Raw genomic sequence first — 72089 nt, forward strand, 5'->3', positions numbered from 1 at the left:
CAAAAGAGTCGTTCCTTGCTGATTTTGACAGTAACAGAGCCAGACAGTGTGAGAGACGAGTATAAACAGAAAGCAACCAAAGAAACATCCCAGTCGTTCCTGTGCTGATTCCGTCAATGACAGAACCAGACAGTGGCAGAGAAAGGAACTAAATTAGAATAAGAGCATTATATCTTAAAACAAGTGTTTTTAAGAATAAAGGTCGAATATCTTTAAACAAACCTCATATTATATATTGCCAATATCTGATGCATCATGATGTTTTGGACCTTGTATAGGGATCAAATGATTAATTCTTCGTCCAAGAAAATACTGTGTTTTACAGAGCACCACACTATTTGAGCATGTTAAGATCTTTTATTAATGCAGATATCATTATCAAAGAGTTTGAACCCGAAAAAAAAAAAAAAAAAGATTTTGTTTCCTACAAGAAAGTTTCAAGTACTAGATATCAGTTTTATCGCTCTGGCGGCTCTTTTAAATTTCTATTTTTTTTTTTTTTAAGTGAAGGTAGAGAGTATAGATAAGATAAATTACATATATAGAACCAAAATCTGCTTCCATATTATTACGTAATATAGTAAATATCATTCATTTCGCTGGTTAGCGTTTTTCATAGGAACCAAGGACAGTCCTGAACGGTAAGTTCCTCAAAACTTACAAGAATTGTACAGCGCTTTTAAAATGTTTTTTCCATATTATATCTCATTGAACAGTATTTATTTGATAATATGAAATATCAGATAATTTTTGTATGCATGCTTATAATAACGTTTTGCTGAAAAAGCTATTAAGAGTCCAGGTTACATAAATATATTGAATTAAAAATCTTCTTGAGCATCCATCTCAGCGAACTAGCTGATCGACAAAGGCGGCTAGTACGAAATAAAACTGATATAAGTCAATAGTTATTTTAAAAAAATATTTAATAGTGATTTAAAATGATTTTAGTGCAATAATATTCTCCGAGATAATATTCCGTTTAGGAAAAAAAAATATCAAAATTTCAATTATTTTTTTAATTAAAGATGTAATTGAAATTTTAGTGCACCCTTACCTGGAAAGTATTTATACGCCGAACGTGGTACTTCTATAGATAGCTGTTTTGAATAATCTTTTCTTCATACATGTCGTAATCCATAGGTAGTTAGCCAATCCCTAAACATCATTTCTTCTCGCAATAACATGAATGTGATTATTTGTATTGGTGCTCAGCATATATAGATTGGCACATAGATACTTTGGTGGGTGCGAATGTGCACTTTGGACGATTTTTAATAGAGAAATTAAGCAAAATGGAGGCGTTTCTTGCTGTGACTTCTAAAAATATTGCAGCATACAATTTATCTTTTCATGAACTATTTTGCTTACCATTTCTATTTTTCTTACCATAATTGCATACAGCGTCATTGGTGTCAGCCCTGATGGTGAGTTTATTATTATTATTATTTAATTTTTTTGGCGGAAAAGAAATTCCTTCCCATTTCCTTCTTTAAACTATTACCAAGTTTGATAATATTTGGTCCAGTAGTTTTCCTTTTATGATCATTTCAAAGGGGAACTTTAATTATAACCACCCTGTATATTCTGTAAAGGACAAAGTTGCTAAAGAAAATAAACTAAGAGGAATGGTTTCCCCAAAAATTTCTCGCTTACTCTCTAATAAAATTATCCTCGTCTCTTTTCCACATAAAAATTTGTGGATTAGGAGCAAGGCCATGAAAGCCACGAGGGCTCAGATTTTTGCTTTCAGAGTTCTACAGATGGCCGTTTTGTTCTACGCAGAAGCCATGCATTTTAAAAGCTTTTTTTCTTGACTGACTGAAACCAAAATATGGCACAGAATTATTATTTTATGACAGATCAGTCGTGAAATTTCATTTATCTAAGGTACAGCGTTTTTGAATTTTTATGTTTATATATATGCGAATGTACAATCGTCAGACAATCAATCCAAAGACAGATTGATTGACAATTTGATGTGAACCTACACTTTAAATTTTGAAATACCACGCCAAATTGTATCCTAGTATTTTACAATGGAACCAAATAACATGGTAGAACAAACATTAGCTAAGAATCTTTTATGGTAGATATGTGACGTCGTACAACAGTTGTTACTATGAGTTCAAATTTGCCAATAATGAACATAAACATAACATACAAATGTAAGTATGTGACCTTTACATTCTGATGTTAAAACCTGGTGTTTTCGAACTCAAATTCCATCAGAAAATAAAAATTGTTCATATATTTTCGGAATTTATTAATTACTTAATCTAAAGTACAAAATGTAACTTCATCAATGATGGTTTTGTGGAGAATAGCATAAAAGCCAGTTAACAACTACGTTGCACGGGCAATTGCTTTTGTATTGTGATCATGTTAATGGGCTGCGAACCACAAGATCCTATGTTCTATCCTTCGGGCATCACGAACTCCTAAATTGGTGACCTCGGACGATGAACCTTCAACCTTCGTACAGTTGTTGTGGCGCCATCTACCCGCAACCAAAGTCGTCAGACTCACTTGACGCAGCAACCACTCACCCACACACACTCGCTACTCAACTGGGAACAGGCCCATTAGACAACAGCTAAATACATCACCACTCAACAGCCATATCGTTCGTCTCACTGGAGGGAGAGTCTGTGGTGAATAGCATATAAGCCAGTTAACAAATACTCTGCAAGAGCAATTGCTTTTGCATTATGGTTATGTTACTGGACTGCGAACCACAAGGTCCCAGGTTCTATTCTCATATCACTAAAGTTTCATCATTATCTTCTATCACATCAGCATGCCATTTTCGATCACACATCTTATCAAAGTTCGTATCAAAGCTATGAATTTAAAAATTTGTATGTTTAAGCTTTTTTTTTTTTTCAAAAAAATTTCAAATGTAAACTATATGTAAAACACAGATTTTCTTATTCTTCCAATATTTTTATACAGGAAAAAACTATTAACATTAAAAATATTAAGTTTAATCGGAATAAAATAGGGGAAAAAGGAAATGGATACAGAAAAGTTATGAAAAAAAGGTGCCGAGTTTAGTTTCGGTTTTTCTTATAAAGAGTCGCATTTGCGTTTTAAATAAGAATATACTTACATGAAAAAACATTTATTTACTCTGACCATATTTTATTTTTATACAAATAGCCAATAAAATAAGGGGTTGAGTTGACCAAACAAAAGAGTTAAGAGGTGCGTGGTCCTCTTAACACCAAATTTGGGGTTAAGAGGACCAGGCACGTATGTCAATGTTAAAAAAAGTGTGTGTTGAAGGATTAAATATCTTAAAATCTTTTTGTAATTTTAATGCCTACACGTATACGTATTTCTTAAGCAATCAAAGTAAGAGTACTGAACACACACGCACTAAATTTATGTCGATTGCTCTCACATTATTAAAAAATCACCACACAAGAATAATTTTGGACTCTTTTTCCTTTTATTCTGGCAATCATTGCTTAGCAGCACGCTGCCTTGCTAGCGCACACACACTCGCTCACGATACACTGAAATGTTTTGCCCTTTGCCGCAAGAGGGCAGCACAGTGACAGGTCGGAACAAGTACCTTTGAAAACGTAGCTATACAAGATTTAAATGGGAAATTTTGAAAAAAGAAATGTGGTGGTAACATTATAAGCCAGTTAACAACTTCCGGAGAAGAGTGCACACTTTTGTCTAGTGGCTTTGTTACTCGGCTATCAACCCTAACGTTGCGAGTTCGAACCTCAACCTGCACATTGGTGACCCTGGTTCTAGAGCCGCATCCTTCGTTCTACTGACGTGGCTCCATCTACCGGCAGCAACCACTCACACACGCTCGCTGTCGCCCGCCATAACACTTGGCGCGATATCAACGTTCGTCGCTCGCCATAACTGGCGCGATAAACTCTACCGACTCACCACCACAATAGTCTCCCACCAGTAACATTATAAGCCAGTTAACAACTTCCGGAGAAGAGTGTACACTTTTGTCTAGTGGCTTTGTTACTCGGCTATCAACCCTAACGTTGCGAGTTCGAACCTCAACCTGCACAGAAACAACGCTAGATGCTACAGAAAGGATACCAAATAATTTTTTAAATACTTTATCATTTTGTCTATTTCCGCTGTGAAGAACATTTCATCTCTAGCTATTTCTTATATTAAAGGGATATAATGAGTAAGAATGAATCAGATTCATCATGTCAATACACACATTTCGATGCAAGGAAGCCAAGTTCGTCAGCTCTTGAGGAGATCCTGAAAGAAATTGGTGAGACTGAAGAGTCCAGAATCCATGGTTTAAAAGAAGTTAGAAAGAAATTAAAAGGTAAAAATTCAAAAATTATTTTTAGCTGCTTTTATTTTTCTTCCGCAGTAAAGTCCCAATATTATATAATGAGGAAATGCCCTTCAATCGGAGCGTGAGAAAATGTTTAAAATGGGATTTAAATAAGATTTAGAGATATCATTACACACACACATATTTGGGCAGTTTCGTGGCCGAAGAGAGAGAATACACTTTGAATTTTTAAACTTCGCTTTTATTCCATTCCGGGAGGCATAATTTATGTGTAAGCAAAAAGCGATGTGATACGTCAATCTACATCACAACATAAGAGAAAAAGCGGCAAAAATATTTATCCCCGGTGTTTATATACTATGAGATTCTGATAGGGATTTCTTTACACGTGTCGATTTAGGTAAGAGGAAATATGTATCTTTTAAAGGTATTTGCTTAGATCGACAGATTTTTATTTTTTCATTCGGAGAATGGGAACTGGTGAACTTCAGCAATTTTAGCGCTCGTGTAGCATTAATGAAATAAAAAAGATGGAAATAGATCAGGAAATAAGAAAAAATTTTGGAATTAATATAGGTAAAATTAAGATAAAAATTAGGAAATTAATTAGGATTTAATTTATATATATATATATATATATATATATATATATATATAAATATAAACTGGGAATGAACTATAATATATACTGGAACGAAGGGGCATTTGGGGTTCTAGGGACCATAATTGGTGAAGAGCTGAAGAAATTTTCCCGAAGTCTTGTCATGAATAGGTAAACCATTGCAATAAGTCTAGAATAAAAATCTACTCAATAACGAAAAATGAAGTATTTTCTTAAATACCCCTAAATCGAATGACATTCAATTCCAAAAAATTCGAAACACAATTCACGGTTGTTCTATTAAAAATCTTTTTCACATTTCGTTTCAGAACTGGAAGGTATAGAAGCCTGTCTGGATGAAGATTTCCTCCTTCGGTTTTTAAGAGTTGAATCGTTCGATTCTGCGAGAGCTTTGGAACGATTAAAAAATTTCTACGACATGCAAGAAGAGATGCTAGAAATGTTCAAACACTGCTCCATTGATGCCACTGTAGTCGAAAGTATGTCTTACTTTTGGGCACTACCTTATCGACCGAAAAACAACTCAGTTTTACTTGCTGTCACAATGGGTAGTAAATTTCTTATTATTTATAAAATCTTTGTTCATTTTAAAATTAGTTCAGAGTTCATAATTTTAAAATATCCGACTAGAGGAGATTTTCCAAATAAAATATTTTTATATTTATATGCTGTTTTTTATTAACAATTAAATGGGGAGGTGAAAATTTAGGACTTAACTGGGGAGGTGCGGTCTACGAGACTGCATTTTATTTACCCTCAAATTTAATTTTCTAGTAAAAGTATGAGTATGAAAATCCAATCTGCCAATATATTTTGCAGATATTTTTCTTGATATATAGATATGTTTTAGAATTTTTTCAAAATATATTATCATTGAAAAAAGTAAATGCGTTGGAGCATACATTTGCTTCTCAAATTACATGTTACAATAAATAATATTCTAGAAAATACATATTACTTTTTACTTTTAAAATCATATTTATTTTTACAGTATATGAAGGTATATAGAAGACAATATTACGCAAAATTCAACAATTATATAAAAAATAAAAAAAATTGACAATGGGTAAAATTGGCCCTTATTTATCGGCTTGTGTGACTTTCATAGCACGGTTTTCTAGGGTATTTTAAACAAACAGGTTAAGAACTAGTATAAAAATCAACATATAAACTATGTATATATATCTCATGATATTTTAGTATATTTTATAAATTTTTCATAATTAATTTTTCTAGTGATATTGTATTATGTTTGAACATACATATCAGAATCAGTTGAATGTGAACTTTCATCGAAAAACTCTTTTGTACAATTATCCTTATAATTAAAATCACTCTCTGCTTCATTTAAAAGTGTCTGGAGTACTGCTTCATAATAGGATCAGTAATTTGGATGATATTTCGAGGCCCAAGTTTTAGCGCCAATTGCTAAGCCTTGTTTATCACAGGGACACTAAAAGGGAGGTGCGGTCTTAGAGACCGCGCTCAAAGAAATAACTGAATTATTTAAAAAAGCATCAGCTGAAATCGGTTGAAAAAGTGCACGTGTATTGAAGGTCACAAAACAGGAAGCTACAGGGTCAATCCATTCAATTGAGCTAAAAATAAAATAGGAGTAACTGAAATTCCATCGCTAGCGGTCCCACAGACCGCACGTCCCCAGTTAAGGGTTAATATAAGAATAAAATGGTGAATAAAAGGGAAGTTATTTAAATATAAGTTGCTTTTGAAGAAAAAGCATATTTTGATGTAAAATTTAGCATTTATTTTTAAAAACTAGGATTATTCTAGAGAAAAAAATTAAATAATAAAAATAAATTAAAAAACAGCTTATCATATCTCAAAATGTAATTAACTAACTATTATCTAAGAATTATATTCAAAAATTTTATTTTTGTGTGCAATATATGAAATTATCTATGAAAGTTTGGAATTTTTTTTCAACAATCATTACATTAAACAATCATAAATCCACTTCCAGAGCATTCAGCATTAAATACATAATTCATTACATTCTGCATAACACAACGACCTCTAATTATAAATTTCATTAAGATATCTTGAGTATTTTTTAAGATATGGCGATACTTGTACAGCAGAATTATGAAAAAAATTCGTTCTTTAGAAAATGCATTTAAAGTTTTTAAATGTTTATAAATAAGCATTACTTAAATGTCAATAGTTTGCTATAACTAGGTTTCTAATTGACATAGAGGCAAAATAAAGGTATCATTGTAAACAGAAACATACCTATTTGTTAAAACGGCAAAAAAAAGTGAATTTTTTAAATCCAAATTTATGTTTTTAACCTAATCGGATAACTTAAACAATTATAATCAAACAAAAATTATTATTATTAAAAATGAATGTCGTAATATAAATCATATTTGAAGTAGATTTAGAAAGTAAGTAATTGAATTTGACCAAGTTCAGCATTTTTTATTCAATTTTTTTCTCTGATCACTTTAATAACTTTTTAATATAATTTTAAATTATCGTCCAGTAGCAACTAATTTAATATAATTAATATATTTTAAATTATCCGGTAGCAAAATCAATTTTTTTAAATTTCTAAATTGTTTTCATTCATATCTTTCCCGTGGCCACTTTTTCTATTACATCCTGTAAAATAATATAGTTTTTATAAAAGATGCCTTCTCTGGATAAGGTTGCAGTTTTACATCCTTCTTTTTTATTACACTCGTTTAATGCCTTTTTCCGTAACACTCTGTATATTTATGTAATTCTTATAAAATATTCAGGGCCGCAGTGGCCTGGTGGAACCGGAGGGTTTCAGGTTCGTGACCCGAATCCACCGAAGAACGTTGTGTAAAGCGGATCTGGTGAACACGAATTCCGTTGGCGCTAAACGTCTTATCGCTAGTGTGATGCGGGAATTTGGAGAGGGGGTGCCAGCTCAGGTGTCATCCTCGTTTTCTGACCGCATTAAAATTAAAATGTCCATCCCAAAATAACCCTAGTTTTGTTTTAAAACAGGACGTTAATATAACTAAAATATTACCGTAGTTCCTGTTGACACTTTTTATATTACATCCTTTAAAATCATATAGCTTTTATAAAAAATGCCCTCTCTGAGTTAGGTTGCAATTTTACATCCTTTATCTCTATTACACTCCTTCATTGCCTTTCTCCATTACACTCTGTATATTCATGTAACTAAAAAAATATTCTATAATTTGAATTAAATATCGGTTAACAACACGTTTCCTGTCTTGCTATTATTAATTTTTCTGCTAACCGGCTTCTTAAGGAAAGTCATTAGTTTTTAAGGGACTGTTACCGGCTTCTTAATTGTATCAAAAGTACATTTGATTATAGAGTAAATAAATATTTTACTCATACGCTTATTTGTTTAAAGGAACTCTTCAAAAAATATGTTTTATATCTAATGGCAAATATCATTTAGCTATATATCTTACTATAATTTAAAACATTTACTGTATTCTTGCATTGTTAATTTCAATAAACCATTGTGTTCATTGTATTTTTAGGAGTACCTGATTTTTCGAAGATGACATTTGACGAGAAATCTTATTTAGATTTAATAGCAATAAACTCTCTGCTAATGAATCCTCTGACTCAAATGTCCGGAATTAGTTTGATATTTGACTGGTCTGGATTTCACATGAGTTCATTCCTAGCTTTCAAGCCCGTCAGCGTCATACGACTGATGAATCATATGCTGGTAATACATTCATGAAAGATTTACTACAGTTTCAATGAAACAGATATAGCTAATTATCAAATGTAAATGCATTTGGTTTAAAGAAAGCACTCTTGTCAAAAGATGGGGATGTTCTATTTTTACTAAACATTTTTAATAATTTTATGTGTTTCGTGCTATATATAGATCAACTGACGATAAATCTTTGAAAGTATTTAGCCCTGTATATTAAACAAATCTGATTATAAAACACTAAGCTAAATTTCATTAATAAAAGTTATTATAAAGTTATTGTGTTAATATGTAATATACAATTTGATTTCTTGCGAAATTAAAAAAAAATCTTGTGATAATGAATTGTTATGTAATCTTTATAATTTCTACTTGCTATTTTTATACTTATGAATTACTTTAAATATCTTTTTAAATAATAAATTTATTAATTCCTGCAAGAAAGAAACATTAAAATTTTTCTGATAATGAATGGTAATATAACCTGCATAAGTTCATTTTTCTAATTTTTATATTCACAAATGATACACCAATTTGTATGTCTAATTTAATTCATTAAAATACTGGTGCTTTTGTAATATAATAAATTAACCATTAAAGGTTTTTTTTTTTTTTTTTTTTTTGTCGCTACAAAAGAAAAAATTCTTTTGTTTGTCTTTAACCTCACTTATAGTGATTGTGTTTTTTATGTTTTTTATATTTATATTTTTATTATATGTCATTACTGTATTATATTTCGAAAATTTAACTCATAGGAGCGAAACATTACTGAATGAATCTTTTCGTAACCTGCATAGTTTCTATTTCTTATTATCATGAAAAATTGGTTAATTCTTATATTTTTCGGTAAACTAATTTAAATATTTTTTTGTTCATTTTAGAAATCATTACCAGTGCGCATCAAAGAAATTCATGTCGTCAACATTCACGCAATATTTCGCGTAGTTTGCAACTTTTTCTATTTTGTACTGCCGAAAGAATTAAGAAGTTGTGTAAGTACTTGAACAAAATTTATTTTGAAAATGCTCTTTTAAATATGAATAAAATTTGAATGATTTGCAGCGGCCAAACAGGCGATAAATGACTGTTTGTTTCGCCAACTGGCGATAAGCATCAATCATACCTATGGAGATGAACTTTGCTCTCCAACGAATACGAGTGACTCACTTCCTGCCTTCGCCGGCTTGCTCCGAACTTCTGCCTCGTGCTGGTCGATGGAATTACGGCCAATGTATCATGTTCTATATTTGTTAATTTAATTTGTAATTAAAATTTATTTTTGTTATTTACATGGCTGGCAGTTTTCATTAATTAGAAATGTTTTAATACTTTAATTTAAAGTAAATTTGGTAATGCGTGTTAAACCACGCACCAAAGATTTATTTGTAATTGTAGAAGAATTCAAACGATTCTATAAAGGTCTGGTAAAGAGAGAATAGAATAAAATTTCCTTTATTTTAACTTTCTCATATAAAAAATGAGGCCGTGGTGGCCCCACTTTGTAGGGGCTTTCAAGTTCGGGGCCCGAATCCATAGAAGAACCGTCGTGTAAGCGGATCTGGTGCACGCTAAATCAGTCGGGGCTAAACGTCATCTCGCTGGTGTGGTGTGGAAGTTTGGAGAGGGAGTGACAGTTCAGGTGTCATCCTTGTCATCTGACCGCGGTTCAAAATTGCGAGATACGTCTCAAAATAGCCCTGGTTTAACTAATTAATTAAACTATACTCATATACAAAGTAAAGTAACTATAAAAAAAAATTGTGAATTCGAAATGCTGATGAATTTCTTCATTTCAGATCTCCGCAAGTTCGAAAAACTCATTTTTGAAATTATATCTCTCTGTAAAAACCATTACAAAAAAAATTGAACTAGATAGATGAAAACTAGCATGCGATTTTTTTTACATCAAATTAGTAGATTTTCTATCAAATTTTGTCCAAATTTTATTCTCAGAAAGTTTGGCTATCTGCCTACTCAAGTATAAGGAAATACGATAATTCCAAATCGTAAAATGATTGATAAATGACATTTAATAAAGTTTTAGCATTGAAATTTCAGATCCGTTCCAAATTTTGAACTACATCCGTCCATGTGGTGACAATCTACCTGCCCGTGTATTCGCGTGCATTCAAATGCTGTAGCTCAGTAACACAACGGCTTTAATAAATGAAATTTTGTGAATCCTGAAGGTAAATTTAATTGAGGAGCATTGACTAACAACAGAGTCATGATTATCTTTGATCGGAATCACCTCGGATAATCGAAAAATCATATAACAGAGATAAAATTTTAAATCGTGAATTCTCTTAATTTCGATAAGGCTTTCTAAAATTGTTTATTTCAAATTTCAAAAGTAAATTTCTAAATGTTAGTATTTTGAAGAATTAAAACATCTAATACTAGAAAGAAGATTCGCGAATGTTACTCACTTTCGCGGTTTTTTCAATGATTTTTCAAGAACGTTCTCCTAAAGAGCATTGTTCCAATTCAACCACGTAAACTTTCTGACACACTTACCTTGTTACTATTTTTTTTTTTCTTGAAAATTCGTAGAATTTGCTTTTACTATAAAAATGCTCAAGACAAAACAGTTTTTTATCTTTTTTCTCATCTACGTTTGAAATTATAAACGACATCTTACAGTAACCTCCTGTTACGGCACTATTAGGTTGTTCAACCACGTTCAAACAGTGTTATTATTTTTTTCTCATCTAAATAATGTCTGAAATTATAAACGACATTTTACAGTAACCTCCAGTTACGGCACTATTAGGATGTTCAAGACTAAATAGTGTTATTATCTTTTCTTCTCATCTAAATAACGTCTGAAATTATAAACGACCTTTTACAGTAACCTCCTATACGATACTATTTGGATGCTCAAGACGAAATAATATTCTTATCTTTTTTTCTCATCTAAATAACGTCTGAAATTATAAACAACATTTTACAGTAACCTCCTATACGATACTATTTGGATGCTCAAGACGAAATAATATTCTTATCTTTTTTCTCATCTAAATAACGTCTGAAATTATAAACAACATTTTACAGTAACCTCCTATACGATACTATTTGGATGCTCAAGACGAAATAATATTCTTATCTTTTTTTCTCATCTAAATAATGTCTTAACTTATAAACGACATTTTACAGCAACCTTCTGTAATGACTCTATTAGGATGTTCAAAACGAAAATGTGTTCTTATCTTTTTTCTCATCTAAATAAGGTCTGAAGTTATAAACGACATTTTACAGTAACTATTAGGATGTTTGTGATATTTTACAGTAATGACACGATTAGGATGTTCGAAACGAAACAGTGTTCTCATCTTTTTTCTCATCTAAATAACTTCTGAAGTTATAAACGACATTTTCAATAACATATTACTATTAGGATATTTAGGACATTTTACAGTAATGACACGATTAGCATGTTCAAAACGAAAGACTATTCTGAAGTTACAAATGACATTTTACTGCAACTTCCTATAATTACACAATTCGGATATTCAAGACGAAACAGTGCTCTTATCTTTTTTTTTTTTCTCATCTAAATATGTCTTAAGTTATAAACGATATTTTACAGTAATCTCCTGTAATAACATTTTACAAGTCTTCTCATTGAGAAAATCCTCTCCAATGCTAACTTTAAAATGGTTTCAGAAAATTTCTTTGACTTCATTAACAGAAAATAACTTAAAATCTCACTCAATTTTCTAATACCTGCATTTTTATCAGAAACCTCAACTGATAAAGGCCTATATAATCGATGTATATAATTTCAGGTATTTTTCCACCCGAATGATGATTGGAAAAGTCTCCACCAATTTATCCCTCCAGAAATTCTTCCTGAAGAATACGGAGGACATTTAAAGCAGTCCAGTATGATAAACCTTCTAGAAGATGTGAAAAAGTTGGAAATGCAATTTGGCGAGTTATTCACATTTGGCTACGTGAAAACGAAAAACATTCGCCAATCTCTTAAACTAATAAAATGAGGGAAAGACTCAAGATTATCTTAATCCATCCCATGAGAAGTTGGTAACTATGAAGACGAACATTTGTATTCAAACAATCTAATATTGTAGATGGTCGAGACCTTTTATAACTTCATTATGAGATAGATGAAAATAATAGATGAGTTTCAGGAATTATTTTCTAAGTTCCACATTTCAGAAGATAAAACAAACACAAAGACGAAAAATAATAGATGAGTTTCAGGAACAGTTATTTCATTATTTTCTAAGTTCCACATTTCACAAGATAAAACAAACACAAACACGAAAATAATAGATGAGTTTCAGGAACAGTTATTTAATTATTTTCTAAGTTCCACATTTCACAGGATAAAACAAACACGAACACGAAAATACACGACATTCATGAGAATACAATCTAATAAGACCCCAAGAAAAATCACGGGAAATATCTTAATGTTAATAAGGTAACGCCATCTGTTGTATCAAAAGAGAAGGTAGTAGAGTTGTGTAACCACTGCAATATATGATTGAGCTGGCAACGTGCTAACCTAATTTAGTTATTGAAATAATAGTGTAAGAAATAAATGAAATGAAAAAAGTATATTAAAAATATTAATGATTTTTATTTGAATTTTTCATGTTCAATGTTTATTAAATTTTAATAAGAGACAAAAAATCTTGGTTTTTTTTCAACATTATACTATGTAATGGAGGTTTAATATCATATATTATATAATATTATACATAAAAACTTTGTCCAAAAGGCTTCGGAAAAGACGGATAAAACTGGGGTTAAAACTCTAGGTCTGAATTTTTAAAAAAGTAAGTATTATCAACGAGGTACATTTATTAAATAAATTCATAGTAAGTCCAACCTGCATTTTCTCCTGTTTTCAAATATTGCACAGACAACAAAATTAATAAAATATGTAAGTAATATAATCTATAATGTGCCCTAAAAAGTGGAGCAATCATTTATTTTCTTAAATATTGCACCTAGGCATATACCTCCGATTACAAAATCTCATTACATAACACAAATAATTGTATGATTACTCTTTGAATCATAAGTAATTGTATGATTACTCTTTGAATCATAAGTAATTGTATGATTACTCTTTGAATCATAAGTAATTGTATGATTACTCTTCGAATCATAAGTAATTGTATGATTACTCTTTGAATCATAAGTAATTGTGTGATTACTCTTTGAATCATAAGTAATTGTATGATTACTCTTTGAATCATAAGTAATTGTATGATTACTCTTCAGATGTCGATAACAAAAAAGTCTTTTAAAAGATAATTTTTTATTTAATCAGTATGTAAAAGTATCGATTTGTCAAATATTTATCGTACATTCATCAATGCATACATAAAGTTTTACGCTTCTGTCTATAAAAGTTGTAAAAATATTAAAAGAAAAGTTGATTCACTTAGGCCAAATTAAACTGAACGTGGAAGTGTATTGGTGTTTGAGGAGAAAGTTATTTAAATGAAAAATTATGTTATGGTAAATGAGGTCTCATAAAAATGTGAACTTAATTTTAAAAGTAAGGTACAGAACAAACAAACAAAAAGAAGCTTTTTTGTTCATCTTGTTTTAATGGTCAATTTTTAATAAATGAAATTTTTAACTTTTAATAATTATTTTATAATAAATAAAAATTAATCATTTAGTATCAATTCTACTTAAGATAAATTAAACGGAAAAAGCACAAATTTTCTCGTCAAACACATCAAAAAATTGGAGACACAATTTTATCTTTCAAAATTTCAAAGGATTTCAACAATAATTTGTTTTATTTAAATATATTTAGAATTTCTGAATATATTGACAATGCATTTAGGGGATGAAATCTCTACTAATAATAAAGATGTGTGTGTGTGTGTGTGTGTGTGTGTGTGTGTGTGTGTGTGTGTGTGTGTGTGTGTGTGTGTGTGTGTGTGTGTGTGTGTGTGTGTGTGTGTGTGTGTATGTGTGTGTGTGTGCGCGTGCTGGAACTCTATAGGCTTGACTGTTGATCTAAAACTCCAAATTTACGCACATATATACTTTGGAGGATTTTTTTTAAATTTTAATAAATTAAAAATTAAATTAAATGCTTACATTTTTCGTGATAACTTTTTTAAATATTATCACACAAAAATAAATTTTACGCCATTTTAAAATTCAAAAAAAATTTAATTGATATCAATTTAAAAGTTATATAGATTTTTCCTTAATTTTAGCAATTTTTTTTTTTAAATATACTTTCATCTAATTTCCAGCAATGATTTGCATTGTTGCCCTAAACATTCAATATATTTTTATAATTTCATCAAATACTTAATAGGATAATTTTCTTTCATTGTTTAAAGAAAAATTGTTCTGTGAATTATCTGTGTTCACAAGGCGAATTAAAATGGGAAGTTCCAAGTGAATGAAGATTTGCTGGACCACTACTTTTTTTTAGAGCTATGACGTCATAGAACTAGTGTCTATTAGATAAATTCATGGATTCTATGAATAGAGTATATGCAGGGCAATCAACATGGTTTTAATGCCGGACAGTTTGAAAGAATCATGGGCATGAAATTATTATTTAAGAGAATTAACAATTAAATATAAAATATATTTCTACCGAACAGCTGGTGGCCAAAGACTGACTAGTATAAAATAATAAAAAATTGTAAATGAAATAAAAAATTGATATTTTTTATTCATTAATAAAAAAATTTCTTTAATATTATTAAGCTAATACACACAATATCGTATGGATATTAAATATAACATAAACACTAAACATAACCAATACAACAATTCAAAACGAATGTAAAATAGTATTAACACAGGATAAATAAATACTCTGATAGAATCAATACAAAATAATTTTTAATTCTTTAATCTTAATTTTAATAGTGGCAAAAGTACGCGAACTAATGGCTTGGCAAAATAATGAAATCAGTTTGAATTTTTTCACAACAATAAAAGTATTGTTGCAGATTGTATATCAAATTAAATTTTTTAAAATTTAATATAATTAGAGAAGAAAAATTGTTTAGAAATTAATTTTGTGTCATAAAAAGACAATTTTTGAGCTTTGAAATATTGTAGAAATTACTTTTGTGAGATAATAATATTTGAAAGTTCTAGTTGAAAAAGAAATTATATTTTTGTTGAAAAAAAAATCTTATATCTACTTGTAGCTTATATTTTTAAGTTTCAAACTTTGAAAAAAGCTAATAGTGACATTCCTCGTGTTTTAAATTGCGCTTGTGCTTGATTTCATCAAAATAGGACAAGGCACACACCCACCCACCCCCACGCACAAACAAACACACATTATATATATAACTTTAAAAAAATCTTGCTTGCTATGAAAAACATTAGCAATTTTTTTTATTATTATTGTTATGGATCATAAACATCGTGTTTAGGTTTAAAACATCCAAATAAGTAAATAATCCACAATAAAACACAAATCCATTAGGAAAATTTTTAAATTATGGAGAAATTTATAATATTTCATATATTTATACAACATAACTATTAATGTACATTTTTACGAAAAAAATAATTACCTTTAAAAATACTAAAATCAATAAAATTATTTCAGGATTACTTAACCAAGATGTTTCTGGAATTTTCGTTTTAAATATTTTTCCCATTCACCAGTCAGAAATATAGTAACATGATAATGTTTTTAGTCTTGGTTAATCTATCTTTCAATCTTAATTAAGTCCCCGGTGGCCTGGTGGTTCATAGGGTTCATGAGGCATAGGGTTCCAGGTTCGAGACCAGATTCCACCGAAGATCCATCGTGTAGGGGGGTCTGTTGCACATTAAATCCGTCCGAGCCAAACGTCCTCCCGCTGGTGTGGTGTGGAGAGGAGGGTGCCAGTTCATGTGCCGTCCTTGCCGTCTGACCGTAGTTCAAAACTACGAAGTCCGTCCCAAAATAGTTGTTTTCTAGTGTTGCTTTACAAATATAACTAATATTACGTTAATATAACTAAATTTCAATCTTGATTAATCTTTTTAGTCTTGATTAATCTGATTAAAAAAATTCTTTTAATTACAAAGCAGCAATAAAATGCAGACAAAAAAAAATCCATTTATTATTGTAACAATGCACTTAAATATAAAGCCAGTAACTAAAACACAAAAAATGTTACAAGTAAAATATTTTGAAAATCATTTTTTGAACCAATGATCATTTTTTAACTAAGCAATTTTTTAATTAAAATAGAGAAGTAATTAAAAAAGAAATAAATCATTTTACTGAAGATCTTATTATATAAGCGATGGAAAAATGAATTCTCTTCAACAGCATGAACTGAAGTTATTGAAGGAAATAATTAATTACTTAATAGTAATTAATTTCTGATGAGAGAAATTTTTAAATTTTAATACTAATTAATTTTTAATGAGGAAAATTTTAAATTTTAAAACTAATACATTTTTAATGAGGACAAATTTTTAATATTAATACTAATTCATTTTTAATGAGGGAAATTTTAAATTTTAATACCAATTCATTTTTAGTGGGGGAAATTTTAAATTTTAATATCGATTAATTTTTAAAGAGGAAAATTTTTTAATTTTAATGCTAATTCATTTTTAATTAAAATTTTGAGAAATAATTATTTCTCAAATTTCTTAGTAATTATCTATTGATCAAAAATGAATTCTGATATATAATTATAAAAAGCAAACTTAGCATCTATAGAAATCTGCTCTTTTGAATGCCATGAAAGAATTTCTTTTATTATAAATGCCACAATTTATAATAAAAAGGTTTACTTAACTCAGACAATTGATCCATTGAATATTAACAATTTCACCTCAAGCTAGTCTAGAAATTTTATCAGCTATTGGCGTTTTACATTTAACTTAAAGAGCCATTTTAACTTTAAGAGAAAAAAGTCAATTTTTTTTATGCTCAATTTTTCGCAGTAAGTCCATGTACATGATTTCTGACGCCAAATGAAGATAATCTTTCATTAAATCTTTCCATTCGTCGCTGAGGAGTAAAACCTTATCGTGGTCCAAAATAAAATTCTGTGTATGGTTCTTCAAATCTGCATCATTAAGCATATCTGCTAAGACCAGAATTTCACAAGCATTACTGGGACAGAGATTTTTTTTCAAGATATATGAGCATTTATTTCTTAAAGACATAACAGCATATTTGTCTGCTGCTATAAATAACTTGGAAGCATGTTGCCACTGTAAGTTTTCCAGAGTATCCGTGTATAAATATAACAGAAGACGTCGAATAGTTTCAGAGTCAATATCTGGAATGTCGATGCATTCCTTTGTCTTTTCTTTCATGTCATTCGAGAACATAGCTTTAAAAACAGGAGATCTTGCGCTCAGTATCAGTTTGTGCACGCTAAATGTTTCTGTATCGCTCCTTAGTTTCACATCGGAGGAGAAACCATCGTTATACAAGCACTGCAAATCATTCTTCAAATCATCAATATTGTGCAAATATTCTGTATTTGCCACAAGCATTTCATTACTGATAATATGATTCGTGCTTGGAAAAACGTCCTGTCCACTGTCATCAGTCTGCACTTGATGGGATATCTCGCCTGTGAAAAAAATGCACTCACATCCCAAATTTAGAACATCATTCGATAAATATCGATGATTCCTGGACATCAATTGACTCTTGGTGAAAAACAGTACAAACTTTGTAGGAGATCCAAAAGATTCTTCGTCTTGACCACAATCAATTTCTTTTCCAGTAGCATCTAAGATATAGAATCTGCAGGTTGCCATTTTAATTTTGAAGTCATAAACAGGATTTATTTCGATTGTAATACATTCACCACTATGTTTATCCGATACTGTTATGTTCATAGAAATCAAATACTTGTTGGATTCGGATTTCATCACAATGGGTATTTTCTGATTGGCTTGTAGAGTACTGAACTCCTTCACTGTTCCAACAAAATTTTTATGCTCAGTATTCACTCGTGTCCGAATAACGCAATTTTCAGATTCTGACTGTCGCTTATCATTATTCCAAAGTTGACACTGAACTATGAGAGTCTGATTAGGAGAAAACTCGGCTGATTTTTTCAGAATTTCATCTACTTCAATAAATTGCGACACTTCTATGCCTACGCCAAAACACACAGATTTCTGTGTCACATCATAAGTTTTAAGAGATGTCCCGTCAGAGGTTAATACGGAAAGTTGGAAATTCACGTCAAAGCTATCTTGGAATGCATCTGTTGACTGAAGAAAAATTCCAATGTAATTCCCAACTTCATTTTTATATAGGCATAAATTCCACTTAGTATTGTCTAAACAGCCCACAATAAACTCGGAACTAACCAGAGCTTCTTTCTTGTTTTTCCAGTACAGAAAAAAATTTTCTATGTACCATTTTACTGTGAATGACATCATTTAATGCCTGCTGACACTCGAATAGATTACTTATAATGTGCGAATGTGATAGCAGAATAGAAAAATTTGTTTGCTTCGCAAATTATCTAATCTCGAACGAAAGAAAAATAGATAATTAATTACCTTTAACAATATACAGCTTGCATAAGTATGTGAAATGAAGATAAAACACTTCCTCCGATATGAGCAGAAAACTGATGTTTTTTTAATAAACAAAGAGCCGCTGTCCGCAATGTATCGCCTGTAATAAACTAAGAGGAAGCGTGACCAACTAGTTCTATTATTTTCTCTCTTTAGTTCACTTCCGTTCTCTCAAATCCCCCCCCCCTTCTCTCTCTCACATTGGTTGTTTACGAGTTTCGGTTTCGATTCTGGTTACACAGACAGAAGCAAGTCTGGTTTATTGAATATTCATTTTCTGTCATCAGATGGCAATTATGACAGAGATGAAAGCTCTAATAGTTTTAACTGTTGAATCATCACTTCAATATTCGCATTATTTTCTACTGACAAAACTGCATGGAATTAATATCATTTACTAGCCTCTTAATTTTGGGATGCAAGAAATATCATACCTAGCTTTAAAATTAAAAATTTTAAGTCGCTTAAAGGTAAAGTAGTATCTTTTGTATAAAAAAATTTATTAATAAATTGCAATTGTTAATTCCAGTTCTTATGAACCGCCACTATATGTTAGAACAAAAACTTGGCATTAGAAAAAATTAGATGGCATTTTTTGTAATGGAAACTCATTTATCTTTGTTAATGTAAACATAAGATTGAATCCAAATGAAAAATTAAGCCTCATGAAGTAAGTTCAGGAAATATTGCTGTTAATAATAAAGAAAAATTTGTATTGTTTGCCAACGGATTCTAAAACCTTCCGCGTTAGGATGAGTTTAATTCCTTAAAACAGGGATGAGAGGAAGTATGAAAGGAGGAGATGTTTACATTTAACAACTAGCCGCCTTTGGCGACCAGCCGGTTCGCCAATCTTAATGTTCGTTAAAATTTTAATAATTGAATATTTTATGCAATTCCTACTTTAATAGATTCTTCAGCAAAATATTTTAAAACTTCAAATTTTGATTATCATATAATTCATTCATAATATTATAAAGGCCTTCAGTCATAACGTAATATGTATCTCTTATTTTCTGTTAGCACCCGTAGAATTTATGCTTTAAATTAAAGTGGAAAGAATTTATCTTCAATTAATATAATAATATTTTTTACTGAAACAAAGCATTTTTTTATAATCTGATTACTGAAAATAGAGTCACTCAGCGTTTAAACTTTATGGGCACTAAAGAATATCTTTTTTAATTTATGTAATATCTCAAGAGTTGGTCAACAAAATTTTCTTAGATTCATTAGGAGCAGATCGATTCATTAACAATGTTTAAATTTAAAAGCATCAAACACTAAGAAAATAAAATGAATCGTTTAAAATAAACGGTTGAAAACAGGTTTTAAAAAAACTACTTAAAAAACGATGTACTTAAAACTATAAGCATATACAAAAAATATATAACTAACATAAATACAATTTACTTACAAAAGCATGCAACTAACCCAAACATAATTTAAATCATCCATTAATAACGTTGTCATGGCAACAATCAGAACAGAATGCGCATGCGTGAATTTTCTTCGCCGGTTACGTAACGCAAATACGTGATTTTTTCTACGCCAGTTGGGGTAACGCTATGCGGATTAGAAATTTTTAATTTCCTTTATTCTGTTTTATTTTAATTCAAAAGTACTTCAGAATGAATCTGAAAGATCGATTCATTAACAATGTTTAATTTTAAATGCATCAAACCTTAAGAAAATAAACAGAACCGATTGAAATAATCCGCCGAAAAATTTTAACCCTAGCCTCATTACTGTTGGGAGAAAAAAAACTGAAGCCTTTCTCGTTTGGCGCTGGGGATAATGGAAGATTTTTTTTGGCGGAAAAGTTGGCGGTGGGGAAAATGGAAGATTTTTTTGGCGGGAAAGTTAGTTTTTAATTAATAATTAAAATTCTAATTAAAAATTCGAAAAAAGAAACCCCAGGTGCACATTCCCAACCTCCAAGGTATACATGTACCAAATTTGGTAGCTGTATGTCAAACGGTCTGGCCTGTAGAGCGCCAACACACACACACACACACACACACATTGAGCTTTATTATAAGTATAGATAAAGTAAATTCGGATTACACGCGAACTTATGAGGTGTGAGCATTGCAGAAAATTCTCAAGACTGTCTGAAAAAGGTACTAATTCACAATAAAATATTTCAGAACAATTTTTATTTACTGTAAAGGACATAAACATTAAATTATGGTGAATAAATGGAAGATTTCTGTACTTAAAATTTGGTAACTTACTTTTTTCAAAATGATAATGATTTTCTTAATGTTGAAATGCTTCTTTTTTTATGTTATTGAATTTTTTGAGAATATTTTAAGATTAACATGGGTGGGTAATCGAGAGTTTACTCTATGTAAAACATTTTTTTTTTCATTTAAAGAATTGCTGTAAATATGGAACGTCTTAAAAATATATTATTTTTTAAATAATGGTAATTTTAATATATAATTTAATATTTAAAATTTATTAATAAATTGCAATTGTTAATTCCAGTTCTTATGAACCGCCACTATATGTTAGAACAAAAACTTGGCATTAGAAAAAATTAGATGGCATTTTTTGTAATGGAAACTCATTTATCTTTGTTAATGTAAACATAAGATTGAATCCAAATGAAAAATTAAGCCTCATGAAGTAAGTTCAGGAAATATTGCTGTTAATAATAAAGAAAAATTTGTATTGTTTGCCAACGGATTCTAAAACCTTCCGCGTTAGGATGAGTTTAATTCCTTAAAACAGGGATGAGAGGAAGTATGAAAGGAGGAGATGTTTACATTTAACAACTAGCCGCCTTTGGCGACCAGCCGGTTCGCCAATCTTAATGTTCGTTAAAATTTTAATAATTGAATATTTTATGCAATTCCTACTTTAATAGATTCTTCAGCAAAATATTTTAAAACTTCAAATTTTGATTATCATATAATTCATTCATAATATTATAAAGGCCTTCAGTCATAACGTAATATGTATCTCTTATTTTCTGTTAGCACCCGTAGAATTTATGCTTTAAATTAAAGTGGAAAGAATTTATCTTCAATTAATATAATAATATTTTTTACTGAAACAAAGCATTTTTTTATAATCTGATTACTGAAAATAGAGTCACTCAGCGTTTAAACTTTATGGGCACTAAAGAATATCTTTTTTAATTTATGTAATATCTCAAGAGTTGGTCAACAAAATTTTCTTAGATTCATTAGGAGCAGATCGATTCATTAACAATGTTTAAATTTAAAAGCATCAAACACTAAGAAAATAAAATGAATCGTTTAAAATAAACGGTTGAAAACAGGTTTTAAAAAAACTACTTAAAAAACGATGTACTTAAAACTATAAGCATATACAAAAAATATATAACTAACATAAATACAATTTACTTACAAAAGCATGCAACTAACCCAAACATAATTTAAATCATCCATTAATAACGTTGTCATGGCAACAATCAGAACAGAATGCGCATGCGTGAATTTTCTTCGCCGGTTACGTAACGCAAATACGTGATTTTTTCTACGCCAGTTGGGGTAACGCTATGCGGATTAGAAATTTTTAATTTCCTTTATTCTGTTTTATTTTAATTCAAAAGTACTTCAGAATGAATCTGAAAGATCGATTCATTAACAATGTTTAATTTTAAATGCATCAAACCTTAAGAAAATAAACAGAACCGATTGAAATAATCCGCCGAAAAATTTTAACCCTAGCCTCATTACTGTTGGGAGAAAAAAAACTGAAGCCTTTCTCGTTTGGCGCTGGGGATAATGGAAGATTTTTTTTGGCGGAAAAGTTGGCGGTGGGGAAAATGGAAGATTTTTTTGGCGGGAAAGTTAGTTTTTAATTAATAATTAAAATTCTAATTAAAAATTCGAAAAAAGAAACCCCAGGTGCACATTCCCAACCTCCAAGGTATACATGTACCAAATTTGGTAGCTGTATGTCAAACGGTCTGGCCTGTAGAGCGCCAACACACACACACACACACACACACACACATTGAGCTTTATTATAAGTATAGATAAAGTAAATTCGGATTACACGCGAACTTATGAGGTGTGAGCATTGCAGAAAATTCTCAAGACTGTCTGAAAAAGGTACTAATTCACAATAAAATATTTCAGAACAATTTTTATTTACTGTAAAGGACATAAACATTAAATTACGGTGAATAAATGGAAGATTTCTGTACTTAAAATTTGGTAACTTACTTTTTTCAAAATGATAATGATTTTCTTAATGTTGAAATGCTTCTTTTTTTATGTTATTGAATTTTTTGACAATATTTTAAGATTAACATGGGTGGGTAATCGAGAGTTTACTCTATGTAAAACATTTTTTTTTTCATTTAAAGAATTGCTGTAAATATGGAACGTCTTAAAAATATATTATTTTTTAAATAATGGTAATTTTAATATATAATTTAATATTTAAAAATTATTATTTATAATGATTTTTTTACTTAAAAATATTACATGAAATTATTTATTTTATTATTAATTATATTTAATTATTATTATTATTTTAAAAATATATAAAATGAAATAATTAGGAAAATTTGAAGCAGCACTGGAATTAGCCATATAAACAATCAATACGCAATTCGGAATTAAAATAATGAGGTCAGAAACGACACATGAAAAAAAAAGGACGAAAAATTATCTAATAGGGCAGAAATTAAGATTAATGAATTGCGAAGAATTCTGGAAATGCGCTCATCCTTCCGCGTCTCACCCCTAAGTAAGATAGAATCGTTGAAATGTGGTAGTCTCAGAATACTGAAGCGAACAGTTGTTATCTAACATGTTTGATATTTTTTAATTGAAATAAATTCTGACTGAATAAAGTGTATACTAGTAAGGTCTCATCTAAACGCTAAAGATATATTTAATTAGAAAAAATAAATACAGAAATAAACACAGTTGTTTTTTTATCATGGTTTGGAATTTATCAAAATATTTCGAATTTCATATGATATTTTAACCCTTTAAAGGGCCATTTTTTTCTAGTCATATTATGTTAAACTATTTTTAGGCTTGGAATTAGAATAAGGAAAGAGATTCATTTAGCTTATTAGATAAATTTAATTAATTAATTAATTTGGTTCATTAATAATTAAGTAACAAACCAAGACGCATCATCTTGTGTGAGATAAAGAACTGAAGCATCTAAGTTTCTATCTTTCTAAAAAAAATGTGTCAGAACTTATGCCAACCTACATAATTTCATACAAAGATTGATAAATTTGGTGGGAAGCATACTTCCCACGGCCCTAGAAAGGGTTAATATTATATTGATAATTAATTCAAGAGACCAAATAAACAATTTGAATCAGAAGCAGCTAAGTTGCATCATTTAGCTGTTAGCTTGTCTAATATAATTTGGCGGATAATTGTTGATAGAAACGAACGTGAAATTTCTAATATTTTTGTCAGGGTATGGATTTCTTTTGGTCATCACAGATTCGTGATTCTCCATGAAAAATTCTATCAATAAAAAAAATTAGATTTAGAAGTCTTTTTTTTAATTTATAATTTTTTAAATAATTCCTTAAAAGTCAGCACTATTCCCATAACACATTCTGCCACAAAATCCATTTAATTCAGTTCCTTCATTATTTTAATTGATATTCTAATCTAGAATCTGCTTAACAATCAAAATAGTATTTTGGAATTATCCCGTCAACCATTTTCGCCAAACAAAATATTATCGCCAAAAGGCGGGAATTCGCCACAAATTGCGTGAAAAAAATCAAAATAGTACTTCATTATGATAGCGCCAAAGAATTGGCGCATTTTCGCGAGCGCTGACAGCGTTTGAGATAATCCCAAAGTACCATCAAAACATATAGTATTGTATTAAAATTAAGTACTATTACAAAACTTAAAAATATATTTATTTAGCTAAACATCGAATTTATAAAATTAATGATTGCAATTTTGGAAATACTATTATATTGCATACTAATTTAATAAAATAATTAAATTGTACATCCATTGGCAATGAAATTTACAATTCAATTTTTCAAACACTTCAAATACATCACCTGTGCAGCTAGATAGCTGTTGCTTTCCATAAATGATTTCCACTCATCTGATGTAAATATTTGTTGGTCGTGTTCTAGAATATATTCTTGAGCAACAGACTTCAGTTCTTCATCGCGATGCATGTCCGCAAGAATTAAAATTTCACACACATTTGATGGCTGCATATTCTGTGCCATAAAATTTGAACATCTCTGCTTCAAAGAGGATATATCATACTTGTCAGATGCAAAATACAATTCTTTGGCACTCTGAAAATCAAGTTCTCCAGTGGTGTCTGTGTAGATAAAAAGTAGCATCCGCTTCAATGTATCCAAATTCAAATCTGTAATGTTAATACATTCACTCACTTTCTCTTTCATGTCTGTATCAAACATTGTTTTGAACACAGGAGATCTGGCCCTAAGTATATCCTTGTGAGCTGGGACTGTTTCTGTACCAATCTGAAACTTAACGTCATGGAAGATACTGCCATTGTAAAAAAATTTCAAATCATCGAGAAAAGTGGTTGGCAAGATATTCTCTTCGTATTTCCCATCAGTTGTTACTTCATTTGTATTAGTCGGTTTCTCTTCATTTTTGGAAATATCTACTTTTTTCAGATTCGGATTTGGTGAAAAGAAGGAAACGATAATTTTTTTATTTAATCGTTCTCTATCAAAGGCAGCCATTATGAAAAGGGTTACAGAACAACTCTCATCAAAATCTAACACGACAATGAATCAGTTTCGTTTTAATGCAATATAAATAACTCTTGATTACTTCTACATTTTTTTATCGAAAAGTATGAATACGCTCTTTGAACTTACACTGAGACGATAAGATATGAAATTTTTTATTATCAAACTTCCTGTTTCATTGTGAAACAAATCTTCTTTCGAAAAGCTTTGTATAATAAACTCTTTTTTAATTGTTCCATTATTTGCTAACAAGTAATTGATAAGTCATTAATTTATTTAATGCCTTAAATGGAGACTCCGTTGGTATTTTTCTTTTTGTTTTTTGTAAACAGCTTTGGAATTGATTTTGGAAACACAATACATTCAGGAAATCGTGTAGTTACCAAAAATATTATTATTAGAAATGTTAAATGTTATAATATTAAATGTTAGAAAGATGTTATAAGAAAAACCCTAAGCAATCTTTTAATAAGTAAACGCTAAGCAATCTTTTAATAATTTGTTTAAATATTATGGAATTGCACTAATGTTAATGACTGTTAGAATTTAATAAACAAAAAGGAAATTAGAAATAGTAAACAAACAAACGAAGGAGATTCTTTTTTTATATATCATTCTTATATGTGATTGAGATTATCTACCGTTGCTAATTTCAATCTTTTATCAAAAAAAAATTCGATAACAAATAAAAAAAAAAGAGTTTTAACATTAAAAAAAACATTATTATTATTTTTCAAAAAAGTGAATTATCAATTTTAGGAATAGAAATCTTCCATTTATTCATCAGAGTTTAATTTTTAGGCTTCATACATTAAAAAAAAATTGTTCTAAAGTATTTTATTGTGAATTAGAATCTTTTTCCCACATTATTAAGAGTTATTCTCTTTTTTTTCATTTCTAAATCTGCAAATAATCCGAGTCCACTTTAAGTTAAATGTAAACATCTATTCTTTTTAACTTACCTCTAGCCCCTATTTTGACTAAACAAATGCTTGCTGACGCTTGCGCAAAAGCGCAAATTGTTTTTGAATCCATAAATGAACAGCACGTCTATGTTTCTGTCTATTTAGAAACCGAAGGGCCGCGGCGGCCTGGTGGTAAGGTCTCGACTTGCGAGGCGTAGGGTTTCAGGTTCGAGACCCGACTCCACCGAAGAACCGTCGTTTAAGGGGATCTGTTGCACGTTAAAACCGTCAGGGCCAAACGTCACCCCGCTAGTGTGGCTTGATATGGAGAAGGGGGTGCCAGCTCAGAAGGCGTCCTTGTTATTTGATCGCGGTTCAAAATTGCGAGGTAGTCCCAAAATAGCCCTAGTGCTGCTTTACGAGACGTTAATACAGCGGTTCTTAACCTATGGGTAGCGACCCAAAATTGGGTCGCGAAGCATATTTCTTGGGTCGCTCTGAGTCGAACCAAAAAAGTTAGTAATATACCAAATTTCAGACATTTTAGAAATGACGACTTGAATAAATATCAACAATCGAAAATGAATGTTATTAACAAGATCAAAAAATATCAGCTGATTAAAAAGCGAGAGCAAAAAAAGTACGTGTGATGATAATAACGGTGAGAACTAAATGGAGCAAAGCTGGCGAGGGCCTACAAGAGAAGCGCGCCAAATATTTCATTATGTCAATCTTTTGGTTTTATTCGTTCGCTTTATTTACAAAATATTTAACAGGTAAGCACTTCTAACTTGAGAATAATTTTAAATACATGCTGATTAAAAAAAACGATATCTGTAATTTATGATATAATTTGATAAATGTCAGCGCATTTTAGTTGTTTTAAAGTCAAAATGGATGGGGAACTCTTTCCCAGCGCGGAGCGTCACATTTTCTGCCTTTTACAATACTGCCAAGTTGGGGTGAAACAACCCTATAAGTATTATTGCCCTTTGCAACAACATATATGTGTGAGGCTGGTTTTTCGGCCCTGTGTGTAATCAAAAACAATTACCTTAACAAGTTAAATCCTGAAATAGATATAAGGTGCTACTTGACAAGCATTCAACTGAGGTTTGAAGATCTTTCAAAATGTATTCAAAGCACAAGGTTCTCATTAACCCTTCAACCGGCTGGAACGTAGAAAGTCGCTCCAACGTGTCTCTTGAATACCGGCTGGAACGTAGGAAGTTGCTTTCCGAAAACTGTTTTGAACCCGGCTGGAACGTAGGAAGTTGCTTTCCGCAAACTGCTATTAACCCGGCTCCAACGTAGAAAGTCGTCAATGCTTTCCCCCTTAAATGCAATAAACGGGGTGGGTCATCTGCTTGTTAAGGTCATTTTGTGGTTTTCGCTGACAGTTAGAATTTGGGTGGTCCCTCCAATTAGGGGAACGAACTCCCGAAAAGGGGAAATAACGCTTTTCGTAAGAATTCGCGATTGCAGGATCGATTGGTGATATGAGCTGTATACTTCATTTCTGATTTGGATATTTCATTATTTCGCCACAAATTTAATATCCAAATGAAAACTATTATACTTATTAAAGGTAGGGAATCCCTCATATTTACATGTCATAATCATGTATAACAGTTAATGATTGTGATTAGTTCGCAAAAAAGTACGTTTGAACTTTTAATAATACTTTTATTAAAATGCTGTAAAATATAAAAAAACAAATCCTTATATAAAATTTTTAAATTTATTTTCATCCCAATTATTAAGAGAGACAAATATTTATTTATAAATGTAATTTTAACTATTGTTTAAGCTTTGTATATAGATTTTGGCCAAGCATTTAATACGTAATAAAAGGCAAATTTGAAAATTTTTGGATCTAATTATTTATTTTTTACTGTTTAGAATGAGTTTTTAGTAAAAGCGTTTTTAATTTTTTTTATAGACGTTTTTATTTAAAGTATCTTGATAAATGTAGTTACTATTATTCTCTTATACTGCTTAATATTATTTTTTATTTCACTATTTAAATACAAGCGTTGTTCACTGGTTTTTGCAAATCATATTTGTCTTTCGTTTTTTTTTTTTTTGGGGGGGGGGGAGAGGGCTCAGGTTATAAAAAAAACCGCTTTTTTTATAAATATAAAAAATATTTTTTTAGAAATTATATCTTTAAAATATATAATTATATTATAAATATATATTTAAAATCTCTATAAAAAAATCAAAGCACATTCAAATGGGAGGAAGAGTTGTGTCTTGTGACGGGCTGCGAAAAGCGTAAATGAAAAAAATTACTTGGTAATAATAAGGACTATTAAAAAAAGTTTGGCATATGAAAGAAAGAAAATATATTTAATAAATGGAAAACATTTATTTATATTCTTCAAAATTGGATGATGTGTATGATATTGCTTTGAAGAATAGAATTAATGAATGTATCTGTGCAATTATAATTATTGCTTTGCAATAAAACAGCATTAACTATTTAATGAAATTAAATAAATGCATTAAAGGCTGATACGATTTCTAACTGTTTGAACGTATCACAAGGCTGTGGATTCAGAACTTTTTTTATCTATGGATCTCGGTTCCTTTCAATTGCTAGTATTCGGTAAGAAAATCCATGTGTTTCTCTATGTGAAAGTAGTTTTTCGGCTTGTTCGCATTGTTAAAAGAAGTTTTACGATCAAATCAAGCAGTAAAATGTCGGTAGGTTTAGTGCTTAAAGTTGCCCAAGTTACATTACAAAGAGAAGTGTTACATCTGGTGAACAACAGCCTATTCAAGGAAAATTAGTGTCTCAAAATGGGTTATATAGAACATGCGCCAGGCAGATTGTACAATAGAAGTACTTTTAATACGAATCTTGCATTGAAAGGGAGGATATTTTCCCTTGCTAGGCATTCAGCAAGACAAGAATTAATTCTTGAAAGAGGTTTTGAGTAGTTCTTTTAATCTTTACCATTCTTGAAATTTATGAGTCTTGGATTCAAAAGATTAATTCATCACTCCTGAAAGCGGTGTTCTTTTTATTAAGTTAACGTGGGTATTATGGCAATAATCTATGAAAAAAAGTTTTTAAGCTTTGCTCTTTAATCAGTTTTAGATTTTATGTCAAACAAAGTGTGTGCTCTACTATTTTTGATTTTCATATCCATTAAAGTTTTTTTTTCATAGAAGATTTAAAGACGTATTTCTTAATATATTCAATAATAAGTAATGACTAAAAAATAAAATAAAAAATTCGATTTCTCTGTTCACTAATACAATGCAAGTGGGTTTTCTTACTAAATTTGTTTATATTCTGGTTGAAATTCGGCTATTGATCAGATACTACTGAAGATTGTTTCCAATAGAAAAATTGCTTCCTTTAGGAAATTTATTTCTAATGCACTTCCTAAGGGCAATCCTAATAGCAATTTTCAAAAATGAGCTAAAAATGTTTCACCAATGCTTGATTCTGCACTTGAACTTTATCTAAAGTATAACAGAATTTTTAACAAAAGCATACCACTGAAAGATACTCAGCATTAAATAATTAGTTGGATCATATCTTGATATCAACAATGGAAAAAAATTAGGTTGAAATGATAGAAGCAACAATGAAGACAATTTAATTTCACTTCCATAATGAAATATATTGATGTAAAATATGCTTAAATTCGATAAATTAATATACAAATGTCAAATTAGTTAATTTACTTTTCTTCGAATTACCACGGAAAAATTTTAATTAAAATTTTTACTATGCTTTAAAAATTCATAATTTACGAAAATAGTAGCGTTTGAATTTTTAAAAAGCTATTTGTGAATATTATTTTTGCTTTGATAAAAAGTAGTTACAGATGATAAGAACATCATGAGACATTTAACATTATGAGAACATTTTAACATCATGAGACCACGATGAGTCATCTGTGACTAGACCACCAATAACTTGCTGCTTTATCACACCAACATGATTCTCCGACCTGTCTTTGCTAATTAATTCTATGATGTAACAATTCACGCTTATCTCTATTTTTCTTAAAAATATAAAATAACTTATATATATATATATATTATTTCTGATTTAGCACAACCTTCTTAATATGTAATGTCATTGTTAAGCAAATTTTCTCCCATCCAATTTTTGTGACCGGAGGATAAGATCATTTAAATGAAGAATTTCTGCCCTTCTTGCACAAACTGGAAAAATAAGGAACTGGTAAAATAATAAAATAATTACAGATTCATTAATATCTATAATTTGTTTTATTTTAATGAGTGTGCCAAAATTTGTAAAAAATATTTTTATTGTTGCAATGAAATAAAAACCTTAATTTTCACTCACTGGTTTTAAACGTTATTGAAGTTATGATTACTTACTCTAGATTGTTTTTCATTTATTTTATTGTGCATCTACCTTTTGAAATTCACATGCAGCGAAATACCTTATAAATATTGCCAGTGAAATTCGTTTGAATTGTTCAGAAATGAAGAGCATGGAAGCAAGAGTCTGAAAGGGTAATTCTTAACTGTTGGACACATGCAGCTAAGTCTCATTTTTCGTAAATTATCTACGAGATAATTTACGAATTTTCATAAAAAATCATAATGTTGTAACTTAATAAAATGGGTACAGTTGAAATTTTGATTTCATTGATGGAGTTAGATGAAAGAAAGATTCTTCGCAATATTTAACGCCAGAGAAATGCTTGGATTTATGAAAATATTTCTGCACTGACTATAAGTCATTTTTACCAAGATTTGTGACAAAATTAGGAATGATATAAGAAATTGACATTCAAAATATTCACTTATTAAAAATATGAATGAAATGATGATTTTTATCAGATATAAGCCTCGTGAGTAAATGGATACACTATGTTTTCTTATTTTAGCATTAAAATTAACTTTAAAAATTTATTATTTCAACTTATTTTTTAATTATTTCAAAATAAGATAATTAGTCAAAAATATTCAAGTTAATAATATTTTCATCAACATATTATCATTAAAATATTCACCTACTATATATTGACAAAAGATTGTTTTATTATTTTTCAAAACTTAAAAAAATGAAATGAAAAACAAAAATCAAAAAATAAACAAAAAAATTTTATAAATTTTTATTTATAATTTTCAATAACAGATTATAACAGATTTATATCCGAAATGAATGTAGTATTTTTAAATTAATAATAATTTTTTATAATTTATTTCAATCAGGGAGCTATAAATCATGCTATTTTCATTTCGAATACCAAATATGCGAGTAAAAGGCTTACAACTAAAAATTAGAAAAAACTTAAGTAAAATTCACTGAATGTCAGTAAAAAGAATGTATTATATTCGTAATGCAATTTGATGAATGATAATTCCTTTTAAATAATTTATTAAACAAATTTTTCTATTACTAATAAAAATTTATAAAATCATACTGCGGATTTTTTTTTAAATTTATTTTTGAACAAATTCTATTTTCTGCAAACATTGCAGATTAAAAGAGAAGTTCTTAGTTCTCAGAGCGAAAACCAACTTCTTAGTTGAAAAACCGCATGGCAATTGCCCTGCGTCGACAGATTTATTACTTGATTGATCAGTCAGTCCTATTCAAAATCCCCGGTGTTTAGGGGGTGGCGATGGTCGAGACGCGGGAAAGTTTACCCCCTGTTGTTAATGGTCAGGGGAACATTCTTAAGCTGGACAGCCGACGCTCGATGGGTTAAAACTGTATGACTTGCATTTAAAATTTAAAAGACTTAACATATGTATTGATATTTCTTTTTTTTAGGAATAAGTTTAAATGTCAGTTATTTTCAAAAAGTTATAAATATATTTTAATTTGGTCAATAAAAATTATTAAAAACATTGATTATTAATTAAATTTTCCTTGGATCGAAAAGTACTTTTGTTTATCTTTATTATTAAAAAAATAAAAAATTTGTAAGTTAAAAAAAAATCATCATCGTAGGATTGAAGATTTTTTAAAAATACGATCTAAAATAAAGCAATGAAAAAATTTTGACTTTTTTTGGGTGGAGCTGCGCACTTTCGAACGACTTTTAGTTCCTCGTATACGTAGTATAGAAGAAATATAGTAATCGTCAAAAAATTCGAACTCGAGATTTTGATTTCCTTTTTAGATCTCCCTGAATTCGAAACTTTTTCGGAAAATGTCCGTCAGTCTGGCTGTCTATCTATGACAAACTTAACTCAAAAATGCTTTTGGCTAGATGAATGAAATTTGGTATACCGTCTTTGCAACAACTTTTCAGATTTATGTCAAATTTTGAGCAAAATCCGTTCAGAGGAAGTCAGGCTGTTCGAATATAAGATAAAACGATAATTGCAGATTGATAAGTTAGATTTATAATATTCGTTACACAGATTCAACACACCTTTCAAATTTTGAATCGGATTCAACTACGGGTTGACTGTCTGTCGGTCTGTATTTTCAGAAATAAGTAAACGCATTGAATTATATCAAATTTGGTATGGAAATTTGTGACTATAAGTATAGTTTTCTGTCAAATTTTTGTTTCTGTCGGTTAAGAAAAATGTGTTTAAAGCATAAATTCGATTTTTGGATGCTATTAAACGCATGCTAGGAATTAATCGCCAAATAACTCGCCAAAAATGACACGATAGATTCAATAAAAAGGCTAAATCCACGCCAAAAGTTACTATTTCGTAACTATTGCACGCCAATGCCATGTATGGCGTTCTCTGGCATGACAAGTTTATTAGAGAATATGCGAGAAAGTTTTGAGGAAACCACTCCCGCGGGATTGTTTTGCAATTTTTATTAGAATTTTAATTAATAAAAAATTAATTTGAGTTCTAGCGATCACTTTGGAGAATATTTTTACACAAAAATAAATTTTATACCCTTTCAAAATTTAAAAAATATATTTTTAGAGATACTAATTTACTAATCGCGCGAGTTTTTCCTAAGATTAGGATTTTCTTTTAATAATTTTTTTTTTGCCTTAACTTCATTATTATGTTACATTGTTGCCCTGTAATTCAAGCTATCTTTATTATTTCTTCAAAATTTTATAATATAGTTTTCTTCCATTGTTGAAAGCTAAAGAAGAATTATTTTGCTTAATATCTGTGTAGTTTACAAGACGACCAGAAAACTGTATGTAATTTATATATGAAGTTGTAATTCCGAGAAATTTAGTAGATAAATGAACCGGAAATTTGCGTTAGTAACCTCGTTATGATGCTATGGGCCTAGTCACCACTAGAAAAGAGCATTCACAAAATAAGCAGATCTTAATTACGACCATTAAAATAGCACGGTTGTAATGTTCAGATAATTTGGCGAAATGGCGGGCATTAAATAATATTTTTACACTTTATCTAGAATTAAATATAATCGATATATCCGGTGAGCGTATAAAGCAATTAGAAATAACGCGCCGGCTTCCTGGTATAGGGAAAACACATCTTCCCTGTGATATGGGTGTCCTGAGTTCGAGTCCCGGTTCGGGAATGGCTGTTCTTCATCTGTTCTATCTGCGAGATGTCTGAATGTGCCCCCCTATAAACAGGGGCTGTGCAAGCGAATGTGATGCGTAAGTAGTAAAATCGTACTCTTGGCCCTAGTTGGCACTACTAAAAACAAGAGACGCTCCCTCTCGGCTAAAAACCATTGAATTAGAAATCAGCGAGCTTGTCCATGGCAAGTGCCATCAGAAACAGAAATAACGCAAACAATATCACGCTACCACCTTGTCCCTAAAAAATTCTACTGAACCTTTCAGTATTCCCAGAATTCCACTTTTCGATGATTCTACTTCGCTAAGGGGCGAGACGTGTAATGATGAGCGGTTTTCTTTGGCTTTGATTTCCACCTCATTAGATACTTTTTCGTTAATATTTTTTTTAAGTATATGTGAGTGTCATGTTGTTTCTGACTGCACTATTTTATTTTAACTCAAACTGCATATTAATTGCCACTTAATGTGGCAAAAAAAAAAAAAAAAAAAAAAAAAATGAAATTCTTATAAATGACAAAATAAAAAGCTTTCAAGAATTCACAAAGAATATTTTATTTAATATTATTAAATGCCACTGAGATTAACTACCGTTGTTAATTTCAAAACGTTAACAAAGAAATTCAATAACAAATAAAGAAAAGAAGAAATTTAACATAAAAATTATTATTGTTTTGTAAAAAAAATCAATGATCAAATTTTAAGAACAGAAATCTTCTATTTATTCATCATAATTTAATGTGTGGGCTCCTACATCAAATAAAAATTGTTCTAAAATATTTTATTATGAGCTATTACCTTTTCCCTCATAATATCACGAGTCATCCACAGATCTTACGGTTTTTAATTCCGTGAGTAATTCGAGTTCACTTTATTGTTAAACGTAAACATCTCCTCTTTTAATTTTTACTCCCATCCCTATTTTGGCTAAATAAACGCCTCCTGACTCATGCGGAAAAGTGGGGTGGGTTTTCGAATCCGTGAATAAACAATACTTATTTACATATGAAATGCAAATACAAAATGTCCTCAACTATGCAGTTTAATTTCATGGATGGCAGACCAAATGACATAAAATAAATAAATAAAATAAAATAAACCCTGGTAGTTGGAATTCTACAAATGCTCTTATTCTCAAAAAATATATTCTTACAAGCCGGTAAAGCTGTTTCCTAGACGGTTAATTGAATCACTGGAAAGACCGTTTTACGAGCCGCCCTGTGGATGCTGATCGAGTGCCGCGTCAGTGATCTCAAAGCGTGCGACCATTTGGTGATTTTGGCAACAAAATAGATATTGCTGCAAACTTCGAGAATTTTAGTGATCCATCCAATAGGAACCAACATACTCTTAATTGGTACGAACTTTCTCGACCCGCCTACGGGAATTATAAAAGGCCGGCAGTCTCAAGCTGCAATGAAGCGGAGTTGGAATCATAGAGAAGTAATGAGTCGTTGAGAGTATAACGAAGCAACGGCGGTATAATCCTGCGTTGTGTGCAGGACTATCAGAATTGATTCATGCGAGGAGTAGCCAGTCGTGTAGTAGTCGACTACACGAGAGTTGGATACAGCTAAAGAGTCGGCAGATGGATACAGCTAAAGCAAGGAGACAGTGGAGAATTTCAACCGTTTGGAGAGACCGACGGCTTGACGAAGTCAGTGATTTAAGCCGAGACGAGCGTCTCTTGTTCTTCTGTAGCGCCATTTAGGACCAAGAGTACGACTTAGTTACTCATGCGTCACATTCGCTTGCACAACTCCTTTTACAAGAGGACACATTAACACACCTCACAGATAGAACAAAGACGAACAACAACCATGCCAGAACCGGGACTCGAACCCGGGACGCCTAGATCACGGGGAAGACTCGCTGCCCCTATGTCTAACTGATTATTAATGCTCCTTAATGCAATAGTGTAGCAAGATGAAACAGTCAAAGCGAAAGTATTCATTTTTTGAAAATCCCTTTCACAGATAATTTATTCTTTATTTTATTACAGAAAATTATTTTGTAACTTATCCGGATAGAGCTAAGGCCAAACAAGCTGAAGCTGGATAGGCGAGAATCTGCTGTTATTTCAAATTACGGTTGAACAGCTTTCATCTTTAATGCTATTCTTCGATAACTCCTCATAAAGATTTATCACCCACTTATGTTTATATGTTACTGGCAAAGTATGAAATCCGGTATTCTATAGAATGCCTAGGCATTGTATATAATGACTAAAACTAGCCTGCAGTGTATGAACGATTCCTATTTTACACATTTCCTAGACATTTTATAAAATGCCAAATGAGAAAATGGCAAAGTATGGAATATATCTCCGATTTGTTTCGAATGTCTCGTGGCATAAAAACTTCCCTCTGGTTCTTTGGGAATTACTGTGTGATATCCTATTCCTGACGTCGACAAGGTGAAAAGTGATGCGTGCACATTTGCAATGAGTGTGGCAGAAAATGATTTCTACCGACTTGGAACTTCTGAAGGAATTTTAAAACAAGTACATACGAGATGACAATTCACTTTATGTCCTAAAAATTTGCTTAGAATTGAAAATATTCCTAACCATTGAATTCCTCTCTGGTCAATCGCAATTGCACAGTCTAGGGGAAGCGGCTAAGGATTCATCAAATGTATGCGTAAAACTAAGTTCCAAAATATGAACTGTGTGTACTTGAAAAATGTAATGAAACTTTATTCAAAATGTCATTCAAGCCTACTATGTTGCAACAAGTAGGTTAATTTTAATTTCTTATTTTTTATATGAAAATTTATATAATAGCCTTATCAGGACTTTTTTTTTCAAAATTTTCCTAAATAGCATTTGTTATTATATAAAATACCTAGATATTATATACAGTGTCTACGGAAAGTATGTAATAATTCTCATATTTCATTCTTTGTCTAAAATCGCCCGGCATTATATATAATGCCCAAGGAAAGAATGTAATAATTCTCGTATTTCATACTTTGCTTAGAAACGTCCGACATTATATACAATGCCTAGAAACGTCCGACATTATATACAATGCCTAGAAACGTTCGGCATTATATACAATGCCTAGAAACGTCCGGTATTATATACGATGCCTAGAGAAAGTATGTAATAATTCTCATACTTCATTCTTTTCCTAAAAACATCCGGCATTATATACAATGCCTAAAGAAAGTATGTAATAATTCTCTTCTCATATTTCATACTCAGGCTAAAATCATCGTTTCATACTTTGCCGATAACATGTATACTAAAAGAATTTTTTTCCCCCCTCTGCAGTCACTTTATTTTGAGGCGAGAATAGTTCAGAATGGAATAATGAGAAAACGATGACGAATCGTCTGACCAGTAGTCGAGTTTTTCTCCTTTTTCCCTCTCCTGGCAAACTGCCAAAAGAGCATTGCTTAGTTGGTTGAAATTCAAAACGGAAATTATTGGCTGTTGTTTATCTTAAACACAGATGGATTTCGGAGCACGTACCAGATCACGTTCAAACAGAACGCAATGGCTGGCGCGGAAGGCAGTGCAGACAAGAGGAGAACGCATTTCACTTTTATATGGAAAATTAAATATGCTGCGGGAAAAGAGTTCATTAAAAGTCCAACATTTAAGATTCAGTCAATGGAGATGACTAGTTGGAAGATATGTTTAGCATTCAGTTCACGTTGTAATACTACATACTGCTGGCTTAAAAGAGAGGAAAAAGATGACGGACCAGAAAGCATAGAAATAGAGTATGAATTCTTTTTCCCAGATGTCGTTCAATTTTCTTTATACAACAGAGCGGGTACGGAACATTTTCGGAACAATGAATCATCAGAAGAGTTAGAATTTCCCTTATTGTATGCAATATCTGATGAAGATACATACGAATCCTATTCGAGTGATTTATTAACTGTTGGATGCCGCATTTGGAGAACAAATACTGAAATATCAAAATCTGAATTGTGCTTCGCTAGTAGTGAATTCGGTGTACAAAAGCATACATGCATTTGGGCTGTAAAAAAGTTCAGTTCCCTGTAGCAGGGAGAACAGAGGACCCGCATCTTGAATTCAACTGCAAAAAAATTACATACAATAAGGGAATTGATCCTGACTCTTTCCTTAGACGAAGTGTGTGGCGAGGTGAGTGTATTCATTAATTTGGAAGCACTTAATTTAACGAATAGTGTTATGTTAGAGGCCTATATTGATGTGTTAGATGCCAAAGGAATGGTTGTTCGAAGCAATTGTTTCGATGGAGAATTCAATATTCAGAAGTCGAAACGACAAATTTGTGTTATTGAAAAGAGCGATTTGATGTCAAATGCCGCTGTTTTGCTCTCCGACGATGTGTTACTCTTGGAATGTCATCTCAAATTTATTCATTCCTTTCTCGTCAGAAACGAAATAGAAGCTTACAAATTGATGGATTATTCAGAATCGAAAGCAGTTCAGTTAGGGGAAAGTGAGGCCAATTTTGATAAACTGAATGTGATATCTGGCTGTCCTTTTAAAGAGATTGTCAATGAGTTTAAGAATGATGGAATCTTGAGTGACGTCTGCCTCCGGGCTGACAATACTTCCTTTCCTGTCCACAAGCTCATCTTGAGCAGCCGTTCTCCCGTTTTCAAAGCGATGTTTACCAAAGACATGAAGGAAAAGACGAGCAAATGCATCGATATTCCCGACATGGATGCCGACACACTGCATCAACTGTTGTTTTATATCTACGAGAATAAATTGCAAAAACTCACGTGGGAGATGGCGGCAAATTTGTTCGAAGCTGCGGATAAGTACGAAATATTGGATTTGAAAGAAAAATGCTCTACTTTTTTAATGGATTTTCTCTCCGTATCGAATGTTTGTCAAACTCTAGTTCTTGCAGACATGCATCATGACGAAAGTTTACAAAAATCAGCACAAGATTTTATATTGAATAACTCAGAAATCATTTATTCTGATCGTTGGAAAGATTTTAGACAGAATTATCCCAAATTAGCTTTGGAAACAACAGAACAAATTATTTATAATATGAAGCATCCCAGTTGTTGAATGCAGTGTACTTTGATAAGCAACACGTTGAAACTTTTAATGGTTTGTTTTTCTATTATATCCAAATACATACGTTTTTATTTCCCTTCTATATTTTATTGATGTTTAAGAAATGTTTAAAAATAGTAGATGTGATATGATGATATTTTAAGATTAAGATTGATTTATTGCAAATTTCGAATAGTTTTTCGTTTTTGACTTAAAGTTGCAATTATATCCCAATTAGATTTTAATTATATGAATTTTATTTCATTCAAGAAGTTATTGTATGGTAAAATAAATATTCATCAAAATTTTTGATGCATATATAAACATCATAAACATAATGTTGAAAAGCAGTTTTATGGCCGAAGAGAGAGAGGAAATTTTTAACTTCGTTTTATTCCATCCCAGGAGGCATGATTTATGTACAAGTAGAAGCGCCGAGCACATCAACACAGAAGATACAAAAACGAAATGAGGAAAGGTTAATGAAAAGTTAATTCCTGTGGTTATATACTGTGAGATTTTGATAGGGATTTCTCTATATGTCGACCCAGTTAAGGTAATTATAGGGATTTTTAAAAGAATTCGTTTAGGTCAGCAATTTTTTATCCCTTCACTTGGAGCGTGTGATCAGCCGACTTAAGCATTTTTACAAAGCTTATGTTGAATTAATTAAAGAGAATAAGTGGAATGAGATCAGTAAATAAGAGAATATTTTAGAATGAATTTGATATGGACTAAATTAAACTGAAAGTTAGGAAATTAATTAAGTTTCAATTAGATTTTAAAATATCATTACATATAAGTAGTGAGTTACTTATGAATAGATGTGATTTACGTAAGAATTTATTTATCTCTGTATTGTAAAACATATTGTCTGTATTGTAAACATTAGAATCCACTTTTATTCAATAAAAGTTTAATTCTGTTAAAGCCGAAAATTTTTTAAAGTTCTATATACATTTCATATATATATATTTTGAAAAAATTCTAAACCAATTTTTATACAATGCAACTTCGATTCGAAAGCCGAATCGAATTTTTCGAATTCGAAACTTTTTAATTGAAATTCATCAATACTTTGGATTGCTTTCTTTCATCCTTTAAATTTTTTTCTAACTAATAACTTTTTCTTTGGTTTGCGAGAATAAGGATTGTCTTAAAATGACAGAAATTCATTTATTCAATTCCGTTATGAATATTTATTTTAATATAAATTTAATAAAAAATACTCAATTGGATCCTGGCTGTTGTAATACAAACCTGTAGCATCACAAAGCGGATTTTTGTATTTTTTTCATATATGAAATATACAATGAAAAAAGGTATTGTAATCGTAAAATAATAATAATAAAAAGAAAATGAAATTTTCGATCGCAAATTTCAAGTTATGTGAGTAATTGAAGTAAGTAAACCAGTTTGAAACAATCACGAGCTCTCTCTCTCTCTCTCTCTCTCTCTCTCTCTATATATATATATATATATATATATATATATATATATATATATATATATATATAATATCTCTAATTTCAATTTAATTAATTTAAGAATAATATAAGCAAGCTTGTCAGATTATTTCCACCAAATTAAGTGAACTACAGAATAATAAAAAGTAAGTACATTTGTGCACTAAATCATTTAAAATTTAAATATTTTGTTTTACTGTTTATTAATAAGGTTTATTAATAAATTACTGTTTATTAATAAGGTTTTTATATAATATTTTCATAATTATAATTCTTGTTCTTTTTTATATTTCTAATATAAAATGATGAATGGGATTTCTGCATTAATGTTTATATAATGTGAAGGTAAGGTAAACTTGGGTATCACTTTCAATATACTTTTAAATTTTAATTTTTCTTACTTGAACACCTATGTAAGGTATGGTTGTGTGCAAAGGGTCCTGATGCGCTTCCACGTATTGCGGTGTGTGGGGGGGGGGGAGGAATTGTAATGATATTTTAACTCTAATTTCAATTTAATTAATTTCCAAAGTTTTATCTTAATTTAGCCCATAGTAAGTTCATTCTCTTATTTCGTGATCCAATTCCACTTTCTCTATTTAATTAATTCCAGAGAAGCTTTATAAAATTGCTGAATCGGCTAAACGCCAAAACATTCTCAAGCTCCGCTTGTAGGGGTAGGAAAATGACCAGTAAGCACATTCTTTTTAAAAGATCCCTGTGTTTCCCTTACTTGTGATTGACAAGCTACAGAAATCCTCCATCAGAATCTTATTAATATATTAGCACTATGAAGAAATATTTTCCCTATCAAAACCTCAGGTTATATAAGACGAGGGATAATTTATTTCGTTCTTTTTCGACTTCCGCTTTTGTGTCGCGCTGTGGCGGACGTGTCTTGTCCACGTCTCTGCTTGTAAATAATTGTACTTTCCCGGAATGGATATTAAAATTAATTTAAAAATGTAAAATGCCTCATCTATGTCTTCAAACCTACCTTCTCTTCAAACAAAAGGCTTACACACACACACACACACACACATATATATATATATATATATAATTTTTAATATAATGATTTTTAACATATGATAATATAATGATAATTTTTTAAAACTTTCATTTTCAATTTTTCTTGCCTGGCAATCAAAGTTTTGGAGCTCGATCAATTTTGAGATGAAAAAAAAAAACCATAATTTTTATAAATATTGACGCATGCGTAATCTGATAGTCTCGTGATTGTTTCAAACCGGTTTAAACTGGTTAATGTCTTAAATTAGCTAAGACTATACATAATAATTCAGAAAATAAATAATTTGGAAATCAGGTTGTAACTTTAGTTGGCGATAAATCGCCAAATGTGACAACCTTCTGCGTTATTTTCTAATAACGCTAAAAGCAAAAAATTGATGCCTCAAAAGCGATAAATTGCCTACGCATTTTGAAGTTTCAAAAACCTCAAACCAAAAAAATATCAAGTTCTCACATGATAGATATATAAAAAAAATAAAAATAAACTACGACCTCGAGATTTTATTAAATATTTCCATATAATTATGATTTTATAATTATTTCCATATTTCAGTTCTGAAATCTAAAAATTCATTTTGTGTCTGTTTTGTGAAAAAAAATTATTTAAAAATATTAGACGGATTTAAATTTGTTATACGATCTTTACTCCAGATTTGCATCAAAAACGAACGAAACGAAATCCATTCAGAAGAGAGGAATTCTATTTGTCTGAAAGCAAATGAATACGATAGCTACAAAATGTAAAGAGCTAGATAGATGAAATTTGTTTAGTAGTTTTAACATCTAGACTGTAGATCCGTAAGAACTTTAGAATCAAATTCGCTAAAGGGTACATTTATTGCCATTTATTGGTCAGAAGGGAGAATTTTGTAACTGGCGGACATTCGCATTAAGTTGTAACATGTTGTTGACGAGAAGTCGACAAATGTGACAACTTTCTCTATCATTTCCTAATATCCCTAAAAGCGATAAATCGACAGTTTTCTGTCCGTGCATTTTGAAGTTTCAAAAATCCCAAACCAAAACAACATCATGTTCTCACATGATAATAATTATAACATAAAAATAATTACGCTAAAAATAATATTTACAAACAAAGAACAGGCAACTTTGAATACAATAATATCTACTTATAATAATGATAACTAAATGTGTTACGAGCGCCTTTGGCTAAAAACTAATTTTAACTTTAATCATACTAGAGCTATAACTTGCTTTTACAACTCTAAAATCAGAATTAACTGCACGCGAAACCAATGTATGTTTTTGTATATGGCAACTATGGAAAAGCAAGCAACTATATATATATATTGCATTTAAATAGAATTGTAATATAGATAGAGAGAGAGAGAGAGAATAAAATGGAGTCCGATTAATAACGAGTGGATTATTTCACATTACGATCCCACATCTTTGAATCTTATTAGCGGAGAAACGACTGAATGAAATGAAATTCATTCAGTCGTTTCTCCGCTAATGCCAAGAAACACATATATACTTTGGAGAATGGGATGTGTATTTCGGAGCGATTTTATAAGTTTTATTTAAAAAAAAAATATCTAATGAGGGTTTTTTTTTTCATATGAAAAATATTATTGCATAAAATTTATTTTTACGTCGTCTTGAAATTCAAAAAATTATCCTTTCAATAAATTTTTGTTGTTGTTTTTTTCTATTTTTATTTAATTAAAAAGTCTTTTAAACTTATTTTACAGAAATATATTTCATTGCTGAAGGTTCTATTTTTGCCACAAATATTTCATTTTGGCTATAAACTATACAATTTCAAATCTAAAATGTTCATTTTTTTTTTTTAATTTTGAAATTCTTTTTATTGCTTTTTTTTTAATTGAGTGCATTTATGGCAGTAAGATCCGAAATGAATATTCTTATTTGAATGAATGAATAATATTTGTTCTTAACTTACTATCCTTGATGTACGAAAAAAGAATTCAGAAATACAATTTTTAACGTAGTATACTGTAATGAAATGACACGAGCGTGTTATACTTCTTAAAGCATACACATAACTCAAAATAACGCAGCACTCAGACTTTTCTTTAGAAATATCTATTTAAATTCAAATCAAAAGCATAACCATGATTTTCCCTCCGCTACACAAGCTCTTCTGATCATATCATATTTAAAAAAAAAAAAAAAAAAAAACCTCAAAGGCGGCGGCGAATCTTGCCAATCTTTTCCACAGACATCGCTAATGGCAGCCAAACATCACAGATACTTTAATTAAAATAAATTTAAATTAAGGAAGATAAATATTATAACGTATATTGATTGATAGAAATTTCAAAGAATCAGAGAAACATCCGAATGTTGGCGAATAAGAATTGAAAGTTCCGAATCAATCAATTTCCACTGTATTAAAAGTTAAAACTGTTTTCCAGATTAAAAGTTAAAACTGATTGTAGTTCATATTTAATTTGACAGAAATAAACATTTATATGCTGACTTAAATGAAATACATATATTACCAATCATTACAATAAAAAAAATCATTAAAAGCTTATTAAAAAACTTGTTTCGTCTTAGAAGAGCCTTTTCCCTTTCCAGCTGCGATTCCCATGCAAACCGGAGCATGCGCAGTTTTTCTAGAACTTTGATTTGGAATTTTTTTTTAATTCTTAACTATTCAGATTTTTAATATCTAATTAGAGATGTAACCGTGAATATCTTCATGTTCGTGTTTGTTTTCGTGTTCGTCAATAAATATAATTCTGTGTTTAATGATTTACTAGATTATTAAAAATTAGAAAATAAATTTTAGATGTTAGATCATTGATAATTAAAACCGCTGAACCACATACTAGATTTGGAATGGTGCGATTGCTCTTAGAATTATTTGTCGAAAGCTTTGGCGCCATAGACATAAATCTTTTAATTATGAATTTAATTTTAAACTTTAGAAAGTAATTTCGAGAAAAAGATAAAACAATTTTTAACACTGCAAAGAAAAAAAAAATCTACATTTGAGCAAGAAAACAAACAATAACACTCCAAGGCATATATTTTTAAAATTTACATTGATTTAAATATAAAAATTTGAATCTATACTACTATTATAAATGTGAAAGTTTGGATAGATGGATGGATGTTTGTTAGTCAATTACGCCAGAACGGCTGAACAGAATTGGATGAAATTTAGCAGAGAGATAGATTATAGTTTGGAATGGAACATAGGCTACTATTTATTCCGTTTAATTGAGTAGTTAATTGTTTATTAATTAAAAACTAACTTTCCCCCCAAATGAGTAAAGCTTCAGGGATTTTTTTCCCCACGCCAATGATATGAGGCTTAACATGATTTTGACTATTATTTCAAACGATTCTGTTTATTTTCTTAGTGTTCGATACATTTAAAATTAAACATTGTTAATTAATCGATCTTTCGGATTCATTCTGAAGTACTTTTGAATAAAAATAAAACAGAATAAAGGAAATTAAAAATTTACAATCTATATTGCGTTACCCCAATTGGCGTAGAAAATTCATACATTTGTGTTGCCCCAATTGGCGTTGAAAATTCACGCATGCGCAGGAATAACAAAAGATAAATTCCAATCTATTTCCACGTGTACGAAGTCGCGGGTAAAAGCTAGTATTATTACATGATCAATGGGCTATAGAGGACCTGGTGATTTTCTACCATGCAGATTTCTTTCATTCACACTAGAGGAAAAATAAGTTTTCTCTGATATTATGCAAGATAAATGTCTTAAAATTAGGAATATTAACTTTTTACAGTGAATTTTAAAAATATATCAATATGAAGAAGGAAGAAAATTGAATTCTGCCGTGATTCGGCTCATGGCAACCAATCGTCCACCGTATGTGACGTCACAAGCAAGTTGTGAAGCCTTTTTTTACGAAAGTCGCGCAGGTATCTTCTGAAACCATGACAACAAAAAGTCACTGCTGTTTTCTTTCTCATTGGGTAAGCGTTTCAGAATGTTAAAAATTTCGAAATGTTACTAGGGAGAAACTTTTATCATTTCTAAATGCTAGAATCAATATTTTTAATATTTCGTCAAGGATTATTAATTATTTGATTTAAAATTTATCTGGCATGATATTAGTATACTAAAATCGGATAATTAATATCGCTGTTCTTAATATCGTTGAAACAATTTCCGCAAATAACTTGAAATAAAATATAACAGAATGACGATATTCAAAGTTAATCCAATATATTGTGGCATGACAATGTTTTAGTCTTAATTTAATATTTTAAAATTACCTTAATTTTATAGCAGTAATAATGTTCACATAAAAAGTATAGTTCATATTGTGGTTGAGAATTCAGTTAACCACGTGGTCTTCTTGGGTGGAACCAGCTGTCAATCATATAAATACCACGTGGTCTCAGCGTTCATGTTATATTATTTTCTTTTAAAGCAGAAGTGAACTTGAATATCATGTACTTTGTTGAGTGTGATCTCGGCTCTTTGTCGAATATTATGCACAGTAGTGACCAAAATTTTGGACACCGAAATTCTTTATATATCCTAACTTTGTATGCTTATAGGAAATGTTACGTTTTACAAAATGCAAACTCTTGCATGTAATTTTAAAATGAATTTGATGCTGATTTCAATACAAAAACCAAAATTCAAATATTTGCAATACAAAAAAAAAAAAAAAAAAAAAATGTTGTGCTTACTTTAATCCGAAAAACAAACAGTGATGACGCTTCTAATTTTTTTGACCAATCATTGTTCTTGTTATGAGAACCAAACAAATGTTAATATCTGCCAGCATAAGCTAACATCATGTTTAAAGTTGGAACAAGTTAGTATTGCGATTTGTTCTGTAGAAGGAAAATTGATTTGTATGTAATCAAATTACAAGTAAGAAATTTTGTTAAACTTTTTAATATTTAATAGAAATTTTTCTAAATATTTCTAATACTTTATCAAGAAGTTATGATATCAAATAAAAGACTAGATTGCACACCTAGAAAGAGAACTAAAATTATTGTGTTACAAGGATGTGGTCTTTGCTATGCTGAAATTGCAAGACAAGTGGGTGACTTGTCTTGCGAATGACTACATATGGAGTCCTAAATTTTTGTTTACGATGTCAGGAGACAAATTCAATAAAAAAAAAAAAAAAAAAAAAAGGAAATGGCCGAAAAAGTTGTATCACATGTGTTGATGACAGAAGAATAAAAAAACTACGTCTCAAAGATAGGGATGACGAATATTTTACGAGCGGTTATTACGTAACCAATATCAAAAAGTCACAAATACAAGTGATCAATACTTTTCAAAGAGGGGTGTGATTCAAATCCTTGATACGATCTTACTGGTGATATTTCGATTACAAGTTTTGGATCACGATAGAAAGTAACAATCGATACGATATCTCTGAAATTTACCGGAGCTATGACTTCACTGGAAAGTAATAATCGATACGATCTGTCCAATGGAAGCTCTAAAACATAACAGAAAAGGAGAAATCTGTGAACGGGTTGAAAAGTGAACGGACCGGTTATTGGAATCATCGTATCACTGAATTGCATATTACTGAAATTTATCGGAGTGGTGACTTCACTGGAAAGTGGGAAGTCGCCGCTCCACTTCATGAGAGTAACCGGTCTTATTGGTATTCGTATGTGTTGATGCACTGTTCCATACAAATCGTTCTTAATTGCTTGTGATTTGACTTTGCATATGTTCCATTTACTGCTGGCGCCATCTATTGGTAGAATATAGAACTAAAGTAAACAATTTTAAGAAATGACATTTATATTTAACCCATCGAGCGCCGGCTGTCTAGCTTAAGAATGTTCTTAAAACGGCGGCAGTCAAAATAATGGTTGAACACAATTTACTAGAAAAGAAATTGGCAGAACGTTCGTAAACCGGCCTGGTATGTTTTTACTTTCCCCCGACCATTAACAGCAGGGTGTAAACTTTCTCGCGTCTCGACTATAACGTCCCCCTAAACACCGGGAATTTTGAATAGTACTGACCGATTAATCAAGTAATAAATCTGTCAACGCAGGGCAATTGCCATGCGGTTTTTCAATTGAGAATTTGGTTTTCGCTCTGAAGACTAAGAACTTCTCTTTTAATCTGCAATATTTGCAAAAAATAGAAATTGTTCAAAAATAAATTCCGCATAAATTCAAAAATAAATAAAAAATTCCGCAATATGATTTTATAATTTTTTTTAAGTAATAGAAAAATTTGTTTAATAAATGATTTAGAGGAATTATCATTTATCAAATTGCATTACGAATATAATATATTCTTTTTACTGACGTTCAGAGAATTTTACTTAAGTTTCACCTAATTTTTAGTTTTAAGCATTTTACTCGTATATTTGGTATACGAAATGAAAATAGCATTGCATATTACATATAATATTGTTTTCTGATTAAAACAGATTGTAAAAAATTTATTTTTAATGATTTAATAATACGTAATAGTAAAAATACTACGTTCATTTCGGAAAATATAATCTGTTATTAAAAATTTTTAAATAAAAATTTGCATGATTTTTTTTGTTGTTGTTTTAGATTTTTGTTTTCTATTCCATTTTTTTAAGTTCTGAAAATAATAAAACAATCTTTGGTCAATATATATTGTAGGTGAATATTTTATTGATAATATGTTTATGAAAATATCATTAACTTGAATATTTTTGACATATTATCTTATTTTGAAATAATTGAAGCAATAAGGTGAGATAATAAGTTTTTAAAGATAATTTTAATGCTGAAATATGAAAACTTATTAATGCATCCATTTACTTACGAGGTTTATATCTGATAAAAATTATCATTTCATTCATATTTTTAGTAGGTGAATATTTTGAATGGCAATTTCTTATATCATTCCTAATCTTGTCACAAATCTTGATAAAAAGGACTCAAAGTCAGGGCAAAAATAATTTCCTAAATCCATGCATTTCTCTGCCGACAAATATTGGAAAGAAACCTTTCCTTCATTTAACTCCATCAATGAACTCAAAATTTAAATTGTACCCATTTTATTAGGTTACAACATTATGATTTTTTGTGAAAATTCGTAAATTATGAAATCTCGCAGATAAAAATGAGACTTAGCTGCATATATCGAATAATTAAGAATTACCCCTTTCAGACTGATACTTCCATGCTCTTCATGTCTGAACAATTCAAACGAATTTCATTGGCAACATTTATAATATATTTCACTTCATGTGAATTTCAAAAAACGGATGCACAATAAAATAAAAGAAAAACAATCTAGAGTAGGTAATCATAACTTCAGCGAAGTTTAAAACCCGTGAGTGAAAAATAAGGTTTTTATTTCATTTCAACAATAAAAGTACTTGCTATAAATTTTGGCACATTAATTAAAATAAAACAATTTATAGATATTAATGAATCTGTAATAGTTTTGCCAGTTTCTGGAGGAAGGAAAGAGTTCTTCATTTAAAGGATCTTATCCTCCGGTTACAAAAATTGGATGGAAGAAAAGTGGCTTAACAATGACATTACATATTAAGAATATTGCGCTAAATCAGAAATAGTATATATAAGTTATTTTATATATATAAGAAAAATAGAGAGAAGCGTGAATTTTAACGTCATAGAATTAATTAGCAAAGACTGGGTCGGAGAATCATGTTTGTGTGGTAAAGCAACAAGTAATTGGTGGTCTAGTCACAGATGACTCATTGTTGTCACATGATGTTAAAATCTTCTTATCATCTGTAACTATTTTTTATCAAAGCAAAAGGTAATATTCACACATAGCTTTTAAAAAATTCAAAAGCTAATATTTTTGTAAATTATTAATTTTTAAAGCATGACAAAAATTTTAATTAAAATTTTCCCGGGGTAATTCAAAGAAAAGAAAATTAATTATTTTGAAATTTGTATATCAATTTATCAAATTTATGTATATTTTACATCAATATATTTCATTATGAAAGGAAAGAAATTATGGAAGTGAAATTAAATTGTCTTTATTGTTGCTTCTATTGTGGATATCAAGATATGATTCAACTTATTCTTTAATGTTGAGTATGTTTCAGTGGTATGCTTTTGTTAAAAAAATTGTTATACTTTAGATAAAGTTCAAGTGCAAAATCAAGCATTGGTGAAAAAATTTTTAGCTCATTTTTAAAAATTGCTATTAGGATCGGCATTAGGAGGTGCATTAGAAATAAATTTCCTAAAGGAAGCAATTTTTCTATTGGAAACAATCTTTACTAGTGTCTGATCAATAGCCGAATTTCAACCAAAATATAAACCAATTTAGTAAGAAAATCCATTTGCATTCTATTAGTGAACAGAGAAATCGATTTTTTTTTATTTTACTTGTTAGTTATTAATCATTATTACATATATTAAGAAGTACGTCTTTAAATGTTCTATGAAAAAAACTTTAATAAATATAAAAATCAAAAATGATAGAGCACACAATTTTTTTGAACCAAAATTTGAACTTGAATAAAGAGCAAAACTTTAAAACTTTTTTCATAGATTATTGCCATAATACCGACGTTAATTTTATAAAAAGAACAGTGCTTTCAAGAGTGATGAATAAATCTTTTGAATCCAAGACTCATAAATTTCAAGAATGGTAAAGATTAAAAGAAATACTCGTAACATCCTTCAAGAATTCTTTCGTGTCTTGCTGAATGCCTAGCAAGGGAAAATATCCTCCCTTTCAATGCAAAATTAGTACTTCTATTGTACAATTTGCCTGGCGCATGTTTTATATAACCCATTTTGAGACACAAATGTTTCTTCAATAGGCTATTGTCGCCAGATATAACGCTTCTCTTTGTAACGTAACTCGGGCAACTGTTAGCACTAAACCTACCGACATTTTACTGCTTGATTTGATCGTAAAACTTCTATTAACAATACGGACAAGCCGAAAAACTACTTTCACATAGAGAAACACTTGCACTTTCTTACGGAATACTAACAATTGAACAGAACCGAAATCCATAGAAATAATAATAATAAAAAAAATATTCTTGAGATAATCTGTGAGAAGTTTCTCTTAAAACATATTGCACAGTAAAATGATAAATGAACCATGGTGGTAATAAAACAGAATATTATGTATTTACACCACATCGGTCCAACTCTTCGACATTGTTCCAAGCAAATAGGAATGGTTCCATTATGTCTTCATTGAGAGTAGACAGTAGATAGTAAAAATGTTGCTGACTGTTATCAATTGACGGGTTGCATATTCTCTACAAAATGTCATCCAAGAAATCTGAAAAATCGAAGCAGCATTAAAAAAAAATCCTTTTAGATGAGGGGAAGGGGCTCTCTAAATAAATCTTTTATCAATTTTTATTGCCTCTGCTTTCTTATTGGCCACATGTTCAAATTCTAATTTCTCATTGGTATTTTCTTCATAACAGCTTGACTTATATAGGCATTCACCAGGATTCTTATTCTTAGATTTTAAATCCAAAGGCTCTTAAGTTTTGCTGGCTATAGTTTTCTGTTTGAAAGGTCTAGCAACTCGAGGGAAGTGCACTGCGCAGGGAACTTGAGTAGACCTTATTAATATTTATTTAATTAAATAAATGTTGATTGCTTTAATGAAAGATTTTATCATCCAGTTTCTTTAATATGTTATTGAAATTTGCAATTGAATTCCTGCAGTCAAAGTAATTAATATTATATTTATGAGAAAATTGATGAGCTTAATATGGATTCAAATTCTGACTATTCTGAACTAATGTTATCTTCTGAAGATAAATACTCTGAAAGTGAATCTGACGATGATACTTTAAATGCGGCTCGCTGTTGGTGTCCTATTGACTTGCAAGCACTTTCACCTGCTCCTCCAAATTTTCAATTTACTTCGACTCCTGGTATCAGTTCAGCGGCAAAAAATTTCCTTGGGGACTCAGATGATCCGATGATGTTTTTCAGCATATTTTTTGATAATGCAGTGATGAGTTTCATTATGGAAGAAACAAATAGATACGCCGAAGACTTTTTCAACAAAACCGATTTGACACCATCATCGAGAGCATTAAATTGGAAAAATACGGATATAAAAGAGTTACATCTATTTTTTGGTTTACTTTTACTTCAAGGAATAATGCCAAAATCTGTGGAAGCAACGTACTGGAGCATAAGACCCATTTTAAACACTCCTTTCTTTGGAGAAATCATGAGTGAGTAAAGATTCAGTTTGCTAATGAAATTTCTTCATTTTGAGAATTCAGATGAATTCAATAAAAATACGCATCCAAATGCAAAGTTAAGAACATTTTTTGATATCCATAACATGCTGGTTGAGAGATTTAAATCTGCTTATACACCCAATCAATCTGTAACAATAGACGAGTCTTTGCTTGCTTTCAAGGGTTTACTTGCATGGAAGCAATACATTCCAACTAAAAGAGCTAGATTCGGAATTAAATTTTTCAAACTCTGTGAATCAGAAGGCGGTTACATTTGGAATTCTATTATCTATACCGGTAAAGGAACCCTTTTCATGGAAGAATACGAACAATTTGGATTATCTACAAAATGTGTACTGACTTTAATCCATGAACTTCAAAATAAAGGATATCAGCTAACAACAGACAATTTTTATACTTCTCCGGAAGTGGCCGAAATTCTTCTTCAATATAAAACTGATTTAATAGGAACTGTTAGAGGACACAGAAAAGGGTTACCGGTGGAATTTAAGAACACAAAATTGAAAAAGCATGAATTGAGAGCATTTCAAAAGGGAAAAATTATGGTACTACAGTGGAAAGACAAGAAGGTTCTAACAATGCTAAGTACCATTCATAATGCTGCATTAGTTAGTGTTGAATCAAAAATATCCACTACAACCAAACAAAAGCCTAAGGTGGTAGTCGATTATAATAGATCTATGGGAGGAGTTGATAAGTCGGATCAGTGCTTAGCATACTATCCTTCACCCAGAAGCCGACAAAGGAAATATTACAAAAAAATATTTCGACATCTACTTGACCAGGCTATGTGGAATACTTTTCTGCTTTATAAAAAAAATGGAGGAAATGTAAATCATCTCGAATTTAGAATGCGATTGATAGAGAGATTATGTGAGGAAGGAAGAGGATTACCATCGTCTAAAGTCCCACAGAGTATTGAAAATGTGGGGAGATTGACGGGCAGACATTTTCCGTCTTTAGTTGCTCCAACAGAAAACAAAAAATACTCTGCTAGGAGATGTGTCGTGTGTTGCTCAAAAACCAATGCAAATGGCAAAAGAGTGAGAAGAGAAACACGTTTTGAATGTGTAATCTGCAAGGTGAGTTTATGTGCTGCTCCATGTTTTGAGATATATCACACTCAATCTGTTTTTTAAATTTCCTTACATGTAATTGCAGTGGATGAAATATTGTAAAACTTGCTCATGGCCACATTTATCTTTCAAATATTGAATTATGCCCTTTTATAAATTTCATCTAAAAATTTTGCTATATTTTAAGTTCGTATTTTTTTTTTTTCAGTATTTATAGCTTTATGTTAATATTCTCACTTTTAAGAATTCTGTAATGATACGTGGAATGTGGCAGTTATTTTCTAATTTTGTCACTTTTTAAAGAAAGTATACAAACTATTTCTGATGAAAAACTTTTAATAATCGCTTAATTATTTTTTAAAAAATATTTCTAGTAAAAAATACAGATTTTATGCAGTACTGTTTGTGTTACATTTATTATTCTTAGAAATTTTATTGTATTTAAAATTTCTTCTAGAAGACATTTTAAAATATTTGTATTCTACAGATTATCAGCAGCTCTGTTGCAGATATATATAAAAAAAATGTGTCATCTGTTAGGTAGTAACTTTTATTTATAATTGCAGTCATTTACTTTCATTTTTAAGTTTGCATGTAAATCAGTATTCATTATTAAGTTCTGAATCCACAGCCTTGTGATACGTTCAAACAGCTAGAAATCGTATCAGCCTTTAAATGCATTTGTTTAATTTCATTAAATAGCTAATACTGTTTTAATGCAAAGCAATAATTATAATCGCACAGATACAATTTATTCTTTCCATTTTTCAAAGCAATATCTATTAAATTCACTCATCATCGAATTTTGTTGAATATAAATAAATGTTTCTATAATAGTTTCCCATTTATTAAATATATTTTCTTTCTTTCATATACTAAACTTTTTTAATAGTCCTTATTATTTCTATGTTATTATTTTTTTTTTCATTTATACTTTTCGCAGCCCGTCACAAGACACAAAACTTCTTCCCATTTCAATGTGGTTTGTTTTTTTATAGAGATTTTAAATATATATTTATAATATAATTATATATTTTAAAAATATAATTTCTAATTGTTTTTTTTAAATATTTATAAAAGAAAAGTTTTTTCCCTTCCCGAGCCCCCCTCCCGAAAAAAAGACAAATATGATTTGCAAAAAGCAGTAAACAGCGCTTATATTAAAATATTGAAATAAAAAATAATATTAAGCAGTAAAAATAATAATAGTAACTACATTTATTAAGATACTTTAAATAAAAACGTTTATAAAAAATAATGAAAAACACTTTACTATAGTTCACTCTAAACTACAAAAAATAAATATATAATTAGATCCAAAAGTTTTCAAATGTGCCTTTCATTACGTATTAAATACTTCGCCAAAATCTATATACAAAGCCTAAGCAATAATTAAAATTACATTTATAAATAAATATTTGTCTCGATTAATAAGTGAAATGAAAATAAATTTAAAAAAATTATATAAGGATTTTTTTTTAATATTTTACTGCGTTTTAAAAAATGTATTATTAAAAGTTCAAACGTACTTTTTTAATATTTCATCAACCAAGTACTGATAATTCAAATCTGTTTTTGCGAGCTAATCACAGTCATTAACTGTTATACATGATTATGACATGTAAATATGAGGGATTCCCTACCTTTAATAAGTATGATAGTTTTCACCTGTATATTAAATTTGCTGTGAAATAATGAAATATTCAAATCAATAATGAAGTATACAGCTCATATCACCAATCGATCCTGCAATCGTGAATTCTTGCGAAGAACGTTATTTCCACTTCTCGTGAGTTCATTAACCTAATTGGAGGGACCACCCAAATTCTAACTGTCAGCGTAAACCACAAAATGACCTTAACAAGCAGATGACCCACCTCGTTTATTGCCTTTAAGGGGGAAAGCATTGACGACTTTCTACGTCGGAGCCGGGTTAAAAGCAGTTTGCGGAAAGCAACTTCCTTCGTTCCAGCCGGGATTCGAACGACACGTTGGAGCGACTTTCTACGTTCCAGCCGGTTGAAGAGTTAATTCAAATTTTTCAGAAAATGGTTTACTCCAATACAGAAATTAAATAAATAGCTTTGAAAAAAAATCAAATTTAAGAAGTAATCTGAAATAGATAAATTAATTCAATCAAACATTACTTAAATTAGTAAATTAAGTATTAATTACAATTAATAAATTTTATATTTTAAATTAATAATATGATTGAAATAACAGATATTTGGAACAAATATTTAAAAATAACAATAGCAAAATTATTTGTTATTCAAAAAATCGTGGATTATGCATCTCTACTCAAAGATAGAAGAATGTCATCAGTGGCCATCAGAAGTCGAATGAATGATGCTGGCGTTTCTGTCAGTTCAAGAACAATTAGGGGCAGATTATTAGATGTTGAACTAAGAGGTATAATTGCTCGAAAAAAATCTTAATTTACAGCAGCGCGTAAAAAGATTACAGTGGCCAAAGGAACACGTTAACTGGACAGATGATCAGTGGTTACAAGTTATGTGGAATGATGAAACAAAGATATTGTTATTCGGTAGTGAGGGGCGAAAATATGCAAGACGTAGAATAGGCGAAGAGCTACATCCTGATTGCATTCAGACAACTGTGAAGAACTCAGTGTTATGATTCGGTCATGCATGTCAGCAGACGGTATTGGTCGCCAACATGTTATCGATAGAACACTAAATGCAAGAAAATAAATTGCCGCTATTCTAGAGACAAAACTTTTACCTTCCAATAGTGATATCTTTCCCAAAAACGCATCATTTATTTTTCAGCCGGGTTCAGCTCCTTGCTTAACAATAAACATGTCGAATGAGTAGTTTAGTACAAAGAGCACTGAATTATTGTTATTATGACCAGGAAACAGTCCTGGCCTCAATTCTATTGAGAACTTATAGCACCGTTTGAAAATTCTTGTGCAAATGAGGCATCCATCAAATAAAAGAGAACTAATTGAGGCTATAATTGTTTCCTGGCATCATGTAATAATGAAGGAAGAGCTTAAAACTCTCATCAGCTCAATGAAACATCGATGTGAAGCTGTAATAAAAAATAAAGGCTACCCTTCTAAGCACTGATAACTCACTGCAGTCATCAGCATCTAACGCAAATATTTGAATTTTGCTTTTGCATTGAAATCAGTATTAAATACTCTTTAAAATGATATAAAAGACTGCATTTTAAGAAGCGTAACATCTTCTATAAGCATACAGAGTTAGAAAACGTAAAAATTTTCAAAAGTGTCCACAATTTTGGCCACCACTGTATGTGTAGCTTTCTAGGCCTGCTACACAATGATGTAATATTTTCTTGAATACTATGGCGTAATTATGTGCCTTTTATCTATCAAGCATTTTTTAAATTTTTATTAGAAATTTTCAGTTTAAATTTGTTAACGACAAAAGGACAAATCTGTGTCTTCAAATTATTTAAAATCCAGGCACCAATCTCCACTATTAAATTAATTCTTGCAAATCACGAGAATTTTAAAATTACTTTTTTAACTTATTCCTACGATACAAATCTATACATATCCAACTTGATAGCAGATCTAATTTAAAGTTAGGCAGTTGAAAACTTTCATTGATAATTTTGCAACCAAAAATTCATCTTTTGTGCTTTAAACGAAAGTGACCAATCTTGCTGATTCTCAATCATTTTCTCCACTGATAGAACTTACTCGGAACTTCAACTAAATATGAAGCCCTATGAGCCCTGACCGCCGGATATCGTCGGGAAATATCTTTCACCGCTTAAACTCATTTAATCGTCCTCGCCCCAAAGTGCCTGAGTCAGGTCTCTGTCGAATGGGACGATATCGGGAGATCAGGGCTCATAGGATTAAAATTGGACTGATTCTTAGAAATTTTTACTGATTTTTGCAAATCAATTAATGGTTCATTTTTAAAAAAACGATGGGATAAAAATTTTTTAATTAGCTTCTGGTGATTTTATTTTCACTGTACTATTAGAAATTCACAATATTTTTTTCCTGCCACAACAATTTTATAACAAAGAAAAGATTTACAGAATTTTTATTGGAGGCTGAATGAATGCTGGTCTTTGACCACGACCTTGGTGACCTGGTGATGAATTTGGCGAAAAAAAATGAAAGTTTGAAAGAATACAAGAAGTTTGGCGACATCTCTATTAGAATTCATAATCCAAAATTCTTATAAGAATTTCTATACACTGTCAAGGAGGCTATATAAACGTAAGCGTACAAGCGAACATGAATTCTCTCTTTGAAATATTGATAGCGGAGCGAGTTCATTAGCTGCATTCTTATCGGTATTTCTGCGTTTTTTCTGTCAGCTGTAAATTTCTGCAATTGCTGTCTTTGTGGGGGTGCTGGCTGTGTTTTGTTATATGTGTTTCGTTTTTCTTGAGGGATAAAGCGTTGTTATCCATTCTCTAACTTGGCGGATTTCTCAGTATTCACGTACTGTTTTTATTTTCGTAGCTGCTCATTAAAAATTTCACCTTAATACGGCCAATAATAAGGAATCAGCTAAAAGAAAAGATAATTATAGTAAAGAAAATATTATCTTCTCTATTTTTTGTTTTCTACTTGCCAAAGTGTATAATATTTAGCTATTTCATTGGTTTCGAATTTATTGATCCAATTGGATTTGATCCAATGAACCATCCTAGCTGCTTTCTTAATTCTAAAGCATTCTGAAATTATATTCAATAAATTCGAATCACATGTCCTCTTTCTGCTTTAGAAAAATTCATTATCTATAAATATATAAATAGGGAGTTATAATAAATCATATTATATAAGCATTATTTTATGTGAAGCAGGATGCAGTTTTGAAGACAGTGAAAAGACTTTCGATTTCGTGACGTCGTTTCATTTCATCTTGGAGAAGCAGGCATTATGTACAAGCAGGAGCGACGAGCAACACAGAACGAAACGAGGAAAAGCCTCTTGAACATTTTATCCCTGGTCTTACATAACCTGAGATATGAATAGGGAAAATATATTTCCATAGTGCTTATATACAATGAGATTTCAGTAAGGATTTTCGCTACACGCGCAGACAAGGCAGGGGAAACACAGGGATCTTTTAAAAAAGAATTTGTCTCGTCAGCTGTATTTTATCTCTTCACTCGGTGTGTGGGAAAATTAGGCTTTTAGCCGATTCAGCAATTTTACAAAGCTTCTCTTGAATTAATTAATTAGTGAAAGTGGAATTGGATCAGGAAATAAGAGAATATTTTAGAATGAAGTTACTATGGGCTAAATTAAGATAAAACCTTGGAAATTAATTAAATTGAAATTAGAGTTTAAAATATCATTACAATTTTCCTCCCACCGCAAGACGTGAAAGTGCGACGGGGTCCTCGACACACAGCCATACCGTACAGTGGTGTTCAAGTAAGAGAAATTAAAATTTAAAGGCATATTAAAAGTGATACCCACGTTTTCCTTACCTTTACATTAATATAAAAATCATTTTGAACAAGATTATGCAAAGCATAAAAAAAATAAAGTGATATCTGTGAAAATATTAGATAAACTTAAATATTCAACAACACCAAAAATAATAATATTAAAATGTACAATTTAAAAATGATTTTCTGCAGCAACTCAGTCTATTGTCTCTCAGTTTATAAGATTGTCTATTTGATGAGGAATGTCTCTAAAGAATGCTTACACACAGTGTCCTTTAAATAGTAGAAGGCTCACCAAAATTATCAAATTGGATGTAAAATAATGGAACAATAAATTGAACTTATTTAATAATAATAGATCAACATAGTTCTGATTTTTGTATTTAACACTTGAATCTGAAAATAATAGTATGAGATTCAAAATACTCTTATTATAACATTAATACTCAAAACAAATGACATAAAAATGTGTAATTTTAAAAGGAAAAAAAAAAACTTTTAACCTAATAGTTAGCCAATTAGTAAAACCTTGTCCACAGGTTTCTAGTAGTGGGTGAAACTTAATGACCCAAAATTAGGACATCAAGAAGGGGGACGTAATTCTTATTCTTTTTCTACTCTCATCCAGGAATATTTATTTCCTAAGTGAAGAACAACATATCCAGGATAAAAATAGAAAGAGATAGAAATTAATTGTGAGGTTGACCCTTTATTCGCATCTCAATAAGACTGCTATAGTTGAATTTATGTTGCGATGGCGCCTATCACATCATCATCATGAAGAAAAGAAAAACTAATTCTTACGGGTGGAGACAACGGGCCAACCCAAGTTGGGGATTATGTCGAAGAAACATGGGAAATAAAAGGATTTTTTTAAATTATTATTCATGACTTAATTTTAATTTTTCTGGAGGGTAATATGTTCTTAATTTTGATACATGGACAATAACAGTAGCTTTGTTTGTTAATGCGTTTGGTTTAGTTATTTCATAATTTACATATTTCATTCATTCAGAAATATTTTAGACCAGTAACGTGTAAAGACAACGGTGCGAGCTAAAATACGTAATACTTAATTTGAAATACTTCAATTATTAATTTCAACTGAAAAAAAACACTTTTATAAAAACATTTAATATATCAGTTGTCTCATTTAGTTGTAATAAATGCAAAAAGAGTTTGAAAGGAAAAAAAAAAGATTTAAACAATGTAAATATTGTTTCAAAAACTGTGATTAAATTTGTAAAACATGAAAAAGAATTTAATCATTCTAAGTTCTTTATATAAAAACCCAAACATTTAGATTAATATTAGGTTAATTACTTTGAGAAAGAGCTCATTTTTAAAAATTTTTTACTACACCATTAAAAGCAAGCACATGTAAAATCTTAAATCAGCAAATTCTAAAAATGAACACACGTTTGAATGGAAAGCATAATAATTCAGTCAAAAGATATTCTCATAATATTGAAGGAGAAAATTGCCCCATAGCTGCAGGAAAAATGTAAAAACAGATCGGTGATCGAGAAATTATTTTGCGAAACATTTTTTTAACTTAATCTAAACACTTCGAGCTTCGATCAACTTTTGTTTGGACTAAATGGCTTGAGAGCGATAGATAAATGAATTCTTAACGAGCTAAGAGGCGTCAGGGAAGGTCAATGACGCAACATAAACGAAACTGCATAGCTTTGCAGATTTGGCGAGTGCCAACCAAGAAATATATAGAATACGATAAATCAATTCGTTTTTAAATGAAAATATACAAATGAAACAACTTGAATATTACGTTCGATTTCCTTAATATTTAAAAGATATACTTGCAGAACATTTTGATAATTGCGATTATGTATACACAAATAGAAAAATAGTATTTTAAAAAAAATATAAACTCGCATGATACTTTAAAAATATAAATTATTCCTTTTACTCAGCTAATAAGAATTTTATAAACAACAAGACTGCGGCTCTGAAATTCTTCTGAAGTCTTTTTTCTAGATATTTCTTTTAAAGAAAATGACAAAAACACAGTACCTGATATAGCGATCTCTCACTGGTGTTGGAAAAGTTTTAGGATATTTTGGTTATTATTTCCCCTTGGAGATCGACGTTCCGACGGAGACACTGCTGATCGCCGCTGTTTAAAGGACTTCTGAAGTATATTGGATGTATACACTGGAGATGAAACTAAAGGACTCTGTAGGGGTTTTCCGAAGAACTTGAACGCCGCGCGTTTACATTTCAGTCAGCTTTTTTCATTTTAGGAATTAAACCAAAAAAATTTTTTTAAATATGGCTAGGAATTCAAATTAATCAAACTAATTTTTAATTTCGATCAATATTAAAAGAAGATTTTAAATCAATCCTGGACGATCCCCCAATTATTTCTATGGGAGTCTAACCAAATTTCCCCAAAAAAAGTTACTCTTCAGATAGCGCGGGTTTTAGTGGCGAGGTGTCTAGGGGTCTTTTAATATTTACGGGTTCAGTTCCACAACTAAGATCAAAGTAATGCAAACGAAGGATGAAGAGACTTCTTAAAAATAAAATAATTTATTTAGAGTTGAAGGGAAAAGTTTACAGGGAGAGTATTTACAGGGAAATAGGAAATGAATTAAAACATGGAGATATGAAAGAAACAGAAAGTTAGATAATTCCCTCTAGAAATCTAAAAAAAGACGTTAGAAATCTAAAAAAAGTGCATTATGTGACTGAAAAAACTTACCACGTAGTTAGACAGAGCGGTTGCGCGTAAAGTCTTCGTCGAACGGTGGTTAGTGAGCCACTACCTGAATATTAGTTGTGTCAGCGTTTCGTAAGCTCGACAGATGGCGTTGATCTTGAATGCTGTATTTATTAAAATTATCGTCCTGTGAGAAATGATCCAACCTTTTACAATTCTCGCTTTGAATCACGTCCTACAATGGGACAACAGAATGAAATGATGGCAAAATAAAACAGTTCCGTGGGATATCCTACATATATTCAGCTGATTTAACTTAGAACCCTTAAGGTACTTATGAACCCCATTAAATTTTCATGGCAGATTATAAATCTTATGAATGGTACAGTAAAAAACTGCTATAATTCAAAGCAAGCAGGATTTATATAATGATTAAGGGGTTCAAACTATTATAGATATATGGCATTATTCCGTTCAATGTTCATTATCTTATCTCCAGACAGAAAAAAAAATTATTTTATAACTACATTGTTTGTTCATTCTTATTTCACAAAATATACAAAATGAAATGGTTAATTAAATTATTTTCGGCCGGTTCTCTCGTTCCAAACTCCACAGAACTATAAAAAAAACAAGAATAGAGAACAAAATAAATTTATTACTAAAAATTACGTACAAACAAGTTTACTTTTCGATATGATTGCCGTGAAGATTCACGCCTTTGCTTTATCGGTTGGACAAGTTTCCGAATCTTTCTTCGAAGAACGCTGCGCCAGTAATTCTGGAAGTTCTTTAAATTCTGTGTTATAATATTTAAATATCTAGCAGGAATGTTTGAGCATTTGCTGTCCAAAGTCGCAGTTTTGTATGGCTAGTCGACCAGATTCTTAGCTGTGTTTCTATCCATCCCCCGTTTCTTTCGCATCACTTGATCGATTCGTTGAACAAAATCTTCTGTTGAGAGAAATTTGCACCCTTATTCCCCATCATGGAGAACGCGGTTAAGAGCCAAATGATTTTCAACTCCTGTTTGTTTGTTTGTTTGTTTGTTTCTTATGGCACTTGCCACGGACAAGCCTGCTGTTCAAACACAGCCGATTTAAGCCTAAGGGGAACGCCTCTTGTTTTTATCGTAGCGCCAACTAGGGCCAAGAGTACGACTTTGCTACTCACGCATCACTCATTCGCTTGCACAGCCCCTTTTTACAGGAGGGCACATTCACACATCTCACAGATAGAACAGGAAGAACAACCATGCCCAAACCGGGACTCGAACCCGGGACGCCCGGATCACGGGGAAGATGCGCTACCCCTATGCTAGGACGCCGGCTTTTCAACTCCTTTTTTATTTGAAAAATTATCTGGAGAGTCAAATTTCAGCCTACAATAAAACCTTTTTCTTTTGGTTCTGTTCTTTTTTTCATATGAATTTTTATGCAGTACGGTTTTCTAACAGTGTTGGAATTATGACATCCTTATAATGTTTTCTATTAGTATTTACAATAGAAGGTATATAAAAATATTATGGCAATCCATAATAATTATAATTTATACATATAAAACACTAATGTACGTGGTACAGAAAACGCTCTCACTACTTATTAAAGAATGCCAGCAATAAAATATAATCAATGTACGAATTTTCAGCAGACTAGGTTTTTACAGCTGTACTTAATTCAACACTTCGTTAATTAAATAAAATTATTATATTATAAATGCTGCTCTCCGTGTCAAACACTTCATTCAGTCAAAAGATGTAAAAGAAATTAAGAAATAAACTTTAAACGGAAAGTTTTATAATCGGGATTGAAAATAGGCTTAACCATCACTATGGATACTTCCTATGACTCACCCACTGTAAATATTGGGTTGGCAACTAAGTAATTGCGGATTTTTTTTAGAAAATCAAAGACAATTTTTTCATGGAACTAAATAACTTTATTCTGTAATGTATTGCCCATTTTGATCAATGACCTTTTGCCATCTTTCAGGCAGCATCATAATCCCACGTTCATAAAACTTCTGGTTTTTATTAGCAAAAAACTGAATCAGGTACGATTTGACATTATTATCATTATTGAAATTTTTACCATTCAAGGAGTTTTGTAAAGATCGAAACAAAAAGTAATCAGATGGTGCAAGGTCAGGACTATATGGTGGATGTGGCAAAACATCCCAACCAAGCTCCAATAATTTTTGCCGAGTGACCAAAGATGTGTGTGGCCTTGCATTGTCATGATGGAATACAACACCTTTTCGATTTGTCAATTCGGGCCACTTTGCTTCAACTGCATTGTTTAATTTCGTTAGTTCTTCAATGTGGATATCAGAATTGATAGTTCGGTTGGGTGGTAAGAGTTCAAAGTAGACAATTCCTTTGTAATCCCACCAAACTGATAACAAAACCTTCTTTTGATGAATATCAGCTTTTGATGTTGTTTGAGTTGCTTCACCTGGCCTGCTCCACGATCTTTTCCGCTTGATATTGTTGTAAACAACCCATTTTTCATCGCCAGTTATCAGTCGTTTTAAAAATGGACCATTTTCATTACGTTTCTTTAGCAAATCGCAGCTGTTAATGCGTTGCGTTAAATGCGTTTCTTTCAGTTCGTGAGGAACCCATGTATCGAGTTTTTGAACATAGCCAAGTTGTTTTAAGTGATTTTCAATGCATGTATGTGATACATGAAGCTTCTCTGCAATCTCACATGTTGTACTGATACGATTATTGCTTTGATTAGGTCGTCATCAACTTCAACTGGACGGCCAGAGAGCTTTTCATCTTTGAGTGAAAAATCACCAGAATGAAATTTGGCAAACCAATTTTGACACTGCCGTTCTTTTAAGGCTTCGTCACCATAAACAGCACATAACTTTTTATGAGGTTGCGATGCGTTTTTCCCTGTGCGGAAATAAAAAAGCAAAATATGACGAAAATGTTCCTTTTGATTTTCCATTTTTCAACGAACGCCACACGAAAACTACTCAACCGATCAAAAAACTTTTTTTACTGATAGACAGCTGAATTGCCAACTATCAAATAACAAAATGTGTTTTACATTTGTACTACGGCTGCAAACCTAAAAATTCAAAGTTGCCAACCCAATAGATCTTCGTCTTCTAAAATCATTAATTTCCCAAAATGCTTTTTGCTCTGTCATAAAACTCAAAAAATTATCTCTTTAATGATATTGATTTCATTTCTATGCATTTTCTTTACTTTTAATATATTTGTGGTGACGCTTTATCATTTTTCTCATAAATTCATAATAATTCTCATAAATATTCAAATAAAAATTCATAATAATTCTTATAAATTCATAATAATGTCATAAATAAATAATAATCATAATTTCTCATTCATTCATCATAAAAAATCTCACCTCCGACGCACTGAAGGGGGAGTAATGTGGTGACGCTTTATAAGCCAGATAACAGCTTCGAGACATGAGAAATTTCTTTTGTCTTGTGGTCATGTTACTCGGCTACGAACCCAAAGGTTGCGAGTTCGATCCTCGCCTATCGCCAGTAGCAACATTGGTGACCCGATGACGAAAATATGCAAACTTCATACAACTGTTGTGGTGCCCTCTACCAGAAATAAATAAATAAAAAAAATGAAGCTGATAAATAGTCAGCCAATAAAAAATGCAGCTGATAAATACTCAGCCAATAAATAAAGGAAGCTGATAAATAATCAGCCAATAAAAAAAAATGGATAAGGCGCAACAGCCAATATATCACCACTAATAACAGACAAAACAGGACAAAAAATCGTTCGTCTCACCTCCGACGAACTGAAGGGGGAGTAATGTGGTGACGCTTTATAAGCCAGATAACAGCTACGAGACATGAGAAATTTCTTTTGTCTTGTGGTCATGTTACTCGGCTACGAACCCAAAGGTTACGAGTTCGATCCTCGCCTATCGCTAATAGCAACATATTCTTTAAGTTTAATTTGCAATGTTACGATGCGTTTAAAGTTAGGTTTGGTTTAGTTTGATTTGAAAAAAGATTTTAAAAAGTAATGCTCACTTCAGTTGCATTTTTAATTCTATGAAATTCAAATTCATCCGTCAATATACTGAAACGCGTGCTTTTGCTACTGTTAAAATTAAGATTAAAAAATAAATGCTCTTTTTATCATTAACGCCGAAATAGACTTTTCACTTCTGCTTATATTTCATAATATATTCACTTTTAATTTGTAGCCGCAATAATATTTTGCAGAAAAGTTAGTTTAAGTCCTGTTTTTAAATCTTATCAAATAAACTGAAATTTTAAAAAAAATGCATTCCATATTAATCGTTTAATAACATAAAATAAAATCAATCTTGGCGAGCAAGCTGGTCGCCAAAGGCGGCTAGTAATATTATAACCATATATAACCATCGTTAAATTTATATACAACAATTTATTATGGTTGTATATACAGCTATGTATTGTAAAAAGATATTGTAAAAGTATTTACAATATATTTTTATACAATGTGCATGCTATATATTTTTTGTACACATCATATCAACTGATTCTTATATTTCAAAACAAAATAAATAATATATTCCAAAAATAAATCAATTCTAATATTTTCAAATGATAAAAGTGATTTTGAATCAGTTCATCTCAAGAAGATGCACGTTTTGGATTACGATGAGTAATATTGAATTATGGGCATTTTAAAAATTTCTCCATGCTTAAAATGGGAAATTAAAGTTAAAATATATATTTTTAATGCTTAAATTAATTATTTATTTTATTTGTAAGTCAATTTCTTATTACTTCGTAAATCTTCGACAGATTTTCTAAGTGATATTCATTTTTATGTGGTCTCCTACCACTGTGTAATTTTTTTTCTTTGATTTGTTGTAAAAAATTATTTGTTACAGCTATTTATGAAGTTTTGGAAAATTTTAAATAAATTCCTATAGGATTACTCTTTGAGAAAATTTCTTCAGTTCTTCACGAATCATGAACCCAGAATCCAAATTCGTCCTTCGTTCAAAAATTTTATATTATATATATAGATATATATATAGAGAGAGAGAGATATATATATAGAGAGAGAGAGATAGACAGATAGATAGATATAGATAGATAAATATAGATATAATTTAATTTAATCCTATTAATTTCCAAAGTTTTACCTTAATTCAACCTATATTAACTTCATTCTAAAATGTTCTCTTATTTCCTGATCCAATTCCACCTTTTTTATTTAACTAATTCAATGCGAGATCTAAAATTGCTGAAGTCGACAAGTTCCCACACTCCGAGTGAAAGGATAACAAATTTTATAACTGAGCGAATTCTTTTTAAAAGATACCTAGATTCCGACTATCTAAATCTAAATCTCATAGTATATAACCACGGGAATAATGCTAATGTTATCTTATGAACAACAAAATAACTAGAGTAATTTTGTTTAGATTTTAACTGGCTTGGAATATGTTGTTAAAAGTGTAAAAATCTCGGACGAGTTCGTAAATGGCCCATTTAGCTCAAAGGGATGGAAATGGAGGGGGAGGAATTTTCATTTCACCACAACTTTCTTAATATTTAAGATAGAAAAATGAATCCAATTAGCCAGATTAGCGCCTCAATCAGATGAACAACTTTTGCATTTAAAGTTTTTCGATAAATGCAATATCTTAGAAGTTAGGGACTGAAAAATTATTTTACGCCTTAATTTTGACTGTTTTAAACGTCAACAATTTATGTTGCTAGATAGTAACTAAGATGTAAAGGAATCTTTGCTTTCGAGCTTGCCGAGAATTATTTTTGTGCGATTTCTTTTAGTTTGTCCCTGTCTACTTCACAAAAACAAGTTTTACTGTAATGAAAAAGAACGCAAACGCCCATCTCACAATTTTTTTCCAAAGAAGGGATGAGAAACCTAAGCCGCTGATATGGCAGATGACAATTCTTCAAGGCGATTAATCGGAATATTACCATGTTTCTATAAATTTTTGGTTATGAATTCATTTTGTTTTCTATTTTTATTTTTCTTTTCCATCAGATGTTGAAAAAAATGATCCTCACGTTTAGAATTAATGGATAAATGAAGAATCTGGAAGGAAAATAAAATTCATATTAATCGTTCAGTTCCAAAAAAAAAAAAAAAAAAATGTGAAAATCAATGACATAGAAAACTTTTATAAATACACGAAGCAAAAATAATACGGAAAATATTTTTATCTTTTTATCTTCTTTCCTCATTGCCAGATTATCTTAGATAAAAACTACATGCATAAAATGAATAGTTTTTCTCTGCTATCTTCATACATCTATCGGCACTGATTATTTTTGCAAATGAATGCTATTAAATGCTTTCTCGGGGAATTTCCCGTTCAAAGTTCCTATCATTTATCTTTAGAACAATTCTTTTATGTTTGTATTATATTTCAGAGATTGCAGTCCATGAAGATACATACAAACCACTCGATTTACCGAAATGGCGGCGGCGCTCCAGAGAAAATGTTTTTCTATAGACTGGCGGATAGAGAATTATAAATTCCTTTCTGAATTTGATGAACTTTACTGTCAGAGCCCATGGTTTACCGTGGAGAATTTGGATGGATCCAAATTTTGTTTAGGCTTATATCCATCATCACAAACCCAAATGGCTCTCTGCATCGAAAGAGATATTAATATATTCTCTGCTAAGGAAATGATATTATATTTTATTTTTTCCCTATCATCCGATCAATGTCCATCTCTACGATTTGAAAAATCGTTTTCTGACGTATTTTTAGGTTCGTCTCGTTCACTTTTGCATTTACACAAAGCTGAAATTTATGAAAAAAAGGAAGGAAAATTTGTTCTACCTGATACAATGACCATTCACTGCAAAATGTGGCAAGGACAAGGATTGTCTGAAGATGGAGAGTGTGTATTGATCACAGAACCGCAAGTGAAACATATATCCGTTGTTGGTGTTGTGAAATATTGCAGCGAATTAAGATATGGTATGATGAAAGCTATTCGTATCAGATCTGCACCAGAAGAAACTTATTTCTTTTCTTTGAGTTTTGGTATGACTCAAGAAGGCACGACTTTCGTTCAGATTTCACCTAAGGATTTCAAAAGGATGCGTGTATGCAAATGTGTATTCTATTTGTTAGATAGAACAGGGATAGAGAAGGAATGCGGAAAAGGCAAACTCATATTAAATATAAACGGACCAGTCAGCGAAAGAAGGATTCCACTAAAATGTTCAGAAAGAAGTTCTACACCACTGGATGGAAAATATTTATCGAAAGATTGCCTGTTTCTTCAGTGTGAAATAGCATTCTCCTCTGGAAAGTACGAAAGTAAATTCACGAAAATAAAATATGCAGCTGAATTGTCTAAAACCAATTCAGAGACTCCTGTCGCTCAGAATCAACTTGCTAGTGACAGAACTCCAGAGAGTTCTGTCACTCACAGAACTCTAGAGAGTTCTGTCACTCAGATTGATACCGAAGTTTTGCAAGAAGAAAATCACCATGCATTGACCGTCCAAGACGATCTGCTGGCGGCTCTCTCCGATGGCCTGCTGTCTGACACGAAACTACAGACGGCGACAGAAACATTCCCCGCCCACAAAATCATCCTAAGCTCGAGATCTCCAGTGTTTAAAGCCATGTTTACAAATAACATGAAAGAAACGAATAATAATTGCGTTCAAATCGAAGACCTTGATGCAGATACTGTACGTCGCCTATTGCTGTTCCTCTACTCGGATAATCTTCAAGACCTGGATTTCGAGAGCTCAATGAAACTTTATTTTGCTGCAGACAAATATGAAATACTTTCCTTAAAGAACAAATGTTCCATTTTTATGCAGGAGAATCTTTGTCCATCCAATTGCTGTGATGTCTTGACACTAGCAGACAGACATAGCGACCTTAATCTGAAGAAGGCTGCAAAGGAGTACATTGGAAAACACGACAAATTGGTTTTTCAAACGGATCAATGGAAATGTTTCGAAGAAACAAATCCATTTTTGGCCCTTGAAGCATTCCGAGTCATGTACCAAAGAAATCGAAAAAATTCTTAGCTTAACTATAATTTAATTTTTTTCGTCTATTGTATAATTGGTTAGCTTTAAAAAAAGGCATGAATAAAATTTTAAAATTTAGACATTTTAAAAATAAAAAAAATCTGTGAAATTGTTTCCAATCATATAATATGATATGATATTTTCTTAAAATTTGTTTTATATCTCTGTAAATTCTTTTTCATGATATGTTTTTATGAAATGTTAAACTAGGGATTAAATTGTCAGTGTCTCTAATTTTTTATTGAAACTCGATAATAAATATATTCTCAAGTCATATGTTTTTTTATTTGTAATTTGATTTTAATTTCCTTAATGTATTGTAAAATTATGTTGTAAAAAATTGCTAAGCAAGGATTAGTAAGTCCAACAGAGTAACATTAGTAAGTACTACAGTATTATAAAATATTTCACAATATTGCAAATACAGAGGCTATGTATAGCTGAATTCGGTAAATTTTTCTTTTAACAGTTCTTTTTTCAACTTAAATAGTTTGAACTAGGAGCATTATTGTTGGAAAATTGAGCACTTTAAAACGAAATCTCTTGTTTTGATTGCTTGATGTTTGAAATTTAGTCATGTACCTATTCTGAACATTTCTTTAAAATTCCAATTTATATCCTAACCATGATTAAATTCATTTGAAATTCGGTAACATTTTTTTCATTTAAACCTAAATACTCATTGATGTTTTCTAATTTGAGTGTTTTAGAATTTCGAATGAATTTGTATTTATATTTAATAGATGATTCTTTTGTTTTTACTGATAATGAAAACTATGAAATATTTTGCTTTATACTCTACCTGAACCTCTTGGTATCTAATTCCATCAGGCTGTATTATCTACGTATAAAACTTTATATTCATTATTGTTCAATATAAGTCGCATTTTATTATCTAGAGTGTTATGATGAAAAGAAATAATTTTAATTCTTAAATTTTTGAGGCAAATAGAATTAGTTTATGGATATAAATTTTCTTCCCCAAGTGTAAAACCTGATTAACGTGCGGACATTCGTTGATCTGTCTATACTGTAACTATTTGATTTTAATGAAATAAAATGTATATTCTAATTAATCTTATTCTTAATTTAACTTATTTTTCATATGCATATGTAATATAAAATATATGGTAAATGCTAATCATAATCCGACTGAAAGTGAAAATTATCTGTCTTAATAGATTCCCCAGAAATATATATATTTTTTTAATTTCGAATTTTGAAAGGAATATAACTCTTATTCTTTTAAAAGCCTAAACCCGTACTGTTCATTTTCCAATGCATGCCACAAATTTTATGTCTATATCTTTACTATATATCATAGTAAAAAGCAGTGGGGTTTAAAATTGTTTCAACTTAAAAAAGATTTACCACTGCTTACTTCTGAATTTAAATCTTAAATGTAAATATAAGAAAATTTCTAAAAATTTATTAAACGCTTGCTTTATTTTGAAATCTACAAATCATAGTAAGCCGGACTTTCATATCTTGATCAACAATGAAAAAAAATGCCAAGTTAAAATAATAGGAGTAAAGCATCTGAGTTTCATATCAGCAATTAAATATGTTGTGAAATATGTTTAAAATATTTTTTAATTAATTAAAAGCAAAAATAGAAAAATAATATATATATTTTCTATTAATGTATTAATTAATAAATAAATAAGGTACTATAAATTAATAGAAAAATTATACGGGAAAAAATTGGCCCCATTTAAAATGATGATTCTTTGAATTTTGAAACTATACAAAAATTATTTTTGTGCAGCAATCTTCGTATTTCAGAAAGTCTTAACTCAGAGCGAAATATCTTAATAGCTTTTTAGAATATCGGTAAGGAATATAGCATCCTTCAAAAAAGTTAGTTCTCGGTTATTCTTATATTTACCATCATATACATGCATCATATATATGCTATATTATCATATCAAGTAAAATTAAATTATTTATAATGATTATAATTTTATGCAAAAAAAATACGTAGAATCAACAAATATCTGAAGTTTTTTATGTACGGAATCAATGGATTCCCAAAAGCAGATCTTATCTCTATGGGATAGCACAGAGAGCAAGCACGCCATTTTAAAGGTTAAAGTTCCAGACTAGAATTTTCAGAAAATTATTACTTCTTTAAAACTTAAAACTACAACTAAAAAACTAAAATAAATGGCCATATATGCTTAAAAATGTGAGCTCTAGAATATAATAGGCCATTTCATTTTTTTATAGACGAAAAAGAAAATACTGAAGTAAAATAAAACTAAAGTATAGTGAAGCGTTAATAATAATTTGCAACTAACTAATATTCATTGTAGTATTCTATATATTCTATTTATTGTACAATCGACGAAATCCAAGTAAACAATAAATAAATAAAATTGTCCTTTCTATGAAGAATATGGTAACCGTATTAAACAGTATAATTATCACTTGGTTGGTTTCGTTCAGATAAGAACTTTTGTATGACTTTAATCTAATCAAACAATGATAGGCGTTTTAATTACTTACAAGGCATGTGAAGTTCCTTAAATTTCCCAATTCGTCATTTGATCAAATCAGCTAGTAACTTTTGGAACAATAATCTAGATTAGTTGTTCAGGTTAAATTATAAAACATTAATTCGATGAAAGTAAAATTCAAATTTTTAATTCATTACTTCCTTCCAGGAGAATACGCAGACGATCATTTTTATCACAGACCTCTCCCTAGTAAATCTGGAAGAAATTGATATCATTTTTAAAAATCCCTTGGACCGTAAAGCATCTGGCCCAGATTGACTCAAATTGAAAACAAAAATCGGATCTTAACGAGGAAATTTTAACCTACAGTTTTAAACAATGTTTTAAGTTAATTACTTAGGCCCTCTAATATTTGAATGGAATGAAATGGTTTTCTGATATTCG

The 72089-nt window shown here is 30.5% G+C and overlaps 4 protein-coding genes across 5 annotated transcripts; 3 read left to right on the forward strand and 1 right to left on the reverse strand.

Annotated features, from left to right (window-relative positions):
- The first annotated feature begins 506 nt into the window (after positions 1–506).
- On the forward strand, positions 507–13318 carry LOC129989486 (alpha-tocopherol transfer protein-like). Of its 2 annotated transcripts, none has more exons than XM_056098059.1 (6): positions 507–641; positions 4164–4324; positions 5228–5398; positions 8432–8625; positions 9498–9608; positions 12405–13318. In XM_056098059.1, exons 2-6 carry the CDS (start codon positions 4171–4173, stop codon positions 12615–12617), a joined length of 843 nt encoding a protein of 280 aa, XP_055954034.1. In that variant the 5' UTR covers positions 507–641; positions 4164–4170; the 3' UTR covers positions 12618–13318. The 2 variants fall into 2 exon arrangements, with proteins under 2 accessions (XP_055954034.1, XP_055954033.1); XM_056098058.1 differs by having other exon boundaries at positions 5228–5467; positions 12405–13305.
- Positions 13319–25022: 11704 nt separating this feature from the next.
- On the reverse strand, positions 25023–25891 carry LOC129988931 (TD and POZ domain-containing protein 3-like). Its single transcript, XM_056097215.1, has one exon. It carries the CDS (start codon positions 25850–25852, stop codon positions 25154–25156), a length of 699 nt encoding a protein of 232 aa, XP_055953190.1. The 5' UTR covers positions 25853–25891; the 3' UTR covers positions 25023–25153.
- Positions 25892–37724: 11833 nt separating this feature from the next.
- LOC129987904 (TD and POZ domain-containing protein 4-like) lies at positions 37725–40188 on the forward strand. Its single transcript, XM_056095896.1, has one exon. The coding sequence runs from the start codon at positions 38428–38430 to the stop codon at positions 39286–39288; it is 861 nt and encodes a 286-aa protein (XP_055951871.1). The 5' UTR covers positions 37725–38427; the 3' UTR covers positions 39289–40188.
- Positions 40189–67447: 27259 nt separating this feature from the next.
- Positions 67448–69831, forward strand: LOC129987905 (uncharacterized). Its single transcript, XM_056095897.1, has one exon. The coding sequence runs from the start codon at positions 67597–67599 to the stop codon at positions 69181–69183; it is 1587 nt and encodes a 528-aa protein (XP_055951872.1). The 5' UTR covers positions 67448–67596; the 3' UTR covers positions 69184–69831.
- Positions 69832–72089: the final 2258 nt, after the last annotated feature.

Source organism: Argiope bruennichi, chromosome 10 (assembly GCF_947563725.1).
Source record: "Argiope bruennichi chromosome 10, qqArgBrue1.1, whole genome shotgun sequence".
NCBI classification, from domain to species: domain Eukaryota; kingdom Metazoa; phylum Arthropoda; class Arachnida; order Araneae; family Araneidae; genus Argiope; species Argiope bruennichi.

What these genes read in the sequence shown, in the direction of transcription:
- LOC129989486 (XM_056098058.1), top strand. Translation starts at nt 4,171, where the DNA reads ATGAGTAAGAATGAATCAGATTCATCATGTCAATACACACATTTCGAT. An exon ending in GACTGATGAATCATATGCTG is followed by an intron (nt 8,626 to 9,497) that starts GTAATACATTCA and finishes TGTTCATTTTAG; the next exon opens with AAATCATTACCAGTGCGCAT. An exon ending in CGAAAGAATTAAGAAGTTGT is followed by an intron (nt 9,609 to 12,404) that starts GTAAGTACTTGA and finishes ATATAATTTCAG; the next exon opens with GTATTTTTCCACCCGAATGA.
- LOC129988931 (XM_056097215.1), bottom strand. Translation starts at nt 25,852, where the DNA reads ATGGCTGCCTTTGATAGAGAACGATTAAATAAAAAAATTATCGTTTCC.
- LOC129987904 (XM_056095896.1), top strand. Translation starts at nt 38,428, where the DNA reads ATGTTAGAGGCCTATATTGATGTGTTAGATGCCAAAGGAATGGTTGTT.
- LOC129987905 (XM_056095897.1), top strand. Translation starts at nt 67,597, where the DNA reads ATGGCGGCGGCGCTCCAGAGAAAATGTTTTTCTATAGACTGGCGGATA.